The 60,119-nt window shown below is 42.5% G+C and overlaps 2 protein-coding genes across 2 annotated transcripts; one reads left to right on the top strand and one right to left on the bottom strand.

Annotated features, from left to right (window-relative positions):
- Window positions 1–2,098: 2,098 nt before the first annotated feature.
- LOC139375967 (protein phosphatase 1L-like) lies at window positions 2,099–42,777 on the bottom strand. Its single transcript, XM_071117954.1, has 4 exons — window positions 41,792–42,777; window positions 8,076–8,250; window positions 5,185–5,346; window positions 2,099–4,500 (listed from the first exon to the last, which is right to left on the bottom strand). Exons 1-4 carry the CDS (start codon window positions 42,188–42,190, stop codon window positions 4,148–4,150), a joined length of 1,089 nt encoding a protein of 362 aa, XP_070974055.1. The 5' UTR covers window positions 42,191–42,777; the 3' UTR covers window positions 2,099–4,147.
- Window positions 33,278–48,395, top strand: LOC139375968 (otolin-1-like). Its single transcript, XM_071117955.1, has 4 exons — window positions 33,278–33,378; window positions 46,695–46,926; window positions 47,135–47,224; window positions 47,468–48,395. The coding sequence occupies exons 1-4, from the start codon at window positions 33,328–33,330 to the stop codon at window positions 47,647–47,649; spliced, it is 555 nt and encodes a 184-aa protein (XP_070974056.1). The 5' UTR covers window positions 33,278–33,327; the 3' UTR covers window positions 47,650–48,395.
- The last annotated feature ends 11,724 nt before the right edge of the window (window positions 48,396–60,119 follow it).

Here is a 60,119-nt window from a genome sequence, read left to right on the forward strand (position 1 = left end):
TGGGTGTGGCTCCTGCCCTTGGCATATCTCTTCAGTTTTACTGATACCATTGTTTCCCTTACAAAAAAAGATTGCAGTCAGAGTGCAGTTTAACTGCAGTATGCTGAAAATACTGCATCCAAATAATACCACAGTCGACCGCAGTTACTGCACTTTTACAGTTTCAAAACTGCAATCTTTTTTGTGTAAGGGTTGCGATGAGAAGACTAGTAACATAAATAAATACATAAATAAATAAATAATAATAAGTATCTTTGCTGTAGTCATTGTAGACATAAATGTTCTCATCCACATGACGGCGGCATTGTTCCTTTTTCTGCCAGCAGGTGGCCTAGGACTGCATATGTGCCAAGATAATCCACTTTATCGAGCCTATTATGAAGTCCGTTCCACAGGGTTTTAAATAGTTGACACCTGAATTGTGCTTAAATATGTTTTCACTGAATAGGCAGGCCTATGAACATACTGGTTAAAATGAAACTTGCTCATGCTGGATAACACGTCAAAGAAAATGTAGGATAAATGTGCGCAAAGAACAATGGCACAATGAATGGACTAAGGCGACTCCAGAGTGGAGGCACCTGATTAGGCTGTGCTTCCAAACATGCATTTTCATCCACAAATGTTAGATTAATTAATGATAATACAACGTTTGGTGTATTAACCTTAGGACAGTGGATGATAACAATCTGCTGGATAACATGCACCCAGAGAGTAATCAATCCGATGTAATTATTTTTCTCACTGGTCAGTGCAAAGTGGTGCGGTCAAGCACATCCCCCTGAAACTTCTCTCAGTCACTGATCTTCTGTCCCCTTGAGAGAAACACCGCACAAGTACGCCGCGGCGATTACCCACGATTGCGCAGAAGCCCGAGAAGCACCCTACTAGAGAATGCTAAACTTTCTCATGAATAGAGACCAATTTAAAACCATAGATGTCACTATGTTTCAGGATCTTGTCCATTTCTCTCTCGGCTTCATCCAAACTCCACCCGTCGGGTCATCCATTACATATACCAGTCCCGTGTCCCGGCGGCTGTAGTGCCATGAGTGGGGTCGCGTACTCCTCTCATGAATCCCTGCGTCATACGAGAGGTCCGGCCTCTTCACCGTCTCTTGGAACCGGATAGTAAGGGCACGCGTGGAGCTTTCGTTCATTTTTTGATACACTGAATTGCGTTTCACGGGCGCCTGAGCACCAAAGCACTGGAACAGCTCCCACACCTCTACTACAGTGGGCTTGGAACCGCGCTGACCCATTCTTCAAAACTAAGACCAAATTCACCTCAAAAGCAGATATGAGTCAGCTCCGGAAGAACCAAAGCTCAGATAGAGACCCTAATTGCAAACACCCTCAAAGGTCCTGTCTTTCCTCACTTGTGCTGTTGTTTGCTACACACTTGTCTCGCTTGGCCCAATGACCGAATACTTCTTATAGAGGCTCAGTATCCCAAATAATGAGCTTAGCTTTCCTGTAAGGCGGCGTTAAGTACAGTGACTTTGGTTTACGGAAAACCTGTTGAATGTTACCACACGTCTCTGGCATTTTGCACATTCGATAAGACTATTTTACAAATGTAGACCAACATGCTATTCTAAGGCAGGTTCCACCTGGCACCGGCCGTCAGTTTTGACTTGGCCCCTAGCTTGCTCGCTGTCTAGGCGAGGCACGCCAGCAACTGCCAAGCCTCTGTAGCTAGTGGTAGGGTGTTTGGTTACTAGAGTTATAGCGCAGACAGAACTATTTGTGCCTGTGTCTAGCAGTCCCAGAAGTGTATCAACAACGTCATATGTTTTCTTTCTGGCTGTGATCTCACCAGCCCAAACATTCGTATGCTTGTTGTCATCATTGAGGATTTTCAAATAAAACCCAATCAATTGTTTAGTGTCATGACGTGACTGATGGGAAACGTATGCAATGTGTGACAATCCAGCACACCGGTGAAGCAAGAAACATGAATACAGAGATATGATTGTTCGTGCGTCATTGTGGTTTCTCACGGGCCCCAGAGAATAGTGCACAATACTGTTTCTTGGCGGCCATACTTGGTTTGTAGGCTACAGAAAGGTCACATACACATTGCCATACATGAATAAGCAACAGAGGTCAGACAAACCCGTTTATTAATTCCTTTACTGTATTATATTTTCAATAAATTATTGGACCTATAATGTTAAAAAGTAATTTACTGTGTTAAATCACAGAGTGCAGTGGCAGCTAAATAGACTGTCTGCACAGTCTGTCAAATTGGCAGGAATAACAAACGAAAACAGCAACATTTGACATGGTAGCATTGGATTTTAATACTGACAGACTGCATTCAGAAAATTCATACATTTTGTGTTTGGCAGATTATATGAGTGACTTGTTGGTGAACTGTCTACAAGTGATGCTTGTTGCATTATCAACGTATGCATACTGTATGCACAGGTGAACAATAAACATCGGTGTAGGTTTTGTTTTGACAAGATTAAAACTGAAAAAATAAGGCAATTAAGGTACATTGTGACAAATGATAAACGGTTTGCCACATCATAGGGCAGCAGATAACCTACCTGTTAGAGCGTTGTGCTAGTAACTGAAAGGTTGCTGGTTTGAATACCCGACCAGACAAAATAAAACATCTGTCGATATACCCTTGCGCAAGGCACTTAACCTTAATTTGCTACAAGGGCACCGTACTATGGTTAACCCTATAAACAACACCTATTCGGTGTATATGATAATATAACATATCTTTTTTTTAAATTCAAATTATGTACCTATGAAATAAATACCAGGCAGGTCACCCCTTATACAAGTCAGTATTCAATGTCCATCCATGTCTGAGGACTCCGGGAGATAAAAGAGGAAACTAGCCACTTAGGACAACAGTCAGTGCTGTTCCCTTCCAGTATGTTTGGGTTTTGCTAGGACGTTGTGAAAGGGGATGGCGGTTGGGTGTAAACATCTGCATTTGGTTCCAAAAGTTGCATATTCAAATCCAGCGATAGAAAGCAGTTTTTATATTTTGGTTTTAAGCCCATCCCAAACCTTCATTCTGAAAGGTTCATGTATAACCGTAATAATTCTGAATTAATGCCTAAACATTACCCTAACCTAAAAAATGTGGAGTTAAAAAAACCTTAAACACTTTGAAATTTGATGTTTGGAACAACTTCGAAATTTGATGTTTGAGAAACATGAATGAACGTCAAATTCTGAGGTGAGCCTGTGAGAAATTGTTGGAAATACAGTCATAATAGTAGTATTCAATACAGTAGCACACTTGTAAAATTAACACACGGGTGGCCATATTACTGTCAATTAGCCTTCCTGTTTCAGCTGTGTAGCCTTTAACTCAGTCGCCATGGGTAACGGTGCTTTAATAAGCAGTCTGAGATGCACCTCCCAGTCTGTACGATTCCCATGATCGAAGGCATCAACACCTGAGTGCTAAAATCCACAGATCTTTCCTAAACACGGATAGGCTAAACAAATGTCCTATACAGGTCCAGTACCATAATACAGTAACTTAACATCAGCCCTGTTAAGACTATGTTGACGAAAAAGGCAATGGCTGGAACTAGATCAGGGTATAACTGATCCTGTATATGACCAAGAACATTTTTATGGGCCGATACGTAAGGGCTTATCATTCCACCAAAATGAAAAGTCTCAACAGGTGCTTATTCTTTTACAGTTTTCTTTAGGACAGTATCAGTCCTGTGACAGTACAACACACTGCAGCAGGGCGTGCAGAGAACACTAGATCAGTTTGCTTTACTGTTTGAGTCAGAGAGTCATCTCAGTGATGAAGAAGAGGTGATCTCCAGTTGTGTGTTCGTGCTGAATGCCAATGTGTGAGACGGCAGATGGACGTGTGTATGTGTGAGTGTGTCAAGATGATCAAGCACTCCAGCTTCCGAGTTAAGGCCATAATTCAAGCAAAAATACTTCTCTATCCAAAAGTCATAGTCAGAAATGAAAAATAAACTACATAGTTTAGGATGTTGGTGTGGTTATACATGCGTTTCAAAGAGAATGCCAGGTATTCATGTTGCAACAGTTCCCAATCCTCCCCATTGATTGCTTGCTGCACTATCCATACGAGAGTCTATCTATAACATAATAACCCCATCACAAACTTGTGACATCACCGCCTCTACTCCTCAGCCTTGCTCCCCACGGGACCGCTCTTGAACTTGACCACCATGATGGTGATGTTGTCGGGGCAGCCGCGGTAGAAAGACTGCAGCACGATGCTCTTGGCACCGTAGTGCGGCTCGTCCAGGCGCTCGCGAATGAAACGCACTGCCTCCTCGTTGCTGAAAGCGTCCCACAGCCCGTCCGACGCCAGGATCATGAACTCGGGCTGCAGTTTGTCCAGGTCAAAGGTCAACACGTCGGGGTCGGGGATGACCACGTTGAGGTTCTTTAGGGGGTAGTCGCCCAGCGAGCGAGACATGGCCAGGATGCCCTGGACGCGCCATGAGCCGTTGAAGCTGATGAAGCCCCCTGGTGGTGAAGGAATGGAAGTGCAATGCCCTATGATTAAACTATCAGTAACTTTATTATCTCACACTGGGACATTGGTCATTGATTGTGTACATGAAAAAAAAGTGCAGATGGAGCAAGGGAATTTCTGTATCACAGTCAAATGACATATCTATATATTTATAGATATTTAGATATTCTATTTACCAAATCCACCTCAGCATATCAGTGCTTCCTATCATTTGTCAGACCAAGTAATGTATTCAACTTCTCTTGCACTTCAAACGAGGGCCAATAGGTGGTGAGTCAAGGCTGCAATTCTGCAGTCTCTCCTTTTGACACTAATTCGTTCTAGTGAGTTATCCTAGCGTGCCATTGTGATCTGCTCAAGTATGGGAAACATTTTATGTGGTCATGACGTCATGCACTACCTTCCACAGCCAAGAAATTGGTATGTGTGTTTTGTTTCTGTGCTGAACACTAAGGGCCGGTTTGCTGGACACAGATTAAACCTGGTTCTGGACTAAGAAACAGTTCTCCAATTAAAGTGGTCTTTAGTTCATGAGTAGGGCTAATCTGATTCAGGAAACCCACCCAAATATGTGAGTTCACTGTGTTGAGTTTAGCTAGGTTTGACACAAACACATATTTTTAACGCCCCCATAGCGTTGTGGTGCTGTACACCCATGCTGGTGGTCCGCTCACCTGCCCTCTTGATCCTCTTGCGCTCCTTCAGCTGGTATGGCTTGTGGTCATGTGACAATGCCACAGCGTTTCCGTCCTTGTCACACAACACGCCTCGTGAGTCCCCAACGTTGGCCACCGTCAGCTCCCTGTCCGATAGCAGGGCCACCAGACATGTAGTACCTGAGAGAGGGAGACAGAGGTGATATTTCAATTTAAAGGGACATTACATTCCAAAACCATAGATGATCTAAACAAGCGATGCCCTGGACGTGGGCTCATCTTGACATTAGACTACTGTTATTATCTGAAAACATCTAGGTGTAATTAACCTTTAAGTACATGTTTTTCACCTGTGATTCTCATTCTCAGAATACCACAAGTGTATCAAAGTCCGCTAACCAACCACAATACTGAGAGCCATACTGTATTTCCGTCACAGCTATGAAAGTCCAGGTAACAGGAGAAGGCCCAAATAACGTATCTGACAAAGGTCTACCTTTTCATGTCCTCCTCCTCCATTGAAAAATCCAGTGATTTATAAGGTACTGTTTCCAGTACATTCATCTAATCCATTTCTCAGGGCTGACAATAAATCTCTCAGGGCAACAAAGCAGCTTCGTGTACTCCGTGACACTGACTTTGTGTCTTGACCTTCCAAAGGTTGTCTCCATGGAGACATTTCACCCCTGCCATAATAAATAATACTACATTTGATGTATACAGCTTTACTTTTACAGACCAAATCTGTAAAAAAATCAAAAGTACTTTACATTTCCATTTTTTTTATTTTTCTCCCTTTAGGCATAAAGTGATTGGGATATTTTAAAGAGGGTCAACTCTGACCTGTTTTAACCCTTGTGTTGTCTTAAGGGTAAAAAAATACCCGCCACTATGTTTAACAGCAGAGAAAACTTGAATTTGATGACTTTTCCTAGAGTGACCCCAACATTAGAAAAAGTGTTTCATGTTTCAGTGCCCAACAGGTCGTATATAAGATTTTTTCAGATGTCCAGGAGGAACAAGAGAACAATGATTTAGAAGAGGAGGAGGTATCTGAAGAAGAATATGGGGAAGAATACAACCCAGAGCACGATGCATAATCTTCAGATGAAGAAGAAATCCCCCAAGCTGAAAGAGAGACATTTTTATCAAAGAACAGCAAAATAACATGGTCCTTGTCACAATATGACAGCCAGGGCAGGATGGAAGCACAAAATGTCATAAGGATGACCCCAGGGCCCACAAGACATGCAGTTGCCCATGCCCAGGACATCTACATCACAACAGCCATAAAAAAAATCCTCCTGGAGATGACAAATTCATGGCATCAAGATATGGGTGGCCTGTGACGCACAATCCAGATACGCTTGGAAGATGCAAGTCTACACAGGGAAGCCGACCAGTGGAGGACCGGGTTGTGCTTGATGTGACAGATGGACTGAGGGGGCACAATGTCATGTGTGACAATTTCTTCACCTCTTATGAACTCAGCCAGCAGCTCCTAAAGAGGAAGATCACCATGGTTGGCACAGTTAGAAAGAACAAGCCTGAGCTCCCCTGCACTCCTCGCAACAAGGGGAAGACAGGCCTTCTCATCAAAGTTTTCCTTCACCCCCACCACCACTCTAATTTCTTACCTCCCAAAGAGGAACAAGAGTGTGGTCCTCCTGAGCACACTGCACAAAACGGCTGAGATCAGTTATCGTGAGGACAGGAAGCCAGCCATCATCCTGGATTACAACCACAACAAAGGAGGCGTTCTGAACAAGGTGATTGGAATTTACAGCTGCAGGAGGATGACTGCCTGCTGGCCCCTGGTCATCTTCCATAACATCATTGATGTGTCCTCATACAATGCCTTTGTGATATGGGACCAGATCAACCCTACCTGGAGGCCTGATAAGCGGAACAAGAGGAGGGTGTTCCTGGAGCAGCTGGGAAAGGCCTAATATAAACCCACACATTATATAACCCCACACATTCAAAGAAGGGAGCGCCTCCCCCTCACAGCAGCCTCTGCAGCGCTTGTGAAAGCTGTTCAGGGGGCTGAATCTAGTCCTGATCCACCTGAGGCTGCAGCTGGGGCAGGCAAGAGGAGGAGATGCCAATTCTGCCCCCAAAGGAGGACTGTAAGACAAATACTATGTGCTGCACGTGTGAGAAATACATCTGCAAAGTCCAGGCACACAAACCTGCATACTGTCCTACATGTGCTAATTAGAGTTCATTGATTTATGTTCTTCATGTTTTTGTATCTATTATCTTATTTTATTCATATTTATTGTTGTTGTTTATACACCTTGTGGTTGGGGGCAATATTTAAACAAATGGGAGAAGACTAGTATCTTGTAGTTGATTTCCTCATTGTACAGTATATAAGAATATATCAATATGTTGCCAAAAAAGTTCAAGACTGTTATTGCTTCCCTTCAATAAAATGCATTCAAAACTACTTTCTGCATATTTCTGCTACTTTCTTAGGCTATACAAGTGTTATCTCTTGCTAAGAAATGTATGTTTACACCTATGCAGTACCTTTAGCAATAATAAACCTCTACTTTAGTAAAGAAAAAAATGATGACAGGTGTGTTGTAATAAAAACGAGTGGTGTCCACTGATTAAATGCAGTCTTTCTGCTTTGTAAAGAGGCAAAACCCAGATATTCAAAGTTTGTGATGAATGACAGGTTGTTTCTTCATGCAAAATAGATTTGGGGTTTAAAATTCGCCTCTCCCCCTCTGACCCATCTCTGTCCAAGTGTATCGGACTTAATGTCTTAACCAATCTGCAGTATTGCCACATTTTTAACCCGTCCGACCTCGTACTCATAAACATCTCAGAGAAGGAGTGCTGATCCAGGTCCTAAAAGGCTAAACTGATCTTAGATCAGCACTCCTACAGTCCCTCACCTGCTTCGTCGTGATTGGCGGAGAGCTTGTCCACCATGTCTCGGTCTACAGCCAGGATACGCTGCTCCAGGATGCTGGGGTAGGAGGGAACGCTCTCCCTCTTCTCCCTCTCATAGGACAGCAACTGCTTCCTCAGAGCCTCCGGAAGGTGGGCCTTTACATAGTCCGCTGCAGCCTGTGAGAGATGGAGAGAGAGAGGGGAAAAGGGTGGAGAGAGAGAGAGCAATATAAGTATTTAGAAAGTTTTTCATCACGGTTGTGGTTGAATTTTAGTTATTTGACCGGTCAACTTTCTGATGATTGGTTGATACAATTCTGTGCTTTTACTTGTACAGTGGTACAGAATGCTTGTTTTTTGCCTGTAAATGAATCCAGATGAAATGTTTGAACGAGGCACATTTATTTTTTCTGTGTTCAGCAGTGTGGTGAGCCTCCGATGCTGTAAATGACTGATAGCCTATTTCTCAAGGACACAGGTTGTCTTAGTGCCCATATTTTGCAAGAATACAGCCAGGAGATAGCCGCCAATGTAAACAGAGACTATCAGACGTTTAGTTTAAAAATGTCTGTTTATATAATGGAAATTGTTATATCTGAATTCAAAGTCCAAACAAGTTCCTCATCTTATAATACATTGAGCCCAAACTACAAGTTTAAAACACAAAAAAAGTACTATTGAAATACACACCAAAAGGCATGACACCAATGTTTTCTAGGACCTACCAGAGATATCCAAACAAAAGCTATACATAGTGCAAGACCAGAGAAATTATATTTGCCGAGCACATTTTATACCGTATGTAGAAAGGGTTTCAATGTGGCAGGCTGTCTACAGATAATTCATGTGTCTACTTACAGCACTGGGTGAATGGAGGCAATATGTAGAAAGGGTTTCAATGTGGCAGGCTGTCTACAGATAATTCATGTGTCTACATACAGCACTGGGTGAATGGAGGCAATATGTAAGAGATTTTAAAATGCATGCTCAAATGCACACTTGGTGTCTTTGCTCATTTCCAATATGAATTAATTAATTAATAATGACTAATCAATTACCATGGGCCAAACCCGGCGGGCATGAAGGTTAATTAATGAATAATGACTAATCAATTACCATGGGCCAAAGGTTAACACTGGTTTCCAGTGCTGTTAAAGAGACGGTCTGTTTCTCTTTATATATTCAAATTAGAACAGTAAATATCCTTGGTTTTACTACACGTAGACACGTGATTTCAGTTGGATTTAAAGAGGTGTATTTTCAGTATTTGACTGATTATTTCTATTCTGATACGTGGAAAAGAAAACGGAGAAGGAAGGTTCGCCAGATGTTCTGTGCTGAATTATTCAACATCCTCTCTTCCTCTCCATTCCTCCCTCCTTCCTGCTCTCTTTTTTAGCCCTTTTCTTTATGTTCACTGCCTCCTTTCTCCTCAGATCATGTTCATCATATTGAATATTAATTCAGCTGCTGGAAGTTTATATATTTCATTATAGAAGCGTTCAAAACTCTTAAGACTTGAGACTCGACACACTCATGTCATCGTTTGCATATTCTTACACTTTGCAATCAATAGTTCTTGTGTTTTAATCAGTCCTGTAATCAAGCCATCCAATTAACCGAGGCAGATGAGATATTAACGAACAAACTCATTTCACTCATGGTGATAATTGTAGGAGCAGATTGATTTGAGAGAGAGGAGAGGAGCATGTAATTAGGAAGTGAAATGGAATAAAATAAATGATTAAAACAGTCTTCATTCGTCACCAGTGTGAGTAATCTCTCACTCTCTCTGAGTGTAATCATTAATTAGTTCAATTTGTTTGGGAGGAACACAGGGAGCCTTGAATAGTGAATGTAAAGTTACCCATCCAAGAGCCCAAATTACTAAGCCATGTAAAAGTAAATTTAGCATTCAACTTTTTTCATTCAATTCAATGTATATTTTGCATCTTGAAATTATCTGACTTTGGTGATGAAGACCATTAAACTGCGAAAAGATTGAAAAAGGATAGAGTTCAGAATTTGCTACATATTTGTAGTTTAAGGACACACTGCTCAGACAGAGACAAGCTGTTCTGTACACGATATTTGTTAAGGAGACATTTTGCTCCTTTTGATACCAGGGGAAAGCAAACATCTATTTTAACTCGCAGAAAATAATTTGTAAAAAAGCAATTGAGCATGTGTCCTCACATTGACCACAAACCCCTCCTGCGACTTGAAGGCGGACTTCTACAGACTTGGGTAACTGAAAGGTTCATACTGAAAAGGTGAACATTTAGTCCTCTGAGTGTGTTGGGTTTGGTGCTTTCTCCAACTAACACATCTCTGTTACTCCCACCACATGCTTACCAAAAGAGCTCAGCTCAGGATAGGTTAATTCAACACTCCCCCCAGCCCCTTCTGATAAAAAGTTCCACAACACAAACCCATATGCATGAGCTTATAACTCATTCACTCAGCAACCTAGTCTACTGTGCATGTTTCTCTTGACGTGCCTCTGGCAGTACTGACAATGTTGTGAAACCTTCCCCTTGTGATTTCTCAGAAGGACCAGGCCTTCCTTGTGAACCAACTCTACAACCAAGGGGGCCTGCCCGATGTAGGCATCGACGACTCCCTCCTGCGGTATTCTGGGCTCAACTCGTCGGTCGTGCTGCAGGACCACTCTGCCCAGCTGCTGGCCTTTGTGGGCAGCCAGGCCCCATCCTACGTGGCCAGCCTGGGTGCGGTTCTTGCCGGCCTGAGCAGTGGGCATTGGTGCTCTGGTGGTCTCCATGATCTTAGAGATCAGCGCAGCAGGTCACGGGGAGCCCCAGTGAGACGTGTCCCACCTGCTCCGCTGTGTCTTTGCTGAAGAGAAAGCTTCAGAAGTGCGTGACCTGATGGAGGAGTACCTGAAGCGCTACCGGATGCATGTGGGGGCTAGTGAGCACCTGCTGAAGGACACGCGCCGTCTGGAGGCTGAGCTCAGCGTGCAGCTGACTCGTCTGAAGAACTCCATGCTGTACGACGGCCAACATTAGCACGCGGGCACTCAAGCACTGGGTCAACGGAGCCGCCTTCCACTCCCAGATGCTGGTGCACCAAGCCCGTCTGGAGCAGGACAATGGGACAGCTGCCCATGCAGCTCTGAGCTCCTACCTGCAGGAACTACACTGGGCGAGTACAGGAGGTACAGAAGCTCCAGCCTGGAAATGGTGAAAGATTGGTATGGTTCTTGTCACAAGCGGGAGAGAAAGAGGAGGCAGATGTGTTCCGGGGATTGTTGGCCATCATGTTCAGTTTGTGACAAAGAGACTGGCGAGACACGAAGCGTTCCACTCCTAAACAAAGATTCATGGTATCTACCAAGAAGCTATTGCAAACAGATCAAAGAGGCCTACATCAATCACACATTCTCAAACTATGACCAGATCACAGGTATGAAGGGTTATTTCACAGCCATCCAGGTGAACCTGACCAACCTTATAGCTCAGCGTGGCATCTTCCATGTTCCCACACAACTGTCTCTAGCAAACCAAACAGAACCCAGGCAACAGGGTTGGAGTCGATTCACTGGTGTACAGATGGAAAAGTATTAATAAAGATGATCAAGTTACCCAGAAACCCCTGGATTTCAGATAAGAAGTTCTGACTTGAACGTGTGTGTGTTTGGGGGGGGGGGGCTCTGATTTATGTGTTCCTGGCAAAACTCCCACTGAGAACAAGGTCCACCTTCATAGTCATAGCTCATGTATGTCACTCAGTCACCATGACCACAGGAAGGGTAACAGGATCATGCACGCGTGCACACACACACCCAGCAGGGGTGGTAAGGGGACCCGACAGGAAGGTTAAATATTTAAGGATAGGAATAGTCTGAAAGTTCCAGATAGATATGTAAACAGCCTGCCCTTTCAGACTCCACTACACAAGGCCAAGCACGTCCCTTATCTTAAAGGGTAGGTAGCATAAACGTAACCACATGTAACATATGGGTTTGCATTAGAATATGCATTAAAAGTCCCAATGCAAAGTTACACCTCACTTTTCTATTTGTTTTAGTTATTATATAAAAAAATCAGAATTCTGAATGCTGCCTACTCCCTATAAAGTAAACTGTAACAGAAATAACTTCAAATTAAACCAAATCGATTACACTCAGCAAACTTACAAGCAAATACTTTGTGTGTATTGTTTCTTGCAAGGTTGCTAGCCAACTAGCCTGCTAACGTTACATTGCTATCAACACCTAGCGTACAGCGACATTAAAGTAAACCAAAGTTTTCTAAATATATAACGGCATCTAACCAGTTATCAAATAATGTTACTGGTAAATGCAGTTATCTTAGCCAGCAAGCCATCCAGCTAAAGTTAAGTCATTTTAGCCTGCTAACTAACCAGCTAACCAGCCAACCACCACGGTCTATGTAAGTAATAAACCAGAGAACAACTAGTCTAGCACAGACAGGAACTCCCATTCCAAATCCTGCCTTCAACTGGTTAAACTAAACCATCAAAGTCCTCCTGGGTGAAATGATTACTGCATACAGTAGACGTGTGCAGGGTTCCCATGCTCGAAACTACTCGCTTCAACCTGACAAATCGTTCCGACTTCAAAGCTTGCTTCTCAGTTTTGAGCCACAAATGAGTCATAACCCCGTCATTGTGGGTATTACTGCACTATGTGGTTATTACTGCACTATGTGGGTATTACTGACTATGTGGGTATTACTGCATTAGCTACAAACAACGGAAAACGACTACAATACTCACTCGACTACCGATACCAAACGCACAGGACAAAAAGAGTTGCAGTTTTTCCACATTGTTGCGTGTTTTTTTTTCTTTGTAGATGTACATAGTAGCTCACCAGCGCTAACACTTGGTCAGAAATATGTAAAAACACTAAAACAGAACTGTTTGTAGTTATAGGTAACCAGATTGTGACTACAACTCAGTTACTGAGTCTTTGACCACACTGTGTTGTTGCTAGAAATTCATGCTTCCTTCCCTTTAACAGGATCTATTTGTAAATTATTATTTTTTACCTTTATTTAACGAGGCAAGTCAGTTAGGATCAAATTCTTATTTACAATGACGGCCTAGGAACAGTGGGTTAACTGCCTTGTTCAGGGGCAGAAGGGCAGATTTTTACCTTGTCAGCTTGGGGATTTGATTGGGTTACTGACCAATCACTCTAACCACTAGGCTACCTGCCTCTAACCACTAGGCTACCCGCCTCCAACCACTAGGCTACCCGCCTCCAACCACTAGGCTACCCGCCTCTAACCACTAGGCTACCCGCCTCCAACCACTAGGCTACCCGCCTCTAACCACTAGGCTACCCGCCTCTAACCACTAGGCTACCCGCCTCTAACCACTAGGCTACCCGCCTCCAACCACTAGGCTACCCGCCTCTAACCATTAGGCTACCCGCCTCTAACCACTAGGCTACCCGCCTCTAACCACTAGGCTACCCGCCTCTAACCACTAGGCTACCCGCCTCTAACCACTAGGCTACCCGCCTCTAACCACTAGGCTACCCGCCTCTAACCACTAGGCTACCCGCCTCTAACCACTAGGCTACCCGCCTCCAACCACTAGGCTACCTGCCTCTAACCACTAGGCTACCTGCCTCTAACCACTAGGCTACCTGCCTCTAACCACTAGGCTACCTGCCTCTAACCACTAGGCTACCCGCCTCCAACCACTAGGCTACCCGCCTCTAACCACTAGGCTACCCGCCTCCAACCACTAGGCTACCTGCCTCTAACCACTAGGCTACCCGCCTCTAACCACTAGGCTACCCGCCTCTAACCACTAGGCTACCCGCCTCCAACCACTAGGCTACCCGCCTCTAACCACTAGGCTACCCACCTCTAACCACTAGGCTACCCGCCTCCAACCACTAGGCTACCCGTCTCTAACCACTAGGCTACCCGCCTCTAACCACTAGGCTACCCGCCTCTAACCACTAGGCTACCCGCCTCTAACCAATAGGCTACCCGCCTCTAACCACTAGGCTACCCGCCTCCAACCACCCCGTATTAGAATGTCATAGAGTGGAACTTTATGGGCCTGGAACCGGTTCAGGGTACACAACCGAAAACCGGAAAATACAATTTTTCAAGGAACAGAAATGGTTAATAACAATCTGTCAAGGCATTTTCTTCTATTCCCACAAAAAACGCCTATCCAAAGCCCTCAATCTGTCACTCAGAAAGTTATTCCAGTGTCTGCCTGCCAGCTGAAAATCTTTGCCTGTGTGTGTGCGCGTGTTTGGGCTACCTGCCCCCCCCCCCCCAATGAAGTATAGTCTACTGTACTGATGTTACCATAGTCTACTGTACTGATGTTACCATAGGCTACTGTCCTGACGTTACCATAGTCTACTGTACTGATGTTACCATAGTCTACTGTACTGATGTTACCATAGTCTACTGTACTGACGTTACCATAGTCTACTGTACTGATGTTACCATAGGCTACTGTACTGATGTTACCATAGTCTACTGTACTGATGTTACCATAGTCTACTGTACTGATGTTACCATAGTCTACTTTACTGACGTTACCATAGGCTACTGTACTGACGTTACCATAGTCTACTGTACTGATGTTACCATAGTCTACTGTACTGATGGCTACTGTACTGATGTTAGCATAGTCTACTGTACTGACGTTACCAAAGTCTACTTTACTGACGTTACCATAGTCTACTGTACTGACGTTACCATAGTCTACTGTACTGATGTTACCATAGTCTACTGTACTGATGGCTACTTTACTGACGTTACCATAGTCTACTGTACTGATGTTACCATAGTCTACTGTACTGACGTTACCATAGTCTACTGTACCGACGTTACCATAGGCTACTGTACTGACGTTACCATAGGCTACTGTACTGACGTTACCATAGGCTACTGTACTGATGGCTACTGTACTGACGTTACCATAGGCTACTGTACTGATGGCTACTGTACTGACGTTACCATAGTCTACTGTCCTGATGGCTACTGTACTGACGTTACCATAGGCTACTGTACTGATGGCTACTGTACTGACGTTACCATAGTCTACTGTACTGACGTTACCATAGGCTACTGTCCTGACGTTACCATAGGCTACTGTACTGATGTTACCATAGTCTACTGTACTGACGTTACCATAGTCTACTGTCCTGACGTTACCATAGTATACTGTCCTGATGAATACTGTACTGATGTTACCATAGGCTACTGTACTGATGTTACCATAGGCTACTGTACTGACATTACCATAGTCTACTGTACTGATGTTACCATAGTCTACTGTACTGATGTTACCATAGGCTACTGTACTGACGTTACCATAGGCTACTGTACTGATGGCTACTTTACTGATGTTACCATAGGCTACTGTACTGATGTTACCATAGGCTACTGTACTGACGTTACCATAGGCTACTGTACTGATGGCTACTTTACTGATGTTACCATAGGCTACTGTACTGATGTTACCATAGTCTACTGTACTGATGTTATCATAGGCTACTGTACTGATGTTACCATAGTCTACTGTACTGATGGCTACTTTGCTGACATTACCATAGTCTACTGTACTGATGTTACCATAGTCTACTGTCCCGACGTTACCATAGGCTACTGTACTGACTTTACCATAGGCTACTGTACTGATGGCTACTTTACTGATGTTACCATAGGCTACTGTACTGATGGCTAATGTACTGACATTACCATAGTCTACTGTACTGATGTTACCATAGTATACTGTACTGACATTAACATAGTCTACTGTACTGATGTTACCATAGGCTACTGTACTGACATTACCATAGTCTACTGTACTGACGTTACCATAGGCTACTGTACTGATGGCTACTTTACTGATGTTACCATAGGCTACTGTACTGATGTTACCATAGGCTACTGTACTGACGTTACCATAGGCTACTGTACTGATGGCTACTTTACTGATGTTACCATAGGCTACTGTACTGATGTTACCATAGTCTACTGTACTGATGTTATCATAGGCTACTGTACTGATGTTACCATAGTCTACTGTACTGATGGCTACTTTGCTGACGTTACCATAGTCTAATGTACTGATGTTACCATAGTCTACTGTCCCGACGTTACCATAGGCTACTGTACTGACTTTACCATAGGCTACTGTACTGATGGCTACTTTACTGATGTTACCATAGGCTACTGTACTGATGGCTAATGTACTGACATTACCATAGTCTACTGTACTGATGTTACCATAGTATACTGTACTGACATTAACATAGTCTACTGTACTGATGTTACCATAGGCTACTGTACTGACATTACCATAGTCTACTGTACTGACGTTACCATAGGCTACTGTACTGATGGCTACTTTACTGATGTTACCATAGGCTACTGTACTGATGGTTACTGTACTGATGTTACCATAGTCTACTGTACTGATGTTACCATAGGCTACTGTACTGACGTTACCATAGTCTACTGTACTGACGTTATCATAGTCTACTGTACTGATGTTACCATAGTCTACTGTACTGATGTTACCATAGGCTACTGTCCTGATGTTACCATAGGCTACTGTCCTGATGTTACCATAGGCTACTGTACTGACGTTACCATAGTCTACAATACTGACGTTACCATAGTCTACTATCCTGACGTTACCATAGGCTACTGTACTGATGGCTACTTTACTGACGTTACCATAGGCTACTTTACTGACGTTACCATAGGCTACTGTACTGATGGCTACTGTACTGACGTTACCATAGGCTACTGTACTGATGGCTACTGTACTGACGTTACCATAGGCTACTGTACTGATGACTACTGTACTGACGTTACCATAGTCTACTGTACTGATGGCTACTGTACTGACATTACCATAGGCTACTGTACTGATGGCTACTGTACTGACGTTACCATAGTCTACTGTACTGATGTTACCATAGGCTACTGTACTGACGTTACCATAGGCTACTGTACTGACGTTACCATAGTCTACTGTACTGACGTTACCATAGTCTACTGTACTGATGTTACCATAGTCTACTGTACTGATGTTACCATAGGCTACTGTCCTGATGTTACCATAGGCTACTGTACTGATGTTACCATAGTCTACTGTCCTGACGTTACCATAGGCTACTGTCCTGATGTTACCATAGGCTACTGTCCTGATGTTACCATAGTCTACTGTACTGACGTTACCATAGGCTACTGTACTGACGTTACCATAGGCTACTGTACTGACGTTACCATAGTCTACTGTACTGACGTTACCATAGTCTACTGTACTGATGTTACCATAGTCTACTGTACTGATGTTACCATAGTCTACTGTCCTGACGTTACCATAGTCTACTGTACTGACGTTACCATAGGCTAATGTACTGATGGCTACTTTACTGACGTTACCATAGGCTACTTTACTGACGTTACCATAGGCTACTGTACTGATGGCTACTGTACTGACGTTACCATAGGCTACTGTACTGATGGCTACTGTACTGACGTTACCATAGACTACTGTACTGATGTTACCATAGTCTACTGTACTGATGTTACCATAGGCTACTGTACTGACGTTACCATAGTCTACTGTACTGACGTTACCATAGTCTACTGTACTGATGTTACCATAGTCTACTGTACTGATGTTACCATAGGCTACTGTACTGATGTTACCATATTCTACTGTCCTGACGTTACCATAGTCTACTGTACTGACGTTACCATAGGCTACTGTACTGATGGCTACTTTACTGACGTTACCATAGGCTACTTTACTGACGTTACCATAGGCTACTGTACTGATGGCTACTGTACTGACGTTACCATAGGCTACTGTACTGATGGCTACTGTACTGACGTTACCATAGGCTACTGTACTGATGGCTACTGTACTGACGTTACCATAGGCTACTGTATTGACGTTACCATAGGCTACTGTACTGATGGCTACTGTACTGACGTTACCATAGGCTACTGTACTGATGGCTACTTTACTGACGTTACCATAGGCTACTTTACTGACGTTACCATAGGCTACTGTACTGATGGCTACTGTACTGACGTTACCATAGGCTACTGTACTGATGGCTACTGTACTGACGTTACCATAGGCTACTGTACTGATGACTACTGTACTGACGTTACCATAGTCTACTGTACTGATGGCTACTGTACTGACGTTACCATAGGCTACTGAACTGATGGCTACTGTACTGACGTTACTATAGGCTACTGTACTGATGGCTACTGTACTGACGTTACCATAGGCTACTGTACTGATGGCTACTGTACTGACGTTAACATAGTCTACTGTACTGATGTTACCATAGGCTACTGTACTGACGTTACCATAGGCTACTGTACTGACGTTACCATAGGCTACTGTACTGACGTTACCATAGTCTACTGTACTGACGTTACCATAGTCTACTGTACTGATGTTACCATAGTCTACTGTACTGATGTTACCATAGGCTACTGTCCTGATGTTACCATAGGCTACTGTACTGATGTTACCATAGTCTACTGTCCTGACGTTACCATAGGCTACTGTCCTGATGTTACCATAGGCTACTGTCCTGATGTTACCATAGTCTACTGTACTGATGTTACCATAGTCTACTGTCCTGACGTTACCATAGGCTACTGTCCTGATGTTACCATAGGCTACTGTACTGATGTTACCATAGTCTACTGTACTGATGTTACCATAGGCTACTGTACTGACGTTACCATAGTCTACTGTACTGACGTTACCATAGTCTACTGTACTGATGTTACCATAGTCTACTGTACTGATGTTACCATAGGCTACTGTACTGATGTTACCATATTCTACTGTCCTGACGTTACCATAGTCTACTGTACTGACGTTACCATAGGCTACTATACTGATGGCTACTTTACTGACGTTACCATAGGCTACTTTACTGACGTTACCATAGGCTACTGTACTGATGGCTACTGTACTGACGTTACCATAGGCTACTGTACTGATGGCTACTGTACTGACGTTACCATAGGCTACTGTACTGATGGCTACTGTACTGACGTTACCATAGGCTACTGTATTGACGTTACCATAGGCTACTGTACTGATGGCTACTGTACTGACGTTACCATAGGCTACTGTACTGACGTTACCATAGGCTACTGTCCTGACGTTACCATAGTCTACTGTACTGACGTTACCATAGTCTACTGTACTGATGTTACCATAGTCTACTGTCCTGATGTTACCATAGTCTACTGTACTGATGTTACCATAGGCTACTTTACTGATGGCTACTGTACTGATGTTACCATAGTCTACTGTACTGACGTTACCATAGGCTACTGTCCTGACGTTACCATAGTCTACTGTACTGATGTTACCATAGTCTACTGTACTGATGTTACCATAGGCTACTATCCTGATGTTACCATAGTCTACTGTACTGATGTTACCATAGGCTACTGTCCTGATGTTACCATAGTCTACTGTACTGACGTTACCATAGTCTACTGTACTGACGTTACCATAGTCTACTGTACTGACGTTACCATAGGCTACTTTACTGACGTTACCATAGTCTACTGTACTGACGTTACCGTAGTCTACTGTACTGATGGCTACTTTACTGACGTTACCATAGGCTACTTTACTGATGTTACCATAGTCTACTGTACTGATGTTACCATAGGCTACTGTCCTGATGTTACCATAGTCTACTGTACTGATGTTACCATAGGCTACTGTCCTGATGTTACCATAGTCTACTGTACTGACGTTACCATAGGCTACTGTACTGATGGCTACTGTACTGATGTTACCATAGTCTACTGTACTGATGAATACTGTACTGACATTACCATATTCTACTGTCCTGACGTTACCATAGTCTACTGTACTGACGTTACCATAGGCTACTGTACTGATGGCTACTTTACTGACGTTACCATAGGCTACTTTACTGACGTTACCATAGGCTACTGTACTGATGGCTACTGTACTGACGTTACCATAGGCTACTGTACTGATGGCTACTGTACTGACGTTACCATAGGCTACTGTACTGATGGCTACTGTACTGACGTTACCATATGCTACTGTATTGACGTTACCATAGGCTACTGTACTGATGGCTACTGTACTGACGTTACCATAGGCTACTGTACTGATGGCTACTTTACTGACGTTACCATAGGCTACTTTACTGACGTTACCATAGGCTACTGTACTGATGGCTACTGTACTGACGTTACCATAGGCTACTGTACTGATGGCTACTGTACTGACGTTACCATAGGCTACTGTACTGATGACTACTGTACTGACGTTACCATAGTCTACTGTACTGATGGCTACTGTACTGACGTTACCATAGGCTACTGTACTGATGGCTACTGTACTGACGTTACTATAGGCTACTGTACTGATGGCTACTGTACTGACGTTACCATAGGCTACTGTACTGATGGCTACTGTACTGACGTTAACATAGTCTACTGTACTGATGTTACCATAAGCTACTGTACTGACGTTACCATAGGCTACTGTACTGACGTTACCATAGGCTACTGTACTGACGTTACCATAGTCTACTGTACTGACGTTACCATAGTCTACTGTACTGATGTTACCATAGTCTACTGTACTGATGTTACCATAGGCTACTGTCCTGATGTTACCATAGGCTACTGTACTGATGTTACCATAGTCTACTGTCCTGACGTTACCATAGGCTACTGTCCTGATGTTACCATAGGCTACTGTCCTGATGTTACCATAGTCTACTGTACTGATGTTACCATAGTCTACTGTCCTGACGTTACCATAGGCTACTGTCCTGATGTTACCATAGGCTACTGTACTGATGTTACCATAGTCTACTGTACTGATGTTACCATAGGCTACTGTACTGACGTTACCATAGTCTACTGTACTGACGTTACCATAGTCTACTGTACTGATGTTACCATAGTCTACTGTACTGATGTTACCATAGGCTACTGTACTGATGTTACCATATTCTACTGTCCTGACGTTACCATAGTCTACTGTACTGACGTTACCATAGGCTACTGTACTGATGGCTACTTTACTGACGTTACCATAGGCTACTTTACTGACGTTACCATAGGCTACTGTACTGATGGCTACTGTACTGACGTTACCATAGGCTACTGTACTGATGGCTACTGTACTGACGTTACCATAGGCTACTGTACTGATGGCTACTGTACTGACGTTACCATAGGCTACTGTATTGACGTTACCATAGGCTACTGTACTGATGGCTACTGTACTGACGTTACCATAGGCTACTGTACTGACGTTACCATAGGCTACTGTCCTGACGTTACCATAGGCTACTGTACTGATGGCTACTGTACTGATGTTACCATAGTCTACTGTACTGATGAATACTGTACTGACATTACCATATTCTACTGTCCTGACGTTACCATAGTCTACTGTACTGACGTTACCATAGGCTACTGTACTGATGGCTACTTTACTGACGTTACCATAGGCTACTTTACTGACGTTACCATAGGCTACTGTACTGATGGCTACTGTACTGACGTTACCATAGGCTACTGTACTGATGGCTACTGTACTGACGTTACCATAGGCTACTGTACTGATGGCTACTGTACTGACGTTACCATATGCTACTGTATTGACGTTACCATAGGCTACTGTACTGATGGCTACTGTACTGACGTTACCATAGGCTACTGTACTGATGGCTACTTTACTGACGTTACCATAGGCTACTTTACTGACGTTACCATAGGCTACTGTACTGATGGCTACTGTACTGACGTTACCATAGGCTACTGTACTGATGGCTACTGTACTGACGTTACCATAGGCTACTGTACTGATGACTACTGTACTGACGTTACCATAGTCTACTGTACTGATGGCTACTGTACTGACGTTACCATAGGCTACTGTACTGATGGCTACTGTACTGACGTTACTATAGGCTACTGTACTGATGGCTACTGTACTGACGTTACCATAGGCTACTGTACTGATGGCTACTGTACTGACGTTAACATAGTCTACTGTACTGATGTTACCATAAGCTACTGTACTGACGTTACCATAGGCTACTGTACTGACGTTACCATAGGCTACTGTACTGACGTTACCATAGTCTACTGTACTGACGTTACCATAGTCTACTGTACTGATGTTACCATAGTCTACTGTACTGATGTTACCATAGGCTACTGTCCTGATGTTACCATAGGCTACTGTACTGATGTTACCATAGTCTACTGTCCTGACGTTACCATAGGCTACTGTCCTGATGTTAACATAGGCTACTGTCCTGATGTTACCATAGTCTACTGTACTGATGTTACCATAGTCTACTGTCCTGACGTTACCATAGGCTACTGTCCTGATGTTACCATAGGCTACTGTACTGATGTTACCATAGTCTACTGTACTGATGTTACCATAGGCTACTGTACTGACGTTACCATAGTCTACTGTACTGACGTTACCATAGTCTACTGTACTGATGTTACCATAGTCTACTGTACTGATGTTACCATAGGCTACTGTACTGATGTTACCATATTCTACTGTCCTGACGTTACCATAGTCTACTGTACTGACGTTACCATAGGCTACTGTACTGATGGCTACTTTACTGACGTTACCATAGGCTACTTTACTGACGTTACCATAGGCTACTGTACTGATGGCTACTGTACTGACGTTACCATAGGCTACTGTACTGATGGCTACTGTACTGACGTTACCATAGGCTACTGTACTGATGGCTACTGTACTGACGTTACCATAGGCTACTGTATTGACGTTACCATAGGCTACTGTACTGATGGCTACTGTACTGACGTTACCATAGGCTACTGTACTGACGTTACCATAGGCTACTGTCCTGACGTTACCATAGTCTACTGTACTGACGTTACCATAGTCTACTGTACTGATGTTACCATAGTCTACTGTCCTGATGTTACCATAGTCTACTGTACTGATGTTACCATAGGCTACTTTACTGATGGCTACTGTACTGATGTTACCATAGTCTACTGTACTGACGTTACCATAGGCTACTGTCCTGACGTTACCATAGTCTACTGTACTGATGTTACCATAGTCTACTGTACTGATGTTACCATAGGCTACTATCCTGATGTTACCATAGTCTACTGTACTGATGTTACCATAGTCTACTGTACTGATGTTACCATAGGCTACTTTACTGATGGCTACTGTACTGATGTTACCATAGTCTACTGTACTGACGTTACCATAGGCTACTGTCCTGACGTTACCATAGTCTACTGTACTGATGTTACCATAGTCTACTGTACTGATGTTACCATAGGCTACTATCCTGATGTTACCATAGTCTACTGTACTGATGTTACCATAGGCTACTGTCCTGATGTTACCATAGTCTACTGTACTGATGTTACCATAGGCTACTATCCTGATGTTACCATAGTCTACTGTACTGATGTTACCATAGTCTACTGTACTGATGTTACCATAGGCTACTATCCTGATGTTACCATAGTCTACTGTACTGATGTTACCATAGGCTACTGTCCTGATGTTACCATAGTCTACTGTACTGACGTTACCATAGTCTACTGTACTGACGTTACCATAGTCTACTGTACTGACGTTACCATAGGCTACTTTACTGACGTTACCATAGTCTACTGTACTGACGTTACCATAGTCTACTGTACTGATGGCTACTTTACTGACGTTACCATAGGCTACTTTACTGATGTTACCATAGTCTACTGTACTGATGTTACCATAGGCTACTGTCCTGATGTTACCATAGTCTACTGTACTGATGTTACCATAGGCTACTGTCCTGATGTTACCATAGGCTACTGTCCTGATGTTACCATAGTCTACTGTACTGACGTTACCATAGGCTACTGTACTGATGGCTACTGTACTGATGTTACCATAGTCTACTGTACTGATGAATACTGTACTGACATTACCATAGTCTACTGTACTGATGTTACCATAAGCTACTGTACTGACGTTACCATAGGCTACTGTACTGATGGCTACTGTACTGACGTTACTATAGGCTACTGTACTGATGGCTACTGTACTGACGTTACCATAGGCTACTGTACTGATGGCTACTGTACTGACGTTAACATAGTCTACTGTACTGATGTTACCATAGGCTACTGTACTGACGTTACCATAGGCTACTGTACTGACGTTACCATAGGCTACTGTACTGACGTTACCATAGTCTACTGTACTGACGTTACCATAGTCTACTGTACTGATGTTACCATAGTCTACTGTACTGATGTTACCATAGGCTACTGTCCTGATGTTACCATAGGCTACTGTACTGATGTTACCATAGTCTACTGTCCTGACGTTACCATAGGCTACTGTCCTGATGTTACCATAGGCTACTGTCCTGATGTTACCATAGTCTACTGTACTGATGTTACCATAGTCTACTGTCCTGACGTTACCATAGGCTACTGTCCTGATGTTACCATAGGCTACTGTACTGATGTTACCATAGTCTACTGTACTGATGTTACCATAGGCTACTGTACTGACGTTACCATAGTCTACTGTACTGACGTTACCATAGTCTACTGTACTGATGTTACCATAGTCTACTGTACTGATGTTACCATAGGCTACTGTACTGATGTTACCATATTCTACTGTCCTGACGTTACCATAGTCTACTGTACTGACGTTACCATAGGCTACTATACTGATGGCTACTTTACTGACGTTACCATAGGCTACTTTACTGACGTTACCATAGGCTACTGTACTGATGGCTACTGTACTGACGTTACCATAGGCTACTGTACTGATGGCTACTGTACTGACGTTACCATAGGCTACTGTACTGATGGCTACTGTACTGACGTTACCATAGGCTACTGTATTGACGTTACCATAGGCTACTGTACTGATGGCTACTGTACTGACGTTACCATAGGCTACTGTACTGACGTTACCATAGGCTACTGTCCTGACGTTACCATAGTCTACTGTACTGACGTTACCATAGTCTACTGTACTGATGTTACCATAGTCTACTGTCCTGATGTTACCATAGTCTACTGTACTGATGTTACCATAGGCTACTTTACTGATGGCTACTGTACTGATGTTACCATAGTCTACTGTACTGACGTTACCATAGGCTACTGTCCTGACGTTACCATAGTCTACTGTACTGATGTTACCATAGTCTACTGTACTGATGTTACCATAGGCTACTATCCTGATGTTACCATAGTCTACTGTACTGATGTTACCATAGGCTACTGTCCTGATGTTACCATAGTCTACTGTACTGACGTTACCATAGTCTACTGTACTGACGTTACCATAGTCTACTGTACTGACGTTACCATAGGCTACTTTACTGACGTTACCATAGTCTACTGTACTGACGTTACCGTAGTCTACTGTACTGATGGCTACTTTACTGACGTTACCATAGGCTACTTTACTGATGTTACCATAGTCTACTGTACTGATGTTACCATAGGCTACTGTCCTGATGTTACCATAGTCTACTGTACTGATGTTACCATAGGCTACTGTCCTGATGTTACCATAGTCTACTGTACTGACGTTACCATAGGCTACTGTACTGATGGCTACTGTACTGATGTTACCATAGTCTACTGTACTGATGAATACTGTACTGACATTACCATATTCTACTGTCCTGACGTTACCATAGTCTACTGTACTGACGTTACCATAGGCTACTGTACTGATGGCTACTTTACTGACGTTACCATAGGCTACTTTACTGACGTTACCATAGGCTACTGTACTGATGGCTACTGTACTGACGTTACCATAGGCTACTGTACTGATGGCTACTGTACTGACGTTACCATAGGCTACTGTACTGATGGCTACTGTACTGACGTTACCATATGCTACTGTATTGACGTTACCATAGGCTACTGTACTGATGGCTACTGTACTGACGTTACCATAGGCTACTGTACTGATGGCTACTTTACTGACGTTACCATAGGCTACTTTACTGACGTTACCATAGGCTACTGTACTGATGGCTACTGTACTGACGTTACCATAGGCTACTGTACTGATGGCTACTGTACTGACGTTACCATAGGCTACTGTACTGATGACTACTGTACTGACGTTACCATAGTCTACTGTACTGATGGCTACTGTACTGACGTTACCATAGGCTACTGTACTGATGGCTACTGTACTGACGTTACTATAGGCTACTGTACTGATGGCTACTGTACTGACGTTACCATAGGCTACTGTACTGATGGCTACTGTACTGACGTTAACATAGTCTACTGTACTGATGTTACCATAAGCTACTGTACTGACGTTACCATAGGCTACTGTACTGACGTTACCATAGGCTACTGTACTGACGTTACCATAGTCTACTGTACTGACGTTACCATAGTCTACTGTACTGATGTTACCATAGTCTACTGTACTGATGTTACCATAGGCTACTGTCCTGATGTTACCATAGGCTACTGTACTGATGTTACCATAGTCTACTGTCCTGACGTTACCATAGGCTACTGTCCTGATGTTACCATAGGCTACTGTCCTGATGTTACCATAGTCTACTGTACTGATGTTACCATAGTCTACTGTCCTGACGTTACCATAGGCTACTGTCCTGATGTTACCATAGGCTACTGTACTGATGTTACCATAGTCTACTGTACTGATGTTACCATAGGCTACTGTACTGACGTTACCATAGTCTACTGTACTGACGTTACCATAGTCTACTGTACTGATGTTACCATAGTCTACTGTACTGATGTTACCATAGGCTACTGTACTGATGTTACCATATTCTACTGTCCTGACGTTACCATAGTCTACTGTACTGACGTTACCATAGGCTACTGTACTGATGGCTACTTTACTGACGTTACCATAGGCTACTTTACTGACGTTACCATAGGCTACTGTACTGATGGCTACTGTACTGACGTTACCATAGGCTACTGTACTGATGGCTACTGTACTGACGTTACCATAGGCTACTGTACTGATGGCTACTGTACTGACGTTACCATAGGCTACTGTATTGACGTTACCATAGGCTACTGTACTGATGGCTACTGTACTGACGTTACCATAGGCTACTGTACTGACGTTACCATAGGCTACTGTCCTGACGTTACCATAGTCTACTGTACTGACGTTACCATAGTCTACTGTACTGATGTTACCATAGTCTACTGTCCTGATGTTACCATAGTCTACTGTACTGATGTTACCATAGGCTACTTTACTGATGGCTACTGTACTGATGTTACCATAGTCTACTGTACTGACGTTACCATAGGCTACTGTCCTGACGTTACCATAGTCTACTGTACTGATGTTACCATAGTCTACTGTACTGATGTTACCATAGGCTACTATCCTGATGTTACCATAGTCTACTGTACTGATGTTACCATAGTCTACTGTACTGATGTTACCATAGGCTACTTTACTGATGGCTACTGTACTGATGTTACCATAGTCTACTGTACTGACGTTACCATAGGCTACTGTCCTGACGTTACCATAGTCTACTGTACTGATGTTACCATAGTCTACTGTACTGATGTTACCATAGGCTACTATCCTGATGTTACCATAGTCTACTGTACTGATGTTACCATAGGCTACTGTCCTGATGTTACCATAGTCTACTGTACTGATGTTACCATAGGCTACTATCCTGATGTTACCATAGTCTACTGTACTGATGTTACCATAGTCTACTGTACTGATGTTACCATAGGCTACTATCCTGATGTTACCATAGTCTACTGTACTGATGTTACCATAGGCTACTGTCCTGATGTTACCATAGTCTACTGTACTGACGTTACCATAGTCTACTGTACTGACGTTACCATAGTCTACTGTACTGACGTTACCATAGGCTACTTTACTGACGTTACCATAGTCTACTGTACTGACGTTACCATAGTCTACTGTACTGATGGCTACTTTACTGACGTTACCATAGGCTACTTTACTGATGTTACCATAGTCTACTGTACTGATGTTACCATAGGCTACTGTCCTGATGTTACCATAGTCTACTGTACTGATGTTACCATAGGCTACTGTCCTGATGTTACCATAGGCTACTGTCCTGATGTTACCATAGTCTACTGTACTGACGTTACCATAGGCTACTGTACTGATGGCTACTGTACTGATGTTACCATAGTCTACTGTACTGATGAATACTGTACTGACATTACCATAGTCTACTGTACTGATGTTACCATAGGCTACTGTACTGACGTTACCATAGGCTACTGTACTGATGGCTACTGTACTGACGTTACCATAGGCTACTGTACTGATGGCTACTTTACTGACGTTACCATAGGCTACTTTACTGACGTTACCATAGGCTACTGTACTGATGGCTACTGTACTGACGTTACCATAGGCTACTGTACTGATGGCTACTGTACTGACGTTACCATAGGCTACTGTACTGATGGCTACTGTACTGACGTTAACATAGTCTACTGTACTGATGTTACCATAGGCTACTGTACTGACGTTACCATAGGCTACTGTACTGACGTTACCATAGTCTACTGTACTGACGTTACCATAGTCTACTGTACTGATGTTACCATAGTCTACTGTACTGATGTTACCATAGGCTACTGTCCTGATGTTACCATAGGCTACTGTACTGATGTTACCATAGTCTACTGTCCTGACGTTACCATAGGCTACTGTCCTGATGTTACCATAGGCTACTGTCCTGATGTTACCATAGTCTACTGTACTGATGTTACCATAGTCTACTGTCCTGACGTTACCATAGGCTACTGTCCTGATGTTACCATAGGCTACTGTACTGATGTTACCATAGGCTACTGTACTGATGTTACCATATTCTACTGTCCTGACGTTACCATAGTCTACTGTACTGACGTTACCATAGGCTACTGTACTGATGGCTACTTTACTGACGTTACCATAGGCTACTTTACTGACGTTACCATAGGCTACTGTACTGATGGCTACTGTACTGACGTTACCATAGGCTACTGTACTGATGGCTACTGTACTGACGTTACCATAGGCTACTGTATTGACGTTACCATAGGCTACTGTACTGATGGCTACTGTACTGACGTTACCATAGGCTACTGTACTGACGTTACCATAGGCTACTGTCCTGACGTTACCATAGTCTACTGTACTGACGTTACCATAGTCTACTGTCCTGATGTTACCATAGTCTACTGTACTGATGTTACCATAGGCTACTTTACTGATGGCTACTGTACTGATGTTACCATAGTCTACTGTACTGACGTTACCATAGGCTACTGTCCTGACGTTACCATAGTCTACTGTACTGATGTTACCATAGTCTACTGTACTGATGTTACCATAGGCTACTATCCTGATGTTACCATAGTCTACTGTACTGATGTTACCATAGGCTACTGTCCTGATGTTACCATAGTCTACTGTACTGACGTTACCATAGTCTACTGTACTGACGTTACCATAGTCTACTGTACTGACGTTACCATAGGCTACTTTACTGACGTTACCATAGTCTACTGTACTGACGTTACCATAGTCTACTGTACTGATGGCTACTTTACTGACGTTACCATAGGCTACTTTACTGATGTTACCATAGTCTACTGTACTGATGTTACCATAGGCTACTGTCCTGATGTTACCATAGTCTACTGTACTGATGTTACCATAGGCTACTGTCCTGATGTTACCATAGTCTACTGTACTGACGTTACCATAGGCTACTGTACTGATGGCTACTGTACTGATGTTACCATAGTCTACTGTACTGATGAATACTGTACTGACATTACCATAGTCTACTGTACTGATGTTACCATAGGCTACTGTACTGACGTTACCATAGGCTACTGTACTGATGGCTACTGTACTGACATTACCATAGTCTACTGTACTGGCGTTACCATAGGCTACTGTACTGACGTTACCATAGGCTACTGTACTGATGGCTACTTTACTGATGTTACCATAGGCTACTGTACTGATGTTTTGTACTGATGTTACCATAGTCTACTGTACTGACGTTACCATAGGCTACTGTACTGACGTTAACATAGGCTACTGTACTGACGTTACCATAGTCTACTGTACTGATGGCTACATTACTGACATTACCATAGACTACTGTACTGATGGCTACTGTACTAACGTTACCATAGGCTACTGTACTGATGGCTACATTACTGACGTTACCATAGGCTACTGTACTGACGTTACCATAGGCTACTTTAGGGGTTCCCAAACCTTTTCACTCTGGGTCCCCCTTCCAGCATTGGGGAACAAGTAGCGCCCCCTGTGCGTGCATGAGCCCCGTCAATTTTTATGTGCACAATCACTGTTCATGACAAACTGTTCACACCCCTCTTGTTGGTGGAGAGAATTGTGCAGGTTTAAAGCTTATTTCCTGCAATTCTACACATTTTGTCATGGAGTGCAAAGAAAATGTTGCAGTTTTGAAGAAAAATGTATTGCAATTCTATACATGTCTAACATGTATACATGTATTGATGTGATATTTAAGGCAACAAAAAAATTACAACAATATTTATGGGAAACCTAAATAAAAAAACGTTAGCTGACATGGTCTAGTTGATCTGGACATTTATGACAAGTTATAAATAGCTCTCTAAGGTACACAATGACTAACATGACAAGAGGAACTGATGTCGAAATTGCAGCTTGTGCATTCTACTATTCCAACTTTCACACTGACTGCTGAAGTAATTTAATTAGCTAACTACTGTTGATTTCACAGGTTAAAAAAGGACCAGAAAGGAACACTATAAACCGGTTTCTTTTTTGTTGTCTCAAACCGGTTTCTTTTTTGTTGTCTCAAACCGGTTCAGAACATTATATTGCTGGTCAAAACAGTGGAATGGAACGGGAAACAACTGTGGTTCTGTTAACAACAAAAATATTGGAAAATAATTTTGGTTCCAACCCCTGGTTGAAAGTCAAAGTTGGTTTGTTTAACTGGCTTTGGTTTTCAGAGTGCTTTTTAAATTGTTAGAAAATGCAATGTAACAACAAGAATGCATGAAGCATGCATGAGAGCATCAGCTGTTCAGGACAACTGTGTGATCACCCTCTCCGTAGCCAATGTGAGTAAGACCTTTAAACAGGTCAACATTCACAAGGCCGCTGGGCCAGACGGATAACTAGGACGTGTATTGCGAGCATTCGCGGACCAACTGGCAAGAGTCTTCACTGACATTTTCAACCTGTCCCTGACTGAGTCTGTAATACCAACATGTTTCAAACAGACCACCATAGTCCCTGTGTCCAAGAACATTAAGGTAAGCAGCCTAAATGACTAACAACGTCTATAGCCATGAAGTGCTTTGAAAAGCTGGTCATAGCTCACATCAACACCATTATCCCAGAAACCCTAGACCCACTCCAATTTGCATGCCGCCCAAACAGATCCACAGATGATGCCATCTCTATTGCACTCAACACTGCCCTTTCCCACCTGGACAAAAGGAACACCTATGTGAGAATGTTATTCAGTGACTACAGCTCAGCGTTCAACACCATAGTGCCCTCAAAACTCATCACCAAGCTAAGGACCCTGGGACTAAACACCTCCCTCTGCAACTGGATCATGGACTTCCTGACGGGCCGCCCCCAAGTAGTAAGGGTAGGTAAAAACACATCCGCCACGCTGATCCTCAACACGGGAGCCCCTCAGGGGTGCGTGCTCAGTCCCCTCCTCTACTCCCTGTTCACTCATGATTGCATGGCCAGGCACGACTCCAACACCATCACCAAGTTTGTCGATGACACAACAGTGGTAGGCCTGATCACCAACGACGATGAGACAGCCTTTAGGGAGGAGGTCAGAGCTGGCCATGTGGTGCTAGGACAACAACCTCTCCCTCAACGTGATCAGGACAAAGGAGATGATTGTGGACTACAGGAAAAGGAGGGCCGAGCACGCCCCCATTCTAATCGAAGGGGCTGCAGTGGAGCAGGTTGAGAGCTTCAAGTTTCTTGGTGTCCACATCACCAACAAACTAAGACAGTCGTTAAGAGGGCACGACAAAGCCTATTCCCCCTCAGGAGACTGAACATATTTGGCATGGGTCCTCAGATCCTCAAAAGGTTCTACAGCTGCACCATCGAGAGACTGGTTGAATCACTGCCTGGTATGGCAACTGCTTGGCCTCCGACCGCAAGGCACTACAGAGGGTAGTGCGTACGGTCCAATACATCACTGGGGCTAAGCTTCCTGCCATCTATACCAGGTGGTGTGAGAGGAAGGCCCTACAAATTGTCAAAGACTCCAGCCACCCTATTCATGGACTGTTCTCTCTGCTATCACATGACAAGCGGTACCGGAGTGCAAAGTCTACGTTCAAAAACCTTCTTAACAGCTTCTACCCCCAAGCCATAAGACTCCTGAACAGCTAATCATGGGCTACCCAGACCCCTCTTTTACACTGTTGCTACTCTCTGTTTATTATCTATGCATAGTCACTTTAACTCTACCTACATGTACATATTACCTCAATTACCTCGACTAACCAGTGCCCCCGCACATTGACTCTGTACCGATAACCCCTGTATATAGCTTCTCTATTGCTATTTTACTGCTGTTGTTTAATTATTTGTTACCTTTATTTTCTATTTTTTTACTTAACACTTTTTTTTAATCTTTTTTTTCTTAAAACTTCTTAAACCATTGTTGCTTAAGGGCTTGTAAGTAAGCATTTCACTGTAAGGACCTGTTGCATTCGGCACATGTGACAAATAACATTTCATTTGATAACAGCCTAGAGAGAACTGCTAATTCAGCCAAAACATGATGCACATCTTGTTGAATAGCCAACAATTACAACTAAATTAAACTTCTCCCACAAAAGATAAAAAGGTAGAGAGGATGAATCTACATGAATCTCAAATTTGATCAATTTTAAAAATGGAAGACTCGAATACCTGTTACAGTGGTCACCAACCGGTCGATCTCCAAGCCACTCCTAGTCGATCACCAAACATTTCTGTAAAAAAAACAACGATAAAGCCTTGCCTTCTTATTTTATTTTTTTCTCTCTGTTGGCGGTAGGTGCACTTGATTCAGAAGCCCTGCGCCGGGAAGGCAAAGAGTTCTCATTAAAAACCATGACTAGAGAGAGACTAAACGAATACAACAAAAAGCTGCTGTTTTCATTAGTAAGTTCATGTTTAAGTTGTTATTCAGCACTGTCAACAATTTGTCAACATTTAAAAAATGCATGTTCTCTGTAATTCCACTCACGCTACAACCAGCACTGCAGCTGCAATGAATGAGTGTAGTAAAGTGTTTCGATAAGCTTGCGTTGTTAAAACTTGATAGGGCTAGGGTCTTTTTTCTGAATTTCCGCCTGACTGATGTGCCCAAAGTAAACTGCCTTGTTACTCAGGCCCTGAAGACAGGATATGCATATAATTGGTACCATTGGCGAGAAGACACTCTGAAGTTTGTAGAAATGTTAAAATAATGTAGGAGACTATAACACAATAGGTATGGTAGGAGAAGCTGCAAAGAAAAACCAACCAGAATTGTTATTTTTGAGAGCCCATGCTCTTCCATTATAACGTATAGGGACTAAGTTAAATCCAGCTCCCAGATTGCAATTCCTATGGCTTCCACTAGATGTCAACAGTCTTTGTTCAAGGTTCCAGGCTTGTTTAATCCAAAACGAGGAAGAATTCTGTGTTTTGATACAGGAACACAGAGCTGGAAAACAGTCTGTGTGCGCACGATGAAGAGGATGCACACCTGCTAATATCACTTTTCTATTGAACATACTTCTTTCCGTATGAAATATTATAGTTTAATTACATTTTAGGGTACCTGAGGATTACATAGAAACGCATTTTGACTTGTTTTAACTTCTTGACGCTACCCATCCCTTAAGCAGGATAATTGTCATCAGAAACCGCTGAATAGCATAGCGCCACAGTCAAATAATATGACTAAAAATATTCATATTCATGAAATCACAAGTGCAATATTGCAAAACACAGCTTAGCCTTTTGTTAATCCACCTGTCGTCTCAGATTTTGAAATTATGCTTTACAGTGAAAGCTATCCAAGCGTTTGTGTAAGTTTATCGATCGCATGACAACTTTAAGTACACTTAGTATCAGGTATCTTGGTCATGAAAATCAGGAAAGCAATCAAATTAATCGTTCACCTTTGATGATCTTCGGATGTTTTCACTCACGAGACTCCCAGTTACACAACAAATGTTCCTTTTGTTCCATAAACATGATTTTTATATCCAAAAGACCTCCGTTTGTTTGTCGCGTTATGTTCAGAAATCCACAAGAAAGAGCGGTCACGACAACGCAGACGAAAATTCCAAATAATATCCATAATGTCCACAGAAACACGTCAAACGTTTTTTATAATCAATCCTCAGGTTGGTTTTAAAATATATATTTGATAATATATCAACTGGGAGTTTAGGTTTTTCAATGGGACAGGGAGAAACAATGGCCACGTTACTCTGTTGCGCAAAACTCACTTTGAGAGCCCCCACCTATCCATTTACGCAATGTGATCTTTCTCGCTCATTTTTCAAAATAAAAGCCTGAAACTATGTCTAAAGACTGTTGACACCTTAGGGAAGCCATAGAAATAGGAATCTGGTTGATATCCCTTTAAATGGAGGATAGGCATGCATAGGAACAGAGGTTTCAAAATAAGAGGCACTTCCTGATTGGATTTTCCTCAGGTTCTCGCCTGCAATATCAGTTCTGTTATACTCACAGACAATATTTTGACCGTTTCGGAAACTTTAGAGTCTTTTCTATCCTAATCTGACAATTATATGCATATTCTAGTTTCTGGGGCTGAGAAATAAGCAGTTTCAAATGGGTACGTTTTTTAGCCAAAAACGAAAATACTGCCCCCTACACGCAAAAGGTTAACCAAGTTTAGCGGTAGCTTTTTGGATTCCTTTCTCTGCATGTTGAATGAATGGATTACTCAAATCGATGGTGCCAACTAAACTGACTTTTTGGGATATAAAGAAGGATTTTATCTAACAAAACAACACTACATGTTGTAGCTGGGACCCTTTAGATTGCAAATCATAGGAAGATTTTCAAAAAGTAATATTAAATCGCTATTTGTGAATTTATGAAACGTGCTGGTTGAAAAATATTTTGATGTTGGGCGCCGTCCTCAAACAATTGCATGGCATGTTTTCGCTGTAAAGCCCATTGTAAATCGGACAATGCAGTTAGATTAACAAGAATTTAAGCTTTTAACCGATATAAGATTATGTGCCTAAATATTAATATCCATAATTTATTCATTTGAATAGCTTTGATAGCTTTGATTATTTATTTGAATTGCGCGCCCTCCAATTTCACCAGAAGTTGTTGACAGGTGTCCCACTGACGGGACGCCTAGCCGTCAGAAATGTTAACTTTTTATGGCTGCAGGAGCAGTGTTGAGTAGCTTGGATGAAAAGGTGCCCATTGTAAACGGCCAGCTCCTCAGTCTCAGGTGCTAATATATGCATATTATTATTATTATTGGATAGAAAACACTCTAAAGTTTCCAAAACTGTAAAAAATATCGTCTGTGAGTATAACAGAACTGATATTGCAGGCGAAACCCCGAGGAAAATCAAAACAGGAAGTGGCTTCTATTTTGAAAACTCCACGTTCCATAGCCTTCCATTGCTCCATTTAAAGGGATATGAACCAGATTCCTTTTCCTATTGCTTCCTCAAGGTGTCAACAGTCTTCAGACATAGTTTCAGGCTTTTATTTTGAAAAATGAGCCAGAGCGATAACATCGCGTCAAGTGGTCACATGAGTTTTGCTCGCACAACAGAATTTGGATAGGTATTGCTTTTCCCTCTCCTACCGTGAAAGACATTTGCGGTTGATATATTATCGATTATATATTTTTAAAACAACCTGAGGATTGATTATAAAAAACGTTTGACATGTTTCTGTGGACATTATGGAAACTATTTGGAATTTTCATCTGCGTTGTCTTGACCGCTCTTTCCTGTGGATTTCTGAACATAACGCGACAAACAAACGGAGGTATTTTGGGTCTAAAAATAATCTTTATGGAGCAAAAGGAACATTTGTTTTGTAACTGGGAGTCTCGAGAGTGAAAACATCTGAAGATCATCAAAGGTAAATGATTAATTTGACTGCTTTTCGGATTTTCGTGACCGAGCTACCTGATGCTAAGTGTACTTAATGTTTTATCGTGCGATCGATAAAATTACACAAACGCTTGGATTGCTTTCGCTGTGAAGCATCATTTCAAAATCTGACACAACAGGTGGATTAACAAAAGGCTAAGCTATATTGCACTTGTGATTTCATGAATATAAATATTTATAGTAATATTTATTGTATGTTATGCTATGCTATTCAGCAGTTGTTGATGACACTTATCCCGATATCGGAATTGCAGCCATAACAAGTTAATAAAGGAATATTTTACTTTCTCTGGTCATAGGAGTAACAACATGAATTGGTGCATGAGGCAGAAATAATGCAATGCGACTTAAGTTTCACCATCAGCTGGAAGACTGTCTCCTTTTCTCAGTGTAGGAAGGGATAGAGGAGGGACGGTGAGTCTGGTGAGAGGCAGCCTCATCGCTGCTCCCTCCCTCACCTCAGACTGACCATCAGCTGGAAGACTGTCTCCTTTTCTCAGTGTAGGAAGGGATAGAGGAGGGACGGTGAGTCTGGTGAGAGGCAGCCTCATCGCTGCTCCCTCCCTCAGACTGACCATCAAATGCAGAAAAAAAAAGAATTATTATGCTTACTCAGCTGTGCCTCACAAGAAATACAACAAATATTCTATTACCAATGTCTTCATACACCTAAAATGTGGTAATATAATTTCAAAATGGTCAGAGGAACCACATTGCCAGGGCAATTCAAGCATACATAGCCAATGACCATGTATTGGGCCTAAAGCCTACTGCACAAACCTCATGGCTATATACAGTAACTGTTTTTAATTGGATAATGTTGAATAGGCTTACTTTTTTAAAGTCATGCAACAAAAAATCTGAGTGGTAGATCTTGGCTTGCATTTTGACTCAGAATGTGATCTTGACTCCAATGATTCCCACAGTTGTGTCAGGTCCATTCTTGATACACACAGGAAACTGTTGAGCGTGAAAAACCCAGCAGCGTTGCAGTTCTTGACACAAACCGGCACGCCTGGCACCTACTACCATACCCCGTTCAAAGACACTTAAATCTTTTGTCTTACCCATTCACCCTCTGATTGGCACACATAGACAATCCATGTTTTAAGGCTTAAAAAACCTTTAACCTGTCTCCCCCTTCATCTACTCTGATTGAAATGGATTTAATAAGTGACATTAATAAGGGATCATAGCTTTCACCTGGTCGGTCTATGCCATGGAAAGAGCAGGTGTTCTTTAGGTTTTGTCCACTCAGTGTAAATCTTTTAGTATTTTGATTTGGTGGAGATAGACACAGTCACAATACTAAAGTGGCATTTGTGACTTCTAAAACACAGATGTGTAACAGTGTGTAATAGAGTAATAGTATTGTAATAATGTGTAATGGTGTTTGTGTAATAGCTTTGTTATAGTGTGTAATAGCTTTGTAATAGTGTTTGTGTAATAGCTTTGTTATAGTGTGTAATAGCTTTGTAATAGTGTGTAATAGGGTGTAAGAGCTTTGTAATAGTGTCTGTGAGAAAGAGTAACCTGGCTACAAGCTCACTGTGGACACTGAATTGGCAGATGGCTCCCTAGACAAAGCTTCAAGACTGGTTCTTTGTGTGGGTTTGCAATTCAATTCCTATGTCTTTGAGCTGAGGACAACACACAAAAACACAGAGGGTGATTCTAGTTTCATCAAAGGGTAGTAGTGGTAGGCGACATACAAAGGGCCTTCTACTAAATAGTGAATAGGCCAGCGGAGAGACCCTGTAAATCGTACTGCAGAGGATTTAGATGCTGCCTACTCAACTTAGATTCTGGTCATGGTTAGGATGGCCTAAGACCGTGTGACTTTTAAAATGCTCTGTTTGATAGTTTAATGTACCCTGAAAGCTGGAGTGAGAAGATGTTTTGTTTGGACTTAACTCTCTCATTCCAAATCCAATGAGGATGCTGTGCTGACCACAGACGCTAATGATGTTCAAAAGCATCCTTTGTGTTTTAAGCTAATATTTCTAATTAATGGTGATAAACATATAGGCCTCTTTTACTAGGTTATGGATTTGAGAAACACCTACCCAGTGGGACCCATCATTCAGGGCAAGTGGGGCAGGGCCCCGCCTGTTTTGAGACCCACCTGTTTAGCTAAAAAAATTATGGGTTGCCTGTTTTGCATGTTATTTTGGCATTAATATGTGTCACATAACAGTTCGCAAACAATGTAAAAACGAAATAATTTAGTTAATTAAGCTGCATACAAACATGGTCTCTTTTTTTGCTTTCTTGAGTAAGGCAGCTTCAAAATCTAGGTGTTTTAGCCTAGCTCAGTGATTTCTGTGGTGGTGGGTCAGCCAGTGGAAAATACGGAGTGTAGGGGTTGGTAACGTTCTCTAGTTGCGATGTGATTGGCTCAGTGTTCTGTCACTCATGGGGACACTACTTCACCGCAAAATCTACGGGGAGAGCTCATAAATTCAAGCCCCTTGGGTGCTGCCGTAGATTTACATTAGAATTGCCCATCCAAGAAGGCTCACATTGGCCACAGATAAATTATGTCAAATCCTGTTATATCTACCGTAGCTTTGGTTGGACTGATCATGTCAACATCATACTTTCAAAATCTTAGCTAGCAAGCTAGACAAGCAGTCATCTTCATGAATCAAGTTGACAATCTATTGGAAAATCCTTTTCAATCCTTGTCATATGAAGAGAAATTATAGATCAAACGTATTGGTGCTCATCGGCCATTGGACATAAACATTACACAACAAGTTGTAAATCGCAAATTCAACAATGAGTGGTTTGGAAGGAATCAGTGGCTAACTGTGAGTGTTGCAATCACTAGCCTGCTATTCAGTGGAGTGGGTGTGTGTTCCAAGTCTGAGTTTAATATGGCTGCAGGGGCAGTATTGAGTAGCTTAGATGAAAAGGTGCCCATTGTAAACAGCCAGCTCCTCAGTCTCAGTTGCTAATATTTGCATATTAATATTGGATAGAAAACACTCTGAAGTTTCTAAAACTGTTTGAATTATGTCTGTGAGTATAACAGAACTCATATTGCAGGCAAAAACCTGAGAAATTCCACTTCCTGTTTGGATTTTTTTCTGGGGGTGGCAGATTTTCAACCAAGCTCTCATTGAAATTACAGCAAGATATGGAGCAAGATATGAGTTTTCACTTCCTACGCCTTCCACTAGATGTCAACAGTCAATAGAACTTTGTCTGATGACTCTAATGTGAAGGGGGGTTGAATGAAACAGGAAATAGTCACCACTGCCACGAGTTGACCATGCTTTCACTATGCGCGTTCACAGGGGAAGGACCTGCGTTCCACCGGTCATCTGAAGTCATTCTAATTCTCCGGTTGGAATGTTATTCAAGATATATGTAAACAACATTCTAAAGATTGATTAAGTACATCGTTTGACATGTTTCTACTGACTGTTACGGAACTTTTGGACATTTCGTCACGTTATAGTGGACGCGCTTTGTGACTTTGGAATTGTTTACCAAACGCGCTAACCAAAGTAGCTAATTGGACATAAATAACGGACATTTTCGAACAAATCAAGCATTTATTGTGGACCTGGGATTCCTAGGACTGCATTCTGATGAAGTTCATCAAAGGAAAGGGAACATTTATCATGTATTTTCTGGTTTCTGTTGACTCCAACATGGCGGCTAATTTGGCTAATATTCTGAGCTCCGTCTCAGATTATTGCATGGGTTGCTTTTTCCGTAAACTTCTTTTGAAATCTGACAAAGTGGTTGCATTAAGGAGAGCTATATCTATAATTCCATGTGTATTATCATCTACATTTATGATGAGTATTTCTGTTGAAACGATGTGGCTATGCAAAATCACTTGATGTTTTTGGAACTAGTGAATCTAATACGCCAATGTAAACTCAGATCTTTTGATATAAATATGAAATTTATCAAACAAAACATGTATTGTGTAACATGAAGTCCTATGAATGTCATCTGGTGAAGATAATTCAAGGTTAGTGATACATTTTATCTCTATTTCTGCTTTTTGTGAATGCTATATTTCGCTGGAAAATGGCTGTGCTTATTGTGGTTTGGTGGAGACCTAACATAATCGTTTGTAGTGCTTTTGCTGAAAAGCATATTTGAAATCAGACACTTTGGTGGGATTAACAACAAGATTACCTTCAAAATGATATAAGTTTTTGGAATTGTAATTATGAGATTTCTGTGGTTTGAATTTGGCGCCCTCTATTTTCACTGGTAGTTGTCATATCGATCCTGTTTGCAAGATTGCAGCCAAAACAAGTTATTAAGGGTCTCTTTTCCAACCTTAAAAGGATAAACATTAATATGCCATGGGACAGAAAAGGTTGAATAGATTGTCCATGCTGTCAATCCAGCATTACTTCTGCGGCGCTCATAACAACTGGAAACTGGAAACTGGGAAATCTCATTCTTCAGTGAGTTCAAGACAACTGCGAAACTCTGGAAAAAAGTGAGCTCTGACTGGGAAAATAAGTTTTGAAAGGTCATCCAACTCGGAATTCCAAATCGAGAACTCGGGCCTCTTTCTGCAGCTCCGACCTGAAGTTCACCGACATCATGATTGTTTTTTTTCAGTTCCCAGTTGTCTTGAAAGCACCATAAATCCAGAGAACGGCAGTCATTGATTACAAAATTTGGCCACAAGAAGGACCGCCATGCCAACTTCCTGTTCAAGCTAGCACAGCAGGTGAGTCCAAAAATGTATTTTATGCTGCTGCATAAATTGTATAATATTATGTAGCTAAGAAAGTAATACTAAGTGCATGTTGTGTAGTAAGCTGTTAGTAGCCCATGTGCCTCACCCTAATAATTTGGTCCCTTTCCCCCTCATAATTTAGTCTACTGTTCTGACTTGGTGGTGCACATGTAGCCTATAGCCTGTTTTAGAGAAATGTCATCAAACATTGTAAGAGCTTTCATTGTCTGCTTATATGCCCGCTTTATTTATCCTACGGTTCTGACTTGGTGTTCTGGGAGAATACTGTAAGAACGGCCCATGTTCTGAATTATTTTGCTCGGATTGCCTCTTATTCGCTCGTTGTTCCCTTATGCCATAGTTTGTACATCTCAATTGTCAGTAGAAACCACATTTGTTTAAACAAGTCATATCAGTTATGTTTTTTTAAAGGCAGTAAAGGAGGCTGAATGAACTGTTTCGCTGCCAGACAAGGCTCCCCTGATAGCCAGGTGTAGCGGTGGAGAGGATTCATTCACTCCATAGTGCTGAATAGAAAGCTCTGCTGTTGGGACAGCTTTATGTAGGCCCTAACGGTTGTAGTGCAATGAATGTATTGTTTAGTGTTGTGTTGTGGCTGCATCTAAAATCCTTTGGGGAGTTTGCCCCATCAAGATTTACATGCTAAAATAGCCACTGCACCTACCTCACCACCGTGACCGTCAAATATCCCGAATATAGACGGGTGACTCTTGTTGGTGATGTCGGTGAGCACCTCGAATCGGTCCTCCATGTGGTCGCGCCGCCCCTGAATGGAGTACACTGCTACATTGTTGTTTTTGAAGTCCCAAGTTTTGGAGAACTCCGCATCTAGGACATTCAGGCCCCCCAACCTGTCGTTTTGCATCATCTCCGCCACTTTCCCCTTCACCATGTTCACGGCATCCCGGCTGGACTTGACGATGGTCTTCACCTCGTCCGTGTGGAAGAAGTAACTCCATAAGGCCAAGCTAATGCATAGCAGAAACAATGTCTCTGGCCTGAGGAGGAAATAACGCATGATCCGACCCAGAAGAGACAACAGCGTCATTGTGTCTCCTATCATCACACGCAAGAAAACTGTTGACGGTTGCCTCTCTCGTGCAGGTCAATTCACTCCATTATATCCGTTCAAGGGAAAAATTAAAAACGTCCACCATCAATGTTTGATGTCAGAACTGCTATAAATATATCAAACTGGCTTTAAATTGTCAATGCAGGCTATTTCCAGCCGTAACGAATGTAACACTGAAGAGCAAGAGCGAATGACGAAAGCGGGCAGAGTCATTGGCTTGAAAGACAAGTGAGACTGTCCTGGCTCGCGAAATATCAGCTGAAGCACGAGGATTCGCCGAAAAAACTCGTAATGAAGTCGCTGTAGTCTGTAGCCCATTGTAGGCTTCGCGAATAACGGGAGACGACCCACCGGAATGTGAGGAGGAGTTGTCACCAGGGTCGGAGTAGGGGTTTCAGTTTCGGTGGCCTGTTTTTGCGGTGACCCCGTTTCTTGTGTGGGAAACGCTCCCATTCAGCCTCTACTCACCCGCGTCAACAACAACCCCCTTGCGCACCCCCCCGTTTTCAACTCTATAGTCAGTGATGACAGTGTGCGCAGCTGCTGCACAACGTCCTATGATGGATCATGATCACAACTGCTGCAGCAGGCGAGGGTGTTTATAATAGTATTAATATTCAGGATTTGTAATGTAGGTCTGTCTATAGCGTTCCTCTTTGCACATTTTATTATCAAATGTATTTTAAAATTATTAGGCCTAATAAGCATATTACACTGGTATCAGTTGTTAGTATTAGGAGGGAACAAAAGCCTGCACGCCCACCAAAGGCTGCCCAGGAAACGGTTGGTGACCATTGAATAGCCACTAGCCTATAAACTGCACCCAAAGCACAACATGAGGAATGTTGTAGCTCTCTGGCGGCTGACTCCAGTCCTATTTTTGTATTTATTTAACTAGGCAAGTCAGTTAAGAACACATTCTTATTTACAATGACGGCCTAGGAACAGTGGGTTAACTGCCTTGTTCAGGGACAAAATTACAGATTTATACCTTGTCAGCTCAGGGATTCGATCTAGCATCTTATTGCCAGCAGCATACCACCCTGCATACCACTGCTGACTTGCTTCTGAAGCTAAGCAGTGTTGGTCCTGGTCAGTCCCTGAATGGGAGACCAGATGCTGCTGGAAGTGGTGTTGGAGGGCCAGTAGGAGGCACTCTTTTCTCTGGTCTAAAACATATCCCAATGCCCCAGGGCAGTGACACTGCCCTGTGTAGAGTGCCGTCTTTCAGATGGGATGTTAAATGGGTGTCCTGACTCTCAGTCATTAAAGATCCCATGGCACTTATTGTAAGAGTAGGGGTGTTAACACCGGTGTCCTGGCTAAATTCCCAATCTGGCCATCAAACCATCACGGTCACCTAATAATCCCCCATTTACAATTGGCTCATTCATCCCCCTCCTCTCCCCTGTAACTATTCCCCAGGTCGTTGCTGCAATTGAGAATGTGTTCTCAGTCAACTTACCTGGTAAAATAACAAATAAATAGCAACCTCGCCCAACACTCTAACCACTAGGCTACCTGCCGTCCCACAATTGGGATGAAACAGGACTGGTCCCACTTTAAAACCTATGTATTTACATGCAATTACATAGCCATATACATTGCATATTGTTACATAACTCCTATAACACATATACCAGTTTGTGGTTTGCACAATTTCAAAGCTCACAGTGGACATAACTGTAACCTAACCAATCATTCTCAAGTAAAGGGAGGTCTTACCACAGCTAATTTAACTATTCTCATAAACATAAACAAACTGCAAACAAATTTTCACAGGCTAACGTACTATGCAACAATGTGACTGTGAACATACACATTGTAATACTGGCCTATGTACCATGTGAATATAGTCTCTGAAACATAGACCTAGGAGCAACAGGTACATTGGTACATTGTTTTGGGAGGCAACCCCGTCTGTCTAGAGAGACTAATGTGAAAACACACTTTTTAGCACCATCACGTAATGTTATATGGGACCATATTATTAGGAAACGGTCATTGACATATTGGGGAGTCAAACTCAATTCCTGGAGGGCAATTTTACACCGCACAGTGGTCACACAGGCATATTCATCAGACATTCTTACTTGCAAGAATAACATCTTTAGGCAAGAGGCACTACATATCAAATGTGGGCCTAGATTTTTTGATAAAGGTCCCTCAATGTTAACTTCCTTCCTTTGGACTCTCTTATTCTCTCCCTCTCTGTTGCTTGAAGAACATAATTCCGGAAAGCCAAAATGACGTTATTTTGTTTAATATGTTTGGGCCTACCCCCACCCTGTAGTACATGGCTAGTAGACATTCAGAGACTGTAGTAAAAATGCACATTGGGAATGTGATTAAAAATCCATGTAGGTCGACCCAAGGCTGGTATAAAAAATTCCTTCACCAGGAGACTTCACCAGGTGACTATCCCATGAAATATATAGAAAAAGGAGCACTGTGTGTCTGCATTGATCATTTATTCATGGGACAAACAAGTCATATATGAGGCTTTCATCTGAGTCTTAAATAGGACCATAGATATAGAACACAGTAACATAAACAGTGCATTCGGAAAGTAATCAGACCCCATTACTTTTTACACATTTTGTTACGTTGCAGCCTTTTTCTAAAATTGATTATTTATCTACACACAATGACCTATAATGACAAAGTGAAAACAGGCTTTTGAAAATGTTATCCAATTTATATAAATCCCCCAGAAATACCTTATTTACATAAGTATTCAGACCCTTTGCTATGAGACTCGAAATTGAGTTCATGTGCATCCTGTTTCCATTGATCATCTTTGAGATGTTTCTACAACTTCATTGGAGTCCACCTGTGGTAAATCCAATTGATTGGACATGATTTAGAATGGCACACACCTGTCTATGTAAGGTCCCACAGTTGACAATGCATGTCACAGCAAAAACCAAGCTATGAGGTCGAAGGAATTGTTCGAAGAGCTCCGAGACAGGATTGTGTCAAGGCACAGATCTGGGGAAGGGTACAAAAACATTTCTGCAGCATTGACGGTCCCCGAGGACACAGTGTCCTCAATCATTCTTAAATGGAAGAAGTTTGGAACCACCAAGACTCTTCCTAGAGCAATTTGGAGAGAAGGGCCTTTGTCAAAGAGGTGACCAAGAACCTGATGCTCACTCTGACAGACCTCCAGAGTTCCTCTGTGGAGATGGGAGAACCTTTCAGAAGGGCAACCATCTCTGCAGCACTCCACCAATCAGGCCTTTATGGTAGAGTGGCCAGATGGAAGCCACTCCTCAGTAAAAGGTACATGACAGCTTGCTTGGAGCTTGCCAAAAGGCACCTAAAAGACTCTCAGACCATGAGAAACAAGATTCTCTGGTCTGATGAAACCAAGATTTAAATACTTTGGCCTAAATGCCAAGCGTCACGCCTGGAGGACACCTGTCACCATCCATATGGTGATGCATGGTGGTGGCAGCATCATGCTGTGGGGATGTTTTTCAGCAGCAGGGACTGGGAGACTAGTCAGGATCAAGGAAAAACCTGCTCAAGAGCGATCAGGACCTCAGACTGGGATGAAGGTTCACCTTCCAACAGGAAAATGACCCTAAGCACACAGCCAAGACAATGCAGGAGTGGTTTCAGGACAAGTCTCTCAATGTCCTTGAATGGCTCAGCCAGAGCCCGGATCTGCAGAGAAGAATGGGAGAAACTCCCCAAATACACGTGTGCCAAACTTGTAGCGTCATACCCAAGAAGACTTGAGGCTGTAATCGCTGCCAAAGGTGCTTCAACAAAGTAAAGGGTCAGAAAAGCTCATGGAAATGTGATATTTAAAAAACATATATTTTTTTATACATTTGCAAATAATTCTAAAAACCTGATTTTGCTTTGTCATTATGGGGTATTGTGTGTAGATTGACGAGGAATAAAAACAATTTAAATCAATTTTAGAATAAGGCTGTAATGTAACAAAATGTGGAAAAAGTCAAGGGGTCTGAATACTTCATATATATGGTATATCTCTATGTGTAGGACCCTGTCATGAGGCACCTATACAGTCTCAGAGGGGTGTGTTGTGTACCTATTGAGGAGGTGGTGTTGGGTTCACTGACCAGGCCACAACGCAGCACACTAGGGGGCTCAATTGTCCAACTTCAAGCCACACCCAACCAGTGTCAAGATAGAAGGTGGACATCCTACCCATAATGCCCTCTGAGAGGAGTTGTAAAAGTCAGCAGTACTGGAGCTAGACAGCCCGTCGTGCCACTTTGTGGACAACGACTCCCACTGCTAGGGCGGTGAGACATGTATCTTGGCAGTATATCCATAATCTTTGGTTTCCTAAAGGTTGGTAGGATGTTGCATCAAGGTGGTCACTGGTCATGGAGGCTCGTTTGAGACATTCATCCCTCCCCCTGGGGTTGTGTTTTGGACCCTTCCACTTTGAGGTGCTGCCAGCGTGGTGTGGTCGTTGTGACGCCTGAGCGTACAGGTCCTGCCTCCATCTCAGGTCCAGCCAGACACACCTGCTGGCCCAAGCCTCAGAATACCAAGAAGTGCCGTCGCGGAGGTGGCACTGGAGGAGGAGGTGGTGGAGTGGGAGGAGGTGGTTCACTGCCGTCCCGTCTGGGCTTCAGGCAGAACACCACCACAGAGTTCCAACCAGATGCCATGTTGTCCCCCGGGAAGGGCCACAGGAAAGAGGGGACCCCCAGGGCCGAGAGGAGAGAGGGGACTTCCAGGTAGACTAAAGAATATACATTGTGTTTATTTCAGTATAGGTTGACTAAAAGTATACATAGTACTGTAGTGGCTTGTGACCATTACTGTAGGTTGTGTGTGGTGTGCTTGCAGTTATATTGTCTTCATGGTGTGTACTCCTAAATATCTCCTCATATCCCCATCCCTCATACCTTTGCTCTTCCCCTCCTTCCCCCTGTTTTCTTTCAGGTGTACCTGGAGTGACAGGGGATGTTGGACTCATGAGACCTCCTGGACTGGATGGAATGGCTGGAGCTACTGGACTGGAAGGAGATAAAGGTAAGCTTGTCAATTCTCATGTACAACTTTTAAAGGAGGTAATCTGGGTTCATACATTTACAGTCCAAAGTGTGAGCTGCTATGCTATCTGTTATCTCATTCCTGAATACGTCGTTATCTGGTGCTGTTTTTAATCAAATCGCAAATTTTGATCTAAAATAGAATATTCATGCTTGAGACTGATATCTATCCTCATATGTTGACATGTTTCAGATACCAATCCTTCTCTCTTTCTTATGATAGGTGAGAAAGGAGATCAAGGAAACATGGGTCTGCCTGGTGCTCCGGGGCTACTTGGGAGACAAGGAGAGAAAGGTCTACTCCAGAAGCGAGAACGACAGCATCTTCACCGTCTTCCTGCTCTATGCCGAACCCAAGGCCTGACCTACGACTTTGTCTGTGAACCCGGCTTTACCTCTGCATGAGCTTTATCTGACAACTTATGCTGACTGGATCGCCTCCAAACTCTTTTCACTACTCTGATAAATCATCTCTTTCAATATAGCTACTGCTGCTAACTTTGTTCCTGCTTATTGCCATCAAAATAATCTGACCAAATGCTTGCTGTATTTTGATGGTAAAGGCTGTAACACTGTATCCAGTGGTTCCCAAACAGTGGAAAACCTTTTCAGTGTAAACTTAAATGACTAAAACCAAATATAATGTATGTATAAAAGATAATGGACCTATATATTTTTCAATAATAGCCTATAATTTTTGAGAATTTACAATCAAGAAAATAGCGCTAGACAATCAGGCCCCCATTGATTTAGTTAAAATGCTTGAGCATAAGAACACCAGCCATGTCAAAATTTGGAAATTAGCTTAAAAACAGAAAACAAAATATCTCAACTCCGTGGCAAAACGCATAGAATTGCAGGGAATTGACTTTAAAATTGCAAAATGTTCTTTCAGCTCCATGGCAGGAAATGTGGAATTGCAGGAGATTAGCTTTGAAACTGCTTCATTTTCTTATCTAGATGCCAAGATAATATTTGTTACTTATTCTTTGGTCTGTGTATGTTTTTTCTTTTTTAACAGCTCGACCCTTATGTTGGGTCACGACTCAAAAGACACCTCAATCGGTGGGTCAGTTTGGGAACCCATGCTTTATACAACGCTTACAGTTTCTATCAATGCAATAAAACACTGCTAATGCTTGAAGTTAAAATTGCTTGAATTTTGTGAGTTTAGGTCTGAACCTATCTAGACTTTACTACGACTGATTTTAGATTTGTCAACTGCCCAATCCCAGCGCTGCTTAGGGACAATCTCACCCATTACTACTTTAATGTGCTCCTAAGAGTAAAAAGCTGTCATCATTGTTGTGCCATAGAAATATAGCTCCAAGGTCTGTGGGTGATGGTGAGTGATGTATGAATGCATTATTTTTTATAGCCTACTGATGTACTAGTCCACGGTCACCACCAAAATATATCTGAATGAAACGTGCATGTTATTTCCCCCACTAGAGAGCACTGGGACATCACAGTTTGAAGAGGAGGGCTGAATGAGGATTGTATTAATTCTACAGTATCATGTAAAATGATTTTTTAAATACACTAAAATAATGTTGATATTCAAGCAAATGTAGAGGGGGAAAACACACACATGCTATAATTATTTATGTTACACCACCCACATACATTTAAATCAAAATAAAGCAGGTTTGTAATAGCACAATTCCACCCCCTGGCGGTGACTGTCATGCTTCCTCCCTGTGACCTGTGATGTTGCCTCCCACCACTCAAGCCATTGTTTGATGCTACCAAGACAAACAGCTTCAGCTCCATCCCTGACTTCCTGATTTACTGTTTTTGTTTAATTGTTTAATGACTTGTATGTGTTGTATACGTAATTCAGGATTTAGCTGCCATGTACCACGGCCTACATGTAAATGTATCAAAACTACTACAAAGTATGTGATATTGATAGAAAACTAAGAGGAGGCCTTCTACAGTTAGAAAATGTGAAGTCACAAAGCAGCACTGTGATGTCACTGGCCCTCTTTTAGAAGAGTAAATCTCCATGGAAACTACAAGTTCTACAACATTCTAGAATACCATAGCAATCACAGTGGCAGACAGAAACATTTGATTTCTATCAGTTCTCTACTGTGAGACCTTTGAGAAGTAACATAATGTTTTTATAAAGATTGTCTAATCTTCACTTCATATAGATAGATGGTAAGGACAGAAGGATGGGGAGAATCCCGCCCCTGAAGAGTCCCAAGAGGGGAGCAGGATCATGACAAGCATCCTATAAGAGACCACCATGAAGATGTCAGTGAATCACCATCTCCTCCAATAACATCTTGCCAAGACGATCAGCTGGACAACCAATATGACATCCAGTCAGTCAGCAACTTGTTCAAGTAGACTTCCAAAAAGGTGACATGTCAAGTCACCAACAAGGCATGCACGTTATGAATGATCCAAAGCAAGTTGAAATACAGAATGATCATCAAGACATGCAACAAGACCAAAAGCAAGTTTTAAGCCCTTCCCTTCCAATAATGATGGCTTTGTCACAGCATGGCTTAGAAGTCTGTAGATATCCTTCACTCCCTTACAGACACCATCATCACGGGATGAACTAGAAGACTCAAGTGATTCCTCACCTCCTACTCTGGTTCCCATCTTCAGGGATCACTATGTAGAACTAAGTGATTCATCCAGTGTCAACGACTCATCTTGGTCAGAGAGTAAGGGGGAATATAGCGACTCATACTCTTCCACATCAGAAAGAGGGGAGCATGTCAGCTATTCTGCCCCACTGATACCAAAGAGTGAGGATGGTACAATTGATTTGGCCCCACTTCTACAAAAGAGCTAGGGTGGTGTTAGTGAAGACTCCACAACCAATTCTGCTTCCATAATGCCTAAGAGCAAAAGAGATCTCAGCAATTTGGACTTCTCGACATCGGAGAGTGAGGTGGACATGATCGAAGCTGCCACCCAAACAGTCAGCAGAGATGCTTTTCCACTGGCTTCTGATGGCTTAACCAGGGACCAAGATCCCTCCTGGAAGTGGTGTTGTTCACCCTCTCTTCTGGAGACCCTAGCCCCAGCCTGGAGGAGTCCCAGCCTGGCTGTGAGGCTGTGGAGGACAGTGGCGGTGTCTATCGCCTCTGTGGGAACACCAAGACCCTCAATCTGGATCCCAGTCTGTCTGTGGATGATGCCCCACCAGTGGCCCCAAACACTGCTGCTGACTCACCCCAGGATGGGACTGCTCTACCTGGGCAAGCAGGAAGCAGTAGTAGCCACCGGCGTGGTGTAAGGGCAGGTAAACACACCATCAGATGCTGCCAAAGCTCTTTGAATTGCTTCAAGAGGAAGGCCGACATCCAGCAAGAGACAAAGCCAGAAGAGACCCTCTCAGAACTCTGAGCCGAGCACAGAGCAGGGAGGAGAAGCGAGCTCCGAGCAGGGGAACGGACAGAGCTCTGAGGAGACACTCTTCCCCAAAACAAGAGGAGGAAGTTGTCATCAGACGGAAAAAAGAAAAGGAGACAGTTATCAGGTGTGGCCAATGACCTTCCAAGACCTCCATGATGTCATCTCCTTGGAGTTGGATTGAGGGAGAGCAGGATATTATTAGATTAACTATTTAAAAAGGTATGGAAAAAAGCCAAACATCGATGTGTGGAATAAAAACTCAGCACCATGATTATTTTTTATTTTTAAGGGGTGGATCAGCATAATATTGTGTAAAGAATGTTGCTTCCTTCAATGTAATTGTCTGCATCATTTCCAATCCCCCATTTATTTTTGGGGTAAATATACATATCCATATACATACACGCATACATACATATACACATAAATACATACACATACCTATATAGACATACATACCTTTTTTTTAGAATATACCTTTATTATTCCCTCCCAAACCCTACCAACCTTCCCTCAGTTGGAGTAAACCAACAAACACTTAGGCTTCTACCTTCAGTTTATATACAGTGCCTTGCGAAAGTATTCGCCCCCCTTGAACTTTGCGACCTTTTGCCACATTTCAGGCTTCAAACATAAAGATATAAAACTGTATTTTTTTGTGAAGAATCAACAACAAGTGGGACACAATCATGAAGTGGAACGACATTTATTGGATATTTCAAACTTTTTTAACAAATCAAAAACTGAAAAATTGGGCGTGCAAAATTATTCAGCCCCTTTACTTTCAGTGCAGCAAACTCTCTCCAGAAGTTCAGTGAGGATCTCTGAATGATCCAATGTTGACCTAAATGACTAATGATGATAAATACAATCCACCTGTGTGTAATCAAGTCTCCGTATAAATGCACCTGCACTGTGATAGTCTCAGAGGTCCGTTAAAAGCGCAGAGAGCATCATGACGAACAAGGAACACACCAGGCAGGTCCGAGATACTGTTATGAAGAAGTTTAAAGCCGGATTTGGATACAAAAAGATTTCCCAAGCTTTAAACATCCCAAGGAGCACTGTGCAAGCGATAATATTGAAATGGAAGGAGTATCAGACCACTGCAAATCTACCAAGACCTGGCCGTCCCTCTAAACTTTCAGCTCATACAAGGAGAAGACTGATCAGAGATGCAGCCAAGAGGCCCATGATCACTCTGGATGAACTGCAGAGATCTACAGCTGAGGTGGGAGACTCTGTCCATAGGACAACAATCAGTCGTATATTGCACAAATCTGGCCTTTATGGAAGAGTGGCAAGAAGAAAGCCATTTCTTAAAGATATCCATAAAAAGTGTAGTTTAAAGTTTGCCACAAGCCACCTGGGAGACACACCAAACATGTGGAAGAAAGTGCTCTGGTCAGATGAAACCAAAATTGAACTTTTTGGCAACAATGCAAAACTTTATGTTTGGCGTAAAAGCAACACAGCTCATCACCCTGAACCCCTTATCCCCACTGTCAAACATGGTGGTGGCAGCATTATGGTTTGGGCCTGCTTTTCTTCAGCAGGGACAGGGAAGATGGTTAAAATTGATGGGAAGATGGATGGAGCCAAATACAGGACCATTCTGGAAGAAAACCTGATGGAGTCTGCAAAAGACCTGAGACTGGGACGGAGATTTGTCTTCCAACAAGACAATGATCCAAAACATAAAGCAAAATCTACAATGGAATGGTTCAAAAATAAACATATCCAGGTGTTAGAATGGCCAAGTCAAAGTCCAGACCTGAATCCAATCGAGAATCTGTGGAAAGAACTGAAAACTGCTGTTCACAAATGCTCTCCATCCAACCTCACTGAGCTCGAGCTGTTTTGCAAGGAGGAATGGGAAAAAATGTCAGTCTCTCGATGTGCAAAACTGATAGAGACATACCCCAAGCGACTTACAGCTGTAATCGCAGCAAAAGGTGGCGCTACAAAGTATTAACTTAAGGGGGCTGAATAATTTTGCACACCCAATTTTTCAGTTTTTGATTTGTTAAAAAAGTTTGAAATATCCAATAAATGTCGTTCCAGTTCATGATTGTGTCCCACTTGTTGTTGATTCTTCACAAAAAAATACAGTTTTATATCTTTATGTTTGAAGCCTGAAATGTGGCAAACGGTCGCAGTTCAAGGGGGCCGAATACTTTCGCAAGGCACTGTATCTTATACACATTTTACAGACACAATCTATTTTACAATAGTTATATTTGGTTTGTTTTTATTCCTTCCTCTATTTCTGATGTCCGTCCAGTTTGATTTCTATTTGTAACTGTGCTATTTCACAAAAGTTCTGAACCTATGATAATAGTGATAATAGTGTTGTGTTATCTCATTCAGAATAACTCGCCAACAGCCAATGAAAGTGCAGGGCGCCAAATACAAATCAACAGAAATCTCATAAATCAAATTTCTCAAACATACAAGTATTAGGCACTATTTTAAAGATACAATTCTCGTTAATCCAGCCACAGTGTCTGATTCCAAAAATACTTTACAGCGAAAGCTCCACAAACAATTATGTTAGGTCACCACCAAGTTACAGAAAAACCCAGCCATTTTTCCAGCCAAAGAGAGGAGTCACAAAAAGCACAAATAGAGATAAAAATGAATCACTAACCTCTGATGATCTTCATCAGATGATACTCATAGGACTTCACATTACACAATACATGTATGCTATGTTCGATAAAGTGCATATTTATATCCAAAAATCTCATTTTACATTGGCGTGTTATGTTCAGTAGTTCCAAAACATGCAGTGATTTTGCAGCGAGCCATATCAATTCACAGAAATGCTCATTATAAATGTTGATGAAAATACAAGTATCATGCATGGAACTTTAGATACACTTCTCCTTAATGCAACTGCTTTGTCAGATTTAGAAAAAACCTTACGGAAAAAGCATACCATGCAATAATCTGAGTACGGAGCTCAGAGCCCAAACCAGCCAAAATAAATATCCGCCATGATGCGCAGTCAACATTAGCCAGAAATAGCATTATAAAAATGCACTTTCCTTTGAGGATCTTCATCAGAATGCACTCCCAGGCATCCCAGTTCCACAATAAATGTTTGATTTGTTCAATAAAGTTCATCATTTATGTCCATATACCTGTTAGGGCGTTTGGTAAACAAATCGAAACGCGAGTGCAACTTCCAGCGGAAAGGTCGGACGAAAATTCCAAAAAGTTATATTACTGGTCATGGAAGCATATCAAACGATGTATAGAATCCATCTTTAGGATGTTTTTATCATAAATGTTCAATAATGTTCCAACCGGAGAATTCCATTGTCTGTAGAAAAGCAATGGAATGAGAGCTAATTCTCTCATGACCGCACGTCACGAGCCATGGCTCTCTGCCAGACACCTGACTCAATCCCCTCTCATTCAGCCCCCCTTCATAGTAGAAGCATCAAACAACGTTCTAAAGAGTGTTGACATCTAGTGGAAGCCTTAGGAAGTGCAAGATGACCAATATCCCACTGTATAATATGTATAGCATATTATAGTATCCCACTGTATAACAATATCCCACTTCAATAGGGGCTGAGTTGAAAAACTACAAACCTCAGATTTCCCACATCCTGTTTGGATTTTTTCTCAGGTTTTTGCCTGCCATACGAGTTATGTTATACTCACAGACATCATTCAAGCAGTTTTAGAAACTTCAGAGTGTTTTCTATCCAATACTACTAATAATATGCATATATTAGCATCTGGGACTGAGTAGGAGGCAGTTTACTCTGGGCACGCTTTTCATCCAAAAGTGAAAATGCTGCCCCCTATCCCAATGAAGTTTTATTGTCAGTTAAGTGTTCTGAATATTTAAGGTGATGTATGATATTATTTTTTGTTACACTCTTTTACAATGGTGGACTCAAATGCATGTATATAAATGATACATTGGGAAGATGGAGTATGGAGAGCGTTAACACATTGGCAAGACGTCTTGGCACCGACAGTGATGGTCGCCTCGCTTCGCGTTCCTAGGAAACTATGCAGTATTTTGTTTTTTATGTGTTATTTCTTACATTGGTACCCCATGTAATCTTAGGTTTCATTACATACAGTCGGGAGGAACTACTGAATATAAGAGCAACGTCAACTCACCATCATTACGACCAGGAATATGACTTTCCCGAAGCGGATCCTGTGTTCTGCCTTCCACCCAGGACAATGGATCAGATCCCAGCCGGCGACCCAAAACAACGACGTCGTAAAAGGGGCAAACGAAGCGGTCTTCTGGTCAGGAGACGGGCACATCGCGCACCACTCCCTAGCATACTACTCGCCAATGTCCAGTCTCTTGACAACAAGGTAGATGAAATCCGAGCAAGGGTAGCATTCCAGAGAGACATCAGAGACTGTAACGTTCTTTGCTTCATGGAAACATGGCTCACTCGAGAGACTCTATCGGAGTTGGGGCAGCCAGCTGGTTTCTTCACGCATCGCGCTGACAGAAACAAGCATCTTTCTGGTAAGAAGAGGGACAAGGGGGTATGCCTTATGATTAACGAGACGTGGTGTGATCATAAGTCCTTCTGTTCACCGGACTTAGAATTCCTCACAATCAAATGCCGACCGCATTATCTACCAAGGGAATTCTCTTCGATTATAATCACAGCCATATATATTCCCCCCCCAAGCAGACACATCGATGGCCACGAACAAACTTTATTTGACTCTATGTAAACTGGAAACCACACATCCTGAGGCTGCATTCATTGTAGCTGGGGATTTTAACAAGGCTAATCTGAAAACAAGACTCACAAGATTCTATCAGCATATCGATTGCGCAACCAGGGCTGGTAAAACTCTGGATCATTGTTATTCTAACTTCCGTGAAGCATATAAGGCCCTCCCCCGCCCTCCTTTCGGAAAAGCTGACCACGACTCCAATTTGTTGCTTCCAGCCTACAGACAGAGACTAAAACAAGAAGCTCCCGCGCTCAGGTCTGTTCAACGCTGGTCCAACCAATCTGATTCCATGCTTCAAGACTGCTTCGATCACGTGGATTGGGATATGTTCCACATTGCGTCAAACAACAACATTGACGAATACGCTGATTCGGTGAGCGAGTACATTAGAAAGTGCATTGACGATGTTATACCCACAGCAACAATTAAAACATTCCCAAACCAGAAACCGTGGATTGATGGCAGTATTCGCCCGAAACTGAAAGCGCGAACCACTGCTTTTAACCAGGGCAAGGTGACCGGAAACATGACCGAATACAAACAGTGTAGCTATTCCCTCCGCAAGGCAATCAAACAAGCTAAGCGTCAGTATAGAGACAAAGTAGAGTCGCAATTCAACAGCTCAGACACAAGAGGTATGTGGCAGGGTCTAAAGTCAATCACGGATTGCAAAAAGAAAACCAGCCCCGTCGCGGACCAGGATGTCTTGCTCCCAGACAGACTAAATAACTTTTTTGCTCGCTTTGAGGACAATACAGTGCCACTGACACGCCCGCTACCAAAACCTGCGGACTCTCCTTCACTGCAGCCGACGTGAGTAAAACATTTAAACGTGTTAACCCTCGCAAGGCTGCAGGCCCAGATGGCATCATCAGCCGCGTCCTCAGAGCATGCGCAGACCAGCTGGCTGGTGTGTTTACGGACATATTCAATCAATCCTTATCCCAGTCTGCTGTTCCCACATGCTTCAAGAGGGCCACCATTGTTCCTGTTCCCAAGAAAGCTAAGGTAACTGAGCTAAACACTTCCGTCATCATGAAGTGCTTAGAGAGACTAGTCAAGGACCATATCCCCTCCACCCTACCTGACACCCTAGACCCACTCCAATTTGCTTACCGCCCCAATAGGTCCACAGACGACGCAATCACAATCACACTGCACACTGCCCTAACCCATCGGGACAAGAGGAATACCTATGTGAGAATGCTGTTCATCAACTACAGCTCAGCATTTAACACCATAGTACCCTCCTAACTCGTCATCAAGCTCGAGACCCTGCATCTCGACCCCGCCCTGTGCAACTGGGTACTGGGCCCCACAAGGGTGTGTTCTGAGCCCTCTCCTGTACTCCCTGTTCACCCACGACTGCGTGGCCATGCACACCTCCAACTCAATCATCAAGTTTGCGGACGACACCACAGTGGTAGGCTTGATTACCAACAATGACGAGACGGCCTACAGGGAGGAGGTGAGGGCCCTCGGAGTGTGGTGTCAGGAAAATAACCTCACACTCAACGTGAACAAAGGAGATGATTGTGGACTTCAGAAAACAGCAGAGGGAGCACCCCCCTATCCACATCGACGGGACAGTAGTGGAGAGGGTAGTAAGTTTTAAGTTCCTTGGCGTACACATCACGGACAAACTGAATTGGTCCACCCACACAGACAGTGTTGTGAAGAAGGCGCAGCAGCGCCTCTTCAACCTCAGGAGGCTGAAGAAATCCGGCTTGTCACCAAAAGCACTCACAAACTTCTACAGATGCACAATCGAGAGCATTCTGTCGGGCTGTATCACCGCCTGGTACGGCAACTGCTCCGCCCACAACCGTAAGGCTCTCCAGAGGGTAGTGAGGTCTGCACAACGCATCACCGGGGGCAAACTACCTGCCCTCCAGGACACCTACACCACCCGATGTCACAGGAAGGCCATAAAGATCATCAAGGACAACAACCACCCGAGCCACTGCCTGTTCACCCCGCTATCATCCAGAAGGTGAGGTCAGAACAGATGCATCAAAGCAGGGACCGAGAGACTGAAAAACAGCTTCTATCTCAAGGCCATCAGATTGTTAAACAGCCACCACCAACATTGAGTGGCTGCTGCCAACATACTGTCTCAACTCCAGCCACTTTAATAATGGAAATTGATGTAAAAATGTATCACTAGCCACTTTAAACAATGCCACTTAATATATTGTTTACATACCCTATGTTACTCATCTCATATGTATACGTATATACTGTACTCTATATCATCTACTGCATCTTTATGTAATACATGTATCACTAGCCCCTTTAAACTATGCCACTTTATTTACATACCCTACATTACTCATCTCATATGTATATACTGTACTCAATACCATCTACTGCATCTTGCCTATGCCGTTCTGTACCATCACTCATTCATATATCTTTATGTACATATTCTTTATCCCTTTACACTTGTGTGTATAAGGTAGTAGTTGTGGAATTGTTAGGTTAGATTACTCGTTGGTTATTACTGCATTGTCTGAACTAGAAGCACAAGTATTTCGCTACACTCGCATTAACATCTGCTAACCATGTGTATGTGACAAATAAAATTGGATTCGATTTGATTTGAAGATGTATATAGAATGTCGGCATTCTAAATTCTACAGTTCTACATCGTTTATACGTCGGCCAGACATCAACATTCTATTCTGATGTTTCTGTGACATTTTACCAATGTGCAAACTACATATTCCCTACACATTTTGATTTGTCGGCCGAAGGTGTGCGTTCTGACTGGGTAAGAGTTATCAGGGACTGTACTGCTCATCATTAACTTATCAACTCATTGCATCATCTTGTCTAGACCGTCAGATTTGGATTTGACAGAAAAGTCCAATTATGACTTGGAGTCACTTGTCCCGTCAAAATCATGACGTTATTTGCTCGTCAGAACGACTTCAATAAGGGAGAACATTGAGTGTGTCTGCTGGAGGTCTAGGTGCATATTCCTAAAGTGTCTCAGAATAGGAGTGCTGATCTGGGATCAGTGTTGCCTTTTAGATCATAATGAATATAACTCAGGTCACTCAGGGGGATAATGTGCCAGCCCAGCCCAGCTGACACTCACCCTACCCTGGCACATACCAACCACCGCCCTGGACTCTGGACCACTATGTTCCAGTCAACCAGTCTGGTTCAAATCAAATTGCCTTTATTTACTTTATTTCCCTTTATTATCTTTGATAGCAGTGGCCAATCATGAAGCAAACATAAAGCCAGGACCTGTCAGGGACCAATCACAAACACACATGTACAGTCATGACAACTGGTAAACAGAGAGGTTTCAGTCACTTCACCACTTTTTTTCAGCAAAATCAGGACGCACTTCCAATATCCAGGTAATTTGTTATTTATTTTACTATATTGAATGCATGTTTGGCTGCAGGTAGCCTGTAACCGTAAGGTTGCATTATTGAATCCCAGAGCCGACAAGGTAACAACACAGCATTACATACATATTTTAAATTACACACCACAACATGGAATTAAAATGCATGTAAATACAAAGCAAGGATTTATTTATACTATATTGTTGTCGATGCACACGTGAGCAGCAACTTCAGTGCTTGATGTATATCTGTGAAAATGGGAATATATCAAATATCGTAAGTGCTTACTAATGTTTCATTGTTATTAATTTGTTGAAAAATTATTATTTTAAAGAATAGTTTTTGTTGTTGTGGTTGTTGTAATAATTATCATAAGTAGCTGTAGCAATAGAACCAGCAGAGCAGAGTAAAGGTAGCTAATATAGAAAAGTTATAAACATACATATGTAACGCCCGGGGTGTAGCGGAGGAAGAAGTCAGGCGCAGCAAGCAGAGAGTTATGGGTAGCGATACTTTTAATACACCACACCGGTGAAAACAACGCCAACCCAAACAAATGCCCCAAACACGGGGAACTAAACAGCACAGCAAAGCAAAGCAAAAACCACACACACGGACAACCTTGACTTACAGGCGTGTACAAATGTACACTGAAAACAATCCCGCACAACCAGCAGGCGGGCCGGCTGGTAAATAAAGCCCAACCAATTAACCTAACTAAACACAGGTGCAACTAATAAACAGACAAGGGGGGAAAAAGGATCAGTGGCAGCTAGTAGGCCGGTGACGACGACCGCCGAGCTCCACCCGAACAGGAAGGGGAGCCACCTTCGGTAGGAGTCGTGACATGAGAGAATTATCACATTTCCCACTTGGAAAAAACAGGGTGAATCGATGATGTTTCCACGTACTTTTAACCCCAAACAATCAATGTGATGACGTTAAATAAACGTGGAAAACTTATTTGGATTTGCAAAAAGTCATCAACCTATGGACACAAATTTTAACTTGATTGATAATTGTTGTTGATTTCATGTTAAATTCATGGTTAGTTGACAACTCAACCAAATGCAAATCAAAACTAGACATTGAACTGAAGTCTGTGCCCAGTGGATAATCTCCTGTCAGTGACATTTAGTCTACTAACACAATGACAACATTACTCCTCTGGAGAACTGATCCTCGGTCACCCCATGGGTAATATTACACGTATTCCTCGACTGTAACAGTCCCTGACTGCAGTCTTTTCTCATTTAATAACACACGGTGAACAACACGCAGGATATACAGTGAATTCTGAAACTATTCAGACCCCTTCCCCTTTTCCACATTTTGATACTTTACAGCCTTTTTCTAAAATGGATTAAATGAAGAAAAAAAATCCTCATCAATCTA

Source organism: Oncorhynchus clarkii, chromosome 20 (genome assembly GCF_045791955.1).
Source record: "Oncorhynchus clarkii lewisi isolate Uvic-CL-2024 chromosome 20, UVic_Ocla_1.0, whole genome shotgun sequence".
Taxonomy (NCBI): Eukaryota; Metazoa; Chordata; class Actinopteri; order Salmoniformes; family Salmonidae; genus Oncorhynchus; species Oncorhynchus clarkii.

Bases quoted from the DNA above. Each gene is read 5' to 3' on its own strand.
- LOC139375968 (XM_071117955.1), top strand. From the start codon at position 33,328: ATGACTAGAGAGAGACTAAACGAATACAACAAAAAGCTGCTGTTTTCA. The intron at 46,927-47,134 runs GTAGACTAAAGA...GTTTTCTTTCAG, and splicing joins AGGAGAGAGGGGACTTCCAG to GTGTACCTGGAGTGACAGGG. The intron at 47,225-47,467 runs GTAAGCTTGTCA...TTCTTATGATAG, and splicing joins TGGACTGGAAGGAGATAAAG to GTGAGAAAGGAGATCAAGGA.
- LOC139375967 (XM_071117954.1), bottom strand. From the start codon at position 42,190: ATGATAGGAGACACAATGACGCTGTTGTCTCTTCTGGGTCGGATCATG. The intron at 8,251-41,791 runs GTAGGTGCAGTG...CATCTCTCACAG, and splicing joins TTGACGGTCACGGTGGTGAG to GCTGCAGCGGACTATGTAAA. The intron at 4,501-5,184 runs GTGAGCGGACCA...CTTCACCACCAG, and splicing joins CAAGAGGATCAAGAGGGCAG to GGGGCTTCATCAGCTTCAAC.